This window comes from Bidens hawaiensis, unplaced genomic scaffold, assembly GCF_021521415.1.
Source record: "Bidens hawaiensis isolate Kalapana, Puna unplaced genomic scaffold, B.hawaiensis_p1.1 tig00021322_1, whole genome shotgun sequence".
Lineage (NCBI taxonomy): Eukaryota > Viridiplantae > Streptophyta > Magnoliopsida > Asterales > Asteraceae > Bidens > Bidens hawaiensis.
The window spans coordinates 197969-270057 of record NW_027493293.1 but is presented as its reverse complement, the minus strand read 5'-3'; the positions used below and the strand labels follow the sequence as shown (position 1 = coordinate 270057).

Genomic DNA, 72089 nt, shown 5'->3' with positions numbered 1-72089 from the left:
TTTCGATCTTTTTAGGTACTCTGTTTTGTTTTGGTCAGTTTTTTCTTTTTCATTTCGGTTTAAGTTCGGTTAATACTTTTCGTTTTAGTCAATTTTTCGATTTCAGTGTTTTTATTTCATTTTGCTTGGTTTTTTCGGTTTCATTTCGTTTTTTTTGTTCCGTTTTGATTCATTTTGTGTCGTTTTGGTCGGCTACGTTTCAGTTTTTTGTTTCGCTTTAGTAAGCTTTTCGATTGTATTTCGTTTTTTTGTTTTTGGTTTGGTCGGTAGTTCGATTGCGTTTCGTTTTTTTGTATCGTTTGGTCGCTTTTCTACTTCGGTTAAGTTTCGTTTCTGTTTTTTTTTTTTCGTTTCGGTCTGTTCGGTATTTTTGATTCGTTTTGGTCAGCTTTTCGGTTGCATTTCGTTTTTTTGGTTCCTTTTGGTCAGTTTTCCGATTTCATTTCGGTTTTTTTATTTTGTTTTTGTTGTTTTTCTATTTCGGTTTAGTTTCGTTTATGTTTTTTGTTTCGTTTTGGGCGATTCGGTGTTTTGTTTCGTTTTGGTCAGCTTTTCAGTTGCATTTCGCTTTTTTGTTCCGTTTTGGTCACCTTTTCGTTTTCATATCGTTTTCTTGTTTTGTTTTGGACGTTTTCTATTTCAGTTAATTTTCGGTCGGTTTTTTTGTTTCCTTTTTGGGTGTTTCTGTCTCGTTTTGGTCAGCTTTTAGGTTGCATTTCGCTTTTTTTGTTTCGTTTTGGTCAGTTTTTCAGTTTCGTTTCATTTTTTGTTTCGTTTTGGTCGTTTTTCTATTTCGGTTCAGATTCGTTTTGTTTTTTTTTGTTTCGTTTTGGTTAGTTTTTCGGTTCGTTTTGTTTTTTTTTGTTTCGTTTTGGTCGTTTTTCTATTTCAGTTCAGTTTTGTTTTGTTTTTTTGTTTCGTTTTGGTCGATTCGGTGTTTTTGTTTCGTTTTGGTCTGCTTTTCGGTTGCATTTCACTTTTTTTTTTTGCGTTTCGTTTTTTGTTTCGTTTTGGTCGTTTTTCTACTTCGTTTCAATTTCGTTTCGTTTTGTTTTTTTTTCGTTTTGGTCGGTTGAGTGTTTTTGCTTCGTTTTGGTTGTTTTTTTGGGTTTCGGTTGAGTTTTATTTCGCACATGATAGTTTGGGTGTTTTGAATTAGATAAATTTTGGATAACTTGGGTATTTTGTTTTGATCCATTTTAACCTATAAATGAAGCTCACTTGTATACTTTCAACCCATCCTGACCTCATTGACAAATTTTTTTTTATCCATCCTGACCCATTTAACTTTTAAAGTTTATCCATATTGACCCAAAACAGTCCATTTGAGTTGGGTTTGCCACCCTTGAGTACTAGTATCACTTTTAACATAACTCGTTATACGTTGTATGTCATAAAAGCTAGTGTTAGTTGTTTTCCGTTGACCTTAATGATAATTGATAGGCACGTACTTTCAGTAATGTTTTTAACGAGAAAAGACCTTTCAATAATATTTAATTATTTATGTGCTTAAAAGACCCACAAATTGCAACTAAATAAAACATAAATGGGTGTGAATCGCTATCAAAGCATAATTGATAAAATAGTACCATTCTTTAAGTGTGTGTGCGTGTGTATGTTTTCTAAACAACATTTGTATTGCACATACAAAACGATTGGCAAGTCGCCAACACCGGTACAAAGAAAATGAAATTATAAGCCGTATAACGGGTTCGAGAGCCACAAAGCCCACACATGCACTAACCTTTTGGATATGTTGGTACAACGTGAGTGTTAAAATTGGCAACCTAAATCTAGAAGAATAATATAATGTTCTTTCACAATAAAACAACACATCAAAGTCTAAGAAAAAAATAAATTTCAAAAAACTAGATTAAAAAATAACCAACATAAAAATAAAAACTGGAAGTCGCCACCTTCAGATATTAAAATAAAAAAAAACGGTGGGTGGAATGCATGGGGCGCGGCTTTGTTGTTAGGCCATAGTAGAGGTGGACAACAAAACCGGTTCCTGGAACCGGTTCGACGGAACCGAACCGGAACCGAACCGGTTCCTACCCGTTTTTCGTAGGAACCGGTTCGGTTCCGTTTCAACCCGACGATCCGGAACCGGTTTGACATGTTTGGAGGTGGACCGGGTAGGAACCGGAACCGAACCGGTTCGACCGGAACCGGTTCGGAACCGGTTATAGCCGTTGGAGTGGTTCTAGCCGTTGGGAAACGGTTTTATGGCCGTTTTTTGACCGTTGGGGTCAAAAATGGCCGTTTTTTTGGCTCCCCAAACACCCCACTACTAGTATAAATAGGTATTTGGTGTAATGGGTTCATCACAACACTCAAAACGCAAACCCGAACGCAAAAAAATACAAAAAAACGCTATTACAACGTTCTGAGTTCTCTAATCTCTTGGTTTCTCTTCTTCTATATTCATATTTGTTGTTATGGCTGCCTCACAATCATCGGTTGGTCAAGGTTCCACCGCCGGACCAAGTTTCGTTCGTATTGTACCTCATAATCGTAATCAAGAGATTTGGTGCAATTGGGATTTGGTTGAATTGAGTGACCATTCATTGAAGGCTCGGTGCAAGTTTTGTGGGATTTATTTAAACCCACTTTCGAATTCAAATTTGAAGAAACACATCGAAAGACCGTATTGCAGGGCGTTGAAACAGAACGTCGAGTCGCAACAAACGCAAATGGATAGTGAAGGCGGAATATTTACATACCAAATTGATCGAGTTCAAGATCGTATGGCGAAGTTTGTGATTCAAGAAGCTTTGCCGTTTAGCCACTTCGACAACCCTCGCTTAACCGCCATGATTCGAGATACGCTTCAACCACAATACACTTACGTAAGTCGTCATACTCTTAAACGTTATTGTTTAAAATTGTGGAAGAAGGCCAAAGAGGTACTAATTGCATATTTTGAAAATATAAATACGGGAATAAACTTAACTACTGATGTTTGGTCGGCTCCACATGGTCTACCCGAATCTTATCTTTGTGTCACCGCTCATTGGGTAGACCCGTCATCGTGGGAAATGATGAAACGCACCATTGCTTTCGAACTCTTTGAGTATCCACATACGGGAGATAATTTGTTTGAAATTTTAGATTATGTTATAAAAACTTATAAACTAGAAAATAAAATATTTTCAATTGCATTTGATAACGCGTCGAATAATACATCGGCGGTTGATAAATTAAAATTAAAATATACGCCGATTTGCAATGGTGTATTTTTTCACTCAAGGTGTGTTGCACATATCATTAATTTAATCGTGCAAGACGGACTTGCTTCGGATGAGGTTACATCGGTTATAAACGATTTTAGAGTAATGCTACATGAAGTTTTTAAGAAAAGTAAAAAAAGACAAATGGATTATAGAAAATTTTGTAAAGATACGGGAAGAAAAGCTTTGGGAGCTAATTGGGATGTACCTCATCGATGGAATTCCACTTGCATAATGTTTCAAAGTGCTTTGAAACAAAGAGACACTTTACAAATGTTTCATTCTAGTCTTGCCGAGAATGATTTGGCAATCCCCTTTTCAAATGAGAAATGGGAAATTATCAATGACTTATCGACTTTTCTTGAAGTTTTTAAAACATCAACTACGAAACTATCGGGAACGTATTATCCGACAAGTCCCTTGGTTCTTTCGGAGTTATTTTTAATCGTTAACAATCTTAAAGAATTTGAAAATAAAAGTCCAATGTTTTCAAACATCATATTACCAATGAAGTTTAAATTAAAAAAATACTTTCTTGAATTGCCACCGATTTTTACTTGCGCCGCCGCTTTAAACCCAATGTTAAATGTTACGGGGGTTGAATGTGTGATAGACGAAATTTTTTCAGCCTTAGATATGCATGAAGTTGACCCAAACTTTTCAACAGAGGCACAAAATGATTTTAACTTGAATTTTAAATTTATGTATGACTTTTATATAAATAAATATGGGTCAAACATACACATGCCTACGCCGGGGGGGTCTTCATCAAGTTCAAGTGCTCCTAGAGTACGAGACCCCATGATTAGCCTTATGAACACCGTTCGCAACGTAACGGCTAAAAAACAAAGGGGTAACACCCCTTCAAGCGAACTAGGAAGGTATAGTGCATATGATTTCTCTACCGGTTTATCCGAAGAGGAATATGGCACTTTTGATGTTTTGGCTTGGTGGAAGGTAAAGGAAACCGAGTTTCCGATTCTTGCCACCATGGCCCGTGATTTACTAACCGCCCAAGCTTTTACGGTAGCTTCGGAATCTGCTTTTTCTCTTAGTGGCAGGGTAATATCGGTGAGAAGAACAAGACTGAATTCGGAGTCGGTGGAGATGTGCATTTGCTTGAAGGATCACTTGGACTCAATCGATCGTGTTCAACACGTAACCACTCTGGAAGACGAAACACCACTTGATGTTCGAGTGCACGACGAACAAGAAGGCGTTTCTACAAGTAATTCTGATGAATAAGTCGCCACTCAATAATTACGACGAACAAGAAGGCTTTTATAGAAATAATATGTCACAACTTTATATTTATAAGTTTAATGTTTTGTTAGTTTGTTTTTGAATATTTTAAAACATGTAACCTTTTTTTTTTGAACTTCTTAAAGTAAATAAAATGAATTTTATGTTAATTGTTTTTTTTATTTAACATGTTATACAAATACGAGCAGCGGAAACGAAAAACGAAAAAAAAAATTATTTTTTACACTGTAACCGGTTGGAACCGGTTACAGTGTAAGAACCGGTTTAGGAACCGGTCAGAACCGGTTCCACCGGTTCCGGGTCCGAGGGTTGGGGAACCGGTTCGGTTCCCTAACCGGTTCGAACATGGAATCGGTTTAAACAGTGATGTTGACTAATGGAACCGGTTCTGAACCGGTTCCGGTTCCTTTGACCAACCCGATTTGATCACCTATAGGCCATAGAGCCCTTTTGTGTGTTACCTTCTCCATATAATACTTTATACACTCACAAAGCGGTAAGATATTTTAAAAATAAAATGAAACAAACAAAACGGACTACTAACAGTTGTAATATGACAACTGACAACACCGTCAAACCCAACTGATAATGATTTACAACTTTTCATCCCATTTGTTGTACATAGTTAGATCAATGGATAAAAAAGAAGTCATTTCTAGTTAAAAAGTTTTAGTTAAACTCGAGTTTTGAATATCTACATGTTAGAATGAGTTCATGACTTCATTCCAAGTTTCCAACCGATGGGCTGAGTTTTAGCTTTTAGTGGGCCTCTATCCACTTTAGTAGTGAAAAATAATTAAATTTAAGAAACAATTTGGGCCGCTATTTTCTGATTTTAGTGTAAAGTTTAAATTTTCTATTAACTTTGTTCTATTTTTTAACTTCTTATAAAATTTTGAATTACATAATTTTTTTCATATAAACATTCATCAGATATCACTAAAATATTAATGTTATCGTAATGTCATTTAATTTACGTAATTACTATGTTGACTTATACGAACCTCTTAAAACATCTTCAATGCATATTGCTAAAGTAAAAAAGTTCAGTAAACACATCGTTTTTTTTTCAATATCTAGTTAAACCAAGTTAATTCACAATGTTTAAGTCCCGGATCGATAATCAAACACGAATAAAAAAATAACTCTTGTTTATTAATAAAAAAATATAACTCTAAAAACTGATTACAATTCTCAAGCCCTAACTTGGGTTAACTTTTGATTTTTGATGAACTCTAACTCAGTTGCATCCAAATGAACCCTAACTCGGTTACATCTTGTGTGTGTCTCTAGATGAACCATTAACTCGGTTACACCTCACACCACAATCATCTATAATGTCAAACCATACATCGGTTTATATAAGACTAACCTAACTTGCTAGCCAAGACATTACTAAATATAATACACCGTAACCGTAACCCCATAAACCCATTACATAATAATGAATCTCATAGGCCCAGTAGGTCCAACCGGTCACCTACACGTGACAAGCCTATTAAGTTGAAAATTACTTCCAACAAATGTGTTTGTTAAAAGGTTGGCTAGTTAAAATCACCTATGTGGTCGTGACATGATGTTAATGTGGTGTTTTAACTAGTAGCTTTTGTTAGTTAACCATAACACATAACATAATCAATACATTGAGTAAAAAGTGAGGAAAATTATACGTTCTGTTTGATATGTGATCAATACCACCACTTTAAAAACTTTTATCTGTTGTGAAGATAATTAGAATGAAGACGTGGATTAGTATTTATTGGCATGGTCTTGTTATGATTAACTGCATGCCATCTACTCATCATTGCATTTTCTTAGATTATAATTCATTAAAAAAAAACATCACACTAAAATAAAAGGTATGCCATGGCTTTTATCTATAAAAATAGTAAATCTATTCATTTTTTATTTATCTTTTTATTATAATGATAACACACTTATATATTTCTTTCTCGTAATTTTTTTTTAAATCACAATTGCTATTTTCCTAACTTGTAAGAGCTCTTTTAAAAAGTGAGACTTAATTGTGTTATTCTGTCAAGATCTATAAATTTATTTTAAAAAATAGTTACTCTTGCAAATCACAAGAAAAAAAAAAGAAAGAAAGAGTTACATCATATCTAGTATTTTATCTTTGTGACGTGCTTATTCTACGTACGTTTCAATATAAACTTTATTGGAAAGCGAACATTGTTACATTAAAGTATTGGAAGCAAAACTTGTAATTATAGAAGGTAAGGAGAAACATACGATATGCATAAACCATATGAATCATCCAAACTTGAAATATTATAAATAACTTTTAATAAAACATCAAAGAAAGAAATTAACTTGGTATTCTTTTAAATATAAAATAAAGTATAACCCATGTGAACGTGTGTATGACTAAATATTACAAAGTAATCCTGTTGATACAGTCATACAGAGACCATTCTTGCATTCTAAGTAGTATGTCTTTGACGTTATGTAAAGAATCATCATTCATTATTCAGGAATAACCTTTTCTTTTCTTCTTTTCTTTCTTATATTTTTCTTTTTTTTTATATTTTATTTTTCGTATTGTATACTTATTAATGATCTTATTCATAGTAGTCACTTGATCTCTCGTATAAATCATACAAGAGTGAGGAACACTTCTCCATTTGATAACAAAGTTTTAATATGTTTTTATTTTCACCTAATTTCTTAGATGAAAGTGTCTTTCTCTAGCTTTATCTTTATCTATACCTAAAGTTATTATTACCACTCTGAGACAATAATTATTTCTGTAACTATGATAAAAGATTGATGCATATCTATATATTGATGGGATTTTCTAACATATGCCCAAGGGCATATGTAAGAAACATTAATTATGGTAATATGCATATTTTCATCTTTTAATATCTACCATATTTAACTTTATATTTTCTTCTTCTAAATCTTACATATGAGAAAAAGAAACACAAATGAGGGATCACTCTATATATATACACGAGAGGGTCAAACATAAAAGAAAAATATAAATAATCGTGGCACCGATCAAGGAGATAATGATGCAAACTATATGTAACTTAATCCCAGAGTAATTCTTGACCTTCATATATTGATCTACGTATTTGCATAAATTCTTTCTATATGTATAAAACTAATGGAATTTGTGTATTCGACTAACTTAATCCCAGAGTAATTCTTGACCTTTATATATTGACCTACGTATTTGCATAAATCTACTATTATAATAAACAAAAATAATGTTTGTGCCACATGGCTTCTAATTGGCTTATTTTTGTGCCAAGTCGCACCCTTATCTTGTAACATTTAATTCATAATTTTCTAATTAAAACAAATCAATTAAAACCTTCCTTAACAAGCCATATTTATTTTAGACAATTCTTAATATGAATGAAAGACTTGAATTAATTATACTTATTTATATTTAATTATACTTGTTATGGGCTAGAAATATACAATTATCTAACCAATATAATAATTTTTCAAAATAATTGTTGTTTTATTTGTTAATTTATCAATTAACAACTTCCAATTAATATGTACTCGGAGTAAAGTATATTGATAGAAGTTTTCCAATTGTGAAGCCTGGGAAAATTTGAGAGAAAAAAGTTCATGGCTTCATTGGATATAAGTTTTTTTGCCAATAAAGTTTTTGACAAAAAAATGGTTTTTGATTTCTATTGAGTGACTCATGCTCATATATATGTTTTCTTTTCTTAAATTACTAAGGGCACCTCCAATGGTCTTATGTGGCCATGGTTTGAATTCCAAACAAAACCCATATATTGGATGCCACCATTGGAGCTTGACAAATGGAAGAGCGAGGAGAAATGGTTTGTGAATCCAAATTACAACATGACCCACTTTAGAATACTAATTATTTTTCATATTCTATCTTCCAAGATCCAAGTACATTTTTCTTAATTTTCCATGTTTCAACTTCCATTAATACTAAGTGTCTTGGTTTGAATGATGACTTTTTTGTTTACCAAATTACAATAATGTCCTTGAAAATTGGGTCCATCGATATTATTTATTAATGCTAGTTGCGTGTGTTTAAGAGTAAACTTGAAAATTGACTAATAAATTTTGAAAGTTGACATTTTTAATGGGACAAATAAAAAAGTAAATATGGACACTTTTAATGGGACGGGGAGAGTATAGATTTAATGAAGTTTTTTATTAATATTAATTTTATGTGTTTCTTTTAAAAGATATATAGATTAAAAGTTATATAAAGGGAAAATTAGATAATGATGTGGATGGTGAGTTGGTGGTTTGAAACAAGGATTGTTTATTGCCCACCGGAGGAGAAATGAAAGTTTTAAAAGTTGGTTTGAAATCTGATGTGGCATGCCGATGTGTCAGTTTAAAACAAGGACTACACTTAACCATTGTGGATGCTCTAAGTTATGATTATATTTGTAAAGTACACGATTTAGAAGTATTTTGAAATTTGATGTTAATGAATCAAACTATAAGTTATTTGTTGCAGTGTGAACCAAGTTTTATTTATATGGAGTTATTTTGCTTAAGCGCAATTATTGGTTGGGCTTTCAAGTCAGTTTTTCAAGACATCCTACTTTCTTTTGAGGGGTAAATGAGTAATTTTATTTTCCACGCATAATATTTACTTATGTATATGTAAAGACATAATTAGTAATTTGTTATGATTTGTTTGATGTATATTTGGAGAGAAAAGTTGAATTCTACTGTCTCTGTTGTATTAAAGCATTGACTCATTTCGGTATTGCCTTGGATTAATTCAACCATGGCTTATACAACTAAGTTGCCATCTCTAACCATCTTGATACTTTTTTTTTCGCATCATCTGTTTCATACATGGGTCAATAAGTTGAGTAAGTTTGATTGAACAACTAATGTATTTATAAAGATGATTAATTAATTTATTATACATGTGAATTGTGCTAAACAGTAGAATCTATCTGAGGTCTTATAGTAAATTGATAAATTGTCATTAGGTTTATTTAAACAAATGAAATGCCACTCAAAGTACACATATAACTTATTTTTTTTAACTTATGTGTGTTATTTTATATTTGAGTAGGAACATACATACATAAGTTTCTTAAATATATGTTATGTTTTTATTAGTATTATCAACTTTCATAGTTGATGAAAAACTAGAGACTATTATGTATAGGAGATTATTTTGAAGAAAAGAAAAGGGAGAACTGAACAATTAGAAGAGGAACAATTGGAACAACTAGTTAAGAAATCAAAAAAGTAGGGGTGAACATAAAACCGAATTAACCGAACCGAAACCGAATAACCGAAAAAACCGAACCGAAGCATTAACCGACGGTTGATTTTTTAGTTTTTCGAAAAACCGATTTTTGGGTTTAGGTTAGGTAATCCATTTTAAAAAAACCGAACCGATTAATCGAACCTATGTTTTTTACGTGTGTTTTTAAGATTTTATGACCATAAACAAAACACCGAAAAATTCTACCATTGATGGTGATGAAGATTATGAAGATGATCAAGATTGGATCTAAACTTTAAAGATGAATGAGACAATGAATAAAGATTCGGGAAACCTTTTAGTTTTTTATTAAGAACGTTGTTGAATTTTAAACTCTACTACTCAAACAACTTTGTATTTATTTGGTTCCACACAACATGTGTCTATTTTTGTATTTTGAATTCAATATGTATGAGGTACTCTATTTTTGTTTTGAATTCTTTTTTTTTTTTTTGTAATGTGTACTCACAATAAAAAAAACCGAAAATAGCCTAAGCCGAAACCGAAAATAACCGAATAATCGAATAACCGAAACCGATTGGTTGATATTCTAAAATAATCGATAGCTTAGGTTTAGGTTTGGGTTTCACCCAATAACCGAACCGAACCGAACCGTGCTCACCCCTACAAAAAAATGATATTTTTGTATTTGAGATATAAATTTTAACATTTTATTTTTTCAACCCGTGTAACACACAGGTTTTAAACCTAGTTCTTTCTATATGTATAAAACTAGTGGAATTCGAGTATTCGACTACATGCAACGTAATGGAACACCAAATTAAATTTAAAGTTGCGGAAACTAAATATTTTAACTTATAATCTATAATCTGATGCCTGGTGAATCTTTAATGAGAAATAACTTCAAATGATTTTGTTGGGCAATGGATAGCTTGGTTGGAGTTTAATTTATATGGTGTATTGATATAATATTTGTCTTTCTTAATAAAGTTTTGTTTTGGGGTTGAGCTCAGTTTCTTGTTAGGCTTTGTTTGCTTTGTGCTTTTTTTGTTGAAATGAAAGCATTGCATTTAAAACAAAAAAACACTTGAATAACTTTTATCACAATCAAAATATGATAAATCGTTTCAAAAAGAGCAAAAACAAATTTGGGGTGTGCATATTAACTTCTTTAAAATGGATTGTCCTTTGCAACATGTAAATATTATAATTATCGTTGGTTACTTCATCAGTATAAGTTATTATTGATTATCAGTAACTCATAAGTTAGATTATTAAAATTCAATTTCTCTTATATATTATTTGAGTGGTATTAACATCAATAAGCATAAATAAAATTTTAAAAACCATAAAATCAACTTGAAAAGGTAAATAGTTAAAAAGAAGTCTAGATCAATATCAAAACTCAATCCACAACATCAACTTTTGTGGTGCAAGATAACAACCTACGAAATATAGAAGCCAAGGCAGCAAACGTTGTCTCCTTCGCCTTCATAACCATTGTGCACTTCCTCCTCCTCCGCCTCCTCTTTCCACCGTCTCTCCGCCGGCCACCACCATCACTACTCGGTTTCCGACTAACACTAGCTCGTTCTCTTACTCTTCCAATACACTTCATGGTTCTCTCATTCAAACTCTCCTTTCTTGAAAACGTGTAACTTCTAAGGTAAAGTTGGCGGCACGAGATACTATCCACCAGCCGTGGGTGGCCCCTGCTTTCTCCGTTTTCCTGGTGACTGTTTCTACTGACTGACCGGACAAATTCCCGGTCAGAGTCTGGCCATTTGTAGAGGTTTACATATGTAGCCCGCACTGGTACGCGTGCATCATCATCAATGCATTTTGACATGCATACCGAGGCCATGATGGTCTCGAAGACAAGGGTTTTTGAAGGTTGGTTTTGATGTGTTTAGAGAGAATGAAATTGAGAGAATGAATTGTAAAATGTAAAGTGTGACTTTATTTCATTGTTTAGGATGGACGATGAGTGTGTATGATAAAGTAAAAATGATTTGGCCTCATGGGTGTGCATGAGGCATCATGAGACGACTTTTATAAATGCTAAATAAATATCATGCATTGCTTAGAAGAAAATTTATGTTTAAATTGTTATTAAAGTTCAGTTATTACAAAACATATCATTTATTGCAAATCATATCATTTGATGGATTTGGTTATTCATAATTTATGTTTTAATTACAAAGTTTCAAGAATTGAATTATATAGTATAAAATATATTATATGCTTTTTATAAAAGTAAAAACAAACTTATGTTAAACTTATAAAAAAACTTCGAGGTTTGTTAGATGTGTAGTTGTGTGTGTGATATTTTAAATTGGCTTTTGATAAGTTTAAGATCGAGTTTCAAGTAATATGCATCACAAGATACCCAATGGATAGTTTTAACGTTTAACCACTTAAAATCATAAACAAGTATATTTGTGAGCCTAGCTTGTTGATTATGAGTAATAAGTACTTGATAGAAATAAGAGCTTCTCCATATGAGGTCCAAACACATTGCCACATAACTACCCTAATCCCAAAACTTACACTCTCACAAGTCACAACACTCTTCCTGATCATATCATATTCTTTCATAATTTCATTCACAAAAGCCCGTTTAATAATATTCTTTCACAACACCGAGTTTTTTTTCTCTCTCCTCTACATCACATCCTCTCCTTAAAGAATGCACAAACATCCACAAATGCTTCAAGACATGATTTTATAATCAAATATCATATTAACTTATCAAAACTCGTGACTTCGGCCTATTATTTTCCTACATAAAACTTTCACATGTTTGACATGTGGTGAGTTTTTATTATTTATTTATCTTCTGAAAACAGTATCATATGATTTGCTTGCTCTTGTATATCATACATTTCTTCAGTTTATGAAAGCATCTTTTAAGCTATAGCTTTTGTAACTTTTGCCCCTTTTCTGAATAAAAAAATGAAGAGATAGAATTGTAGGTATAGCATTAAAGAAAAATCTTACCTACAACACCTTGTAGGTACACAAATAAATAGATGACAAATAGGGTTGTTGAACTAGTTCGATATCACAACTTTGTGAACTTATAGATTATCACCATAATCCCAACTACAATCCTACACTTGATCCTAACTAGAACTCCTCGTTCCCGGGTTCTGTTAACAATTCTATGATTGATATTCAATCATCTCTCCTGTAGCGCGATTATTTCTGTTGTAATTTTTCTGAATATAAACAATGTTCTTTTTTACTTAGATATCAATATCACAACATGTTTCTTTTAATTAACAATACAGTGCGATATTAAACATGTTTATAAAAATATTCTTCGTATTTGGTGCGAACATGGGAAAAAAAAACAGCTTTAAATTATTTATGTAACTTTTATTAGGTACGAAATAATATTTTATTAGGCGGGCCGTTCTTGTGTCTTCTAAACGTGGGCTCCTAAGGGTTCAATTGCACCTCAGGTTAGGTTTGTCATTTAATGGGTTAAATTATGAAGAGGGACATATGAATGTATGCTTGGTATGTTGTCTTAATGATATATACTTGTCTTATTCTCGAAAACAAATTTCATACATACCCATATTAAAACCATACATATTGTTATATTATAAATTAATTATAATACAAATAAAAAACTAAGAGACATTCATCTAGCTTGATTTTATCATATCGCGTCATCGTATTATTCTAAAAGTATCCTATGGTAATTAATGAAAGCGAAATGACTTGACGACAAGTGCTTGGTATTGATTGCTCAAAGAGCGAATCTAACAAGGGGATTCCATAGTATCACGCGGTAAACTGAATGGTGCATCTTATGTATGTCATTGTAAAAATCAACGTAAATGATTATCCAATTAAGGATACAAGATTCACTTGATTTAAAATATGTGTCGACTCTACAATGTGATATCTTTACCTTGTTTTATTAACTTGGATTATGTAATAAAGGCGTGTCAACCTTGATACCGATTATGATTAGATTTTATCTGTGTATGATTTTGGATTTTCTTTCTGGAAGTTGTTTACCACATGTCCACAAGATTATTGTTAGGTATCGACAATGAAACACACACAAAGTAGTTGAACCAGTCACTTGTCACTACCTATAGTAAACAATAATCTAACTCATCAATAATATAATAACACCAAGGGTGAACTGGTTGTATATCGACATGTAGTTATTATAAAACCACTTAGCATTCTCACCAACTTTAATGCCATTCACTTAAAAGTTCCAATAACTCAAAACCTTTTACAAAAAAAAAAAACAAAAAAAAAAAACAAAACAAAATAAAAATCACAAGCACATTAAAAGTTCTTTTGTAGTCAAACAGATATTCACAAAACCAAACAATCATTGTTTCACTAATTAAATACCTAACATAAACAAAAGACATCGGTGCTATTTTTATTTTTTACATACCTAAAGTCAGCAATCAACGTAACATCACAATAATAGTAAACAAGACTAATCTGTTAAGTATTATAACGTAACACAATACCTATTTCACTACGTGAATATCGACCTTCGGTCACACATGTGGTCTGGGCGATTTGCCACACTTCGGCTTAAATGTGTGGCTAAAAGGTCTTTGATCATGTTTGAAAACCTTCCAGAATGTTTTGGCCACACATATTATTCTTCATGTGACAATTATATACCTACTCAGATACTTTTCGCCATACATCTGAAAAAAACTGTGACAAAAACTAGCCACATTATAAAAACGTGTGGCGAAATGTGACCTACAGTCATAGTTTGTTTGATATTTGATACATCTGACCAAAAACACATGCATTAGCCACTAACTGTGACATTTAACTAGCCACGTGTTTTAATAGTGTGGCCAAATGTGACAAACGGCTACTGTATTGATAAGAGATGTGTCTAAAAGGTAAAAGATATAGCCACTTATATTACGTTGTGTGACCTAATGTCACATTTTCTAGCCACATTTTTAATAAAGTGGCGAAATATGACGAACAACCATTGTATTTATTAGTAATGTGGCTAAAACGCTTAAAATATATGGCCACTTATACGAGGTTGTGTAACCAAAGAGTAGTTTACTTTTATTTTTCCTAAGTTTTTTATTGTCACGGATACACTTATTATGTGTGGCTATATGTGATAAATTGTCACACTTAAATATATTTAAGTGTGTCCAAATGTAATTAATGGCTACTTATAGGAGTTTGTGTGACCAAATAGTAGTTTACTTTTATTTTTCCTAACTTTTTTATTGTCACGGATACACTTACTATGTGTGGCTATAAGTGATAAGTTGTCACACTTAAATATTTTTAAGTGTGTCCAAATGTAATTAATGGCCACTTATACGAGGTTGTGTGACCAAAGAGTATCTTAGTTTTATTTTTTATAAGTTTTTTATTGTCACAGATACACTTATTATGTGTGGCTATAAGTGAGAAATTGTCACACTTAAATATTTTTAAGTGTATCCAAATGTAATTAATGACCACTTATAAGAGGTTGTGTGACCAAAGAGTATGTTAGTTTTATTTTTTCTAAGTTTTTTATTGTCACATATACACTTATTATGTGTGGCTATAATTGATAAATGGTCACACTAAAATATGTTTAAGCGTGTCAAAAACGTAATTAATGGCCACACGTTGATTTGACGAGTGGCGACGTCATCATTGCCTTTACAGTTTCTTGTGCCGCCAAATTCAAATTGTCAGGGAGATGTACCGGCGGTTTTCGATGGTGTTTAAATACCAGTCACAATCACAATCCACAATCACAATCCATAATCAGAATCCACTATCACACTCACAATCCACCTTTCTTCCGATTATAATTTCCGATAATGGCTGCAGCTTGGCTCGAACGTGCACCGGGTGCTCAAGCCCCCATCTACTACGACCCCACATTTTCACGGACGATTCCACTTTTTTTCCGGCGCCTTCCGGAGAATCAAAGGGTGAGGTATATTGACTATGTCAACCCTCAAACCTTCACGTACCAACAACTTAACCGAATGGTTAGGTGGCTTGGGTACACGACTGTTGATTATTTCAGCACTGAAATGATAGTGCCGGGAATCGAGGTGGCGTACATCGAGTTGAACGACTTGGAGCACTTCAAGGCGGTGTCCGTTTATGGGGCATTCCATTCTCAGGTGAACCTTCGCCTCCATAGGCTTAGGGACTCCACCTACACCTCTGATGGCATGTACGAGAGGATCATGCCCTCTCATACTCCAGAGGAGAATCCGGATGTAGATTCGGATACGGAATCTACAGGGAGGTCTACGATGGATGTCGATGTAGATTCTGAGACGGAGTCGGATGCTAGGAGCTAGTTATAGTTTTATGTAATTTTTGGTTTTCTATATTAATGTAAATGTTATTATTGTAATTTTTATATTTTGGTATTAATATGTTTATGTTATGTGAATTGATTAATCATATTAATTTTTTTTAATACATAATCACTTATATTATGTGAATGTTATTATTGTAAATGTTATTATTAACTGTAAAGCGTGGAGCGTTTCCAAAGCGTGATATATATAACTGGTGGCTGAAATTTAATGACTGTTTTTTTTAATACCTAATCACTTATATTATGTGAATGTTATTATTGTAAATGTTATTATTAACTGTAGAGCGTTGAGCGTTTCCAAAGCGTGATATTATTAACTAGGAGTTATTATTGTAAATGTTATTAATTATTAACTGTAAATGTTATTATTATATTTTGGTTTATGCGTATGTATAGCGTATTGGATGTAGTTTTTTTTAATTAACTTTAAAATAGATGTTAGTGTGATTGAATAACAAAATAGACCTAAAATTTAATTTTTGGTAGTTGAGACAGTAATTTATTGTAGTTCAATTGATTTGTAGCGTATCTAGTAAGATATACTAGTTTTTTTATTTTAATTAACTTGAATGTAGGCTATTATTACATAAATATATTTCCAAGATTTTTTACAGGTATTAAAAGCGTACAAAGCGTGTTATTTACTAGTTTTTTTTATTTTAATTAATTTGAATGTAGGCTATCATTACATAAATATATTTTCAAGATTTTGGACAGGTAGTAGGTATAAATGTAATTAATTTCCAAAAATAATTAGCTTCTGTGCGTTTCCAAAGCGTGTGGAAACCATTTTGACAGATAGTATGCAGTTATAGTGTGTTATACACTCAACAACCAACTATATAACAACAGAGACTTTAATGACTGCTATAAAACTGGTGACTGAAATTTATTACACTTCTATATATGTTATGTGAATTCCAAACTTGGCCAAGCAGAAAAAATCTAAGGTTTCCACAGATCTTAAACTTCCCAAAGATCTTAGATTTTGATAAAATCCTTTCCAAAACTCAACGCCATCACCAAATCTTAAATCTAAGGTTACTGGTGATGGCATTGAATTTGGAAGCGGTTTTTCAAAACTGAATTTTATTTGTTCAAAGGCTTCTTCAAAGTCTGGAGGGTACAATTTTGGTATGCAGGTTAGTGAAAAGAAGGGCATAATGGTCTTTTTTTTATAAAATGAGTTGATAATGTTTTGCAGGAAACCAGCTGTTGAAAAGTATGTTTAAACATAACCAAATAAAGGTTGTGCAAGAAACAAAACCATCAGACGAGAAATGATGACTGTCACCGAACACCCTAGACAACATGATGCATTTTGGGATTTCTTTGTATTAATGTAACTTTGATATCGCACGAGTTAGTTATGAGTGTAATGACTTTATTGATCTTAATATGGTACACTACAAGTCAATTGTTACTTTTATCGATGTAACATGATGTATGTTTGAACTTGACACCAATTGACCAAAATAGCCAGAAGATGAAATGAATTCAACAAACCGGCCTGTACGTATAAGTAGTAATAGTATTAAAAACAACCAATATTTCTTTAGTTTGAATTAATAAGTACAAAGTAAAGAATGGCGATATCATGTATCACAACTATATTTAAACATTATTTACATCTAACTAGCCGAACGAACACAACTGATGGGTCGACAACCCCGACATAGGTGTCAATCTTCATTAGGAATAGTTGTAGGCTTTTTCCCGGGCCTCCAGTAATCATCCGGGGACTCATTACGAAGCAGTTGATTTGGTTGTACAAGTGGCAATGTATTACCCTCATGAGGGAAAGTTACCGTACTAAATTCCTCATTGACCTCGTCGTACTAAATTCTTATTATTGTACACAAAGTTTTAAGGATTCGTAAATCCTATGCAAACATTCTGACTCAATATAAAAGGTTTGGGGCGTATTCACCTTGTCTGTTTATAATCAGTTCCTACTACTGATTCCTGTTTTATGATTCTTCTTCTTGTTTTGTTACCTCGGACCTATAGTACGAGAATAACATTTTTGTATGAATATCTAGATCAACGACCTAGCTTTAGACCTTTAGTCTATTTTGGTATAACTTCAACCTTGATAAAATCATTTTTTTATATAAAACATTTGGACCTTTAGTCCCTTTCTTTATTTACCATTTATATGCTACGTTTCTTCTTCAGGAAGAAACGTCTATACCGAGTTTCTTCTTCAAGAAGAAACATTGATTTCATAATTATAACCTCTTGTATTATATTTCTTAGTCATAAAGAAATACTATTTTTGACTATAACTTTTGCTTAAGAAAAGTTATATACTACTTAATTGTAATCAAGGTTCGGCTATATCTCCGACTATGGTCTAAGCCATTTATAATAATATAATAATAACTTAGGCAGAACCCCTTACCTCGCACGGGTATTCGGAGTTAGATATTCCTAAGTTTATACGGGCGACACTTCTACTCTATATGTATGTTTCTCGAGGTGTTCTTGATCCACCTTCCTTGGCACGCAAATCGAGGAAATGTGTAGTCGTCGGGTCGTGCACGTACTTCGAGGCGGAATGTCGGGTTAATATTGGTGGCACGCACTTCAAGGAAAACGTCGGGTTTTTGGCACGGATTACGAGGTAATGATTGTCGGGTCGGTGGCACGCAAAACGGTGTTCGACACGCAAACCGACGTAGAGAGAGAGGATTTCTAGAGAGAGTGAATGTGAGGTGTGAGGGAATGAGCCGTGAGGCTCCCCATTTATAGCCAATTTTGGATCCCATCGCGGTATGCGATGGGTTCCTTTTTCAACACCGTCGCGTACCGCGACGGGTACCTTTCTGCATGCCCGCCACGTGTTGACACGTGGCCTGACACGTCTGCCACGTGTCATGCCCTGCTGCCACGTGTCACCAGAGTGTGACACGTGTGTGATGTGTCATCACGGCCCATCGCGTACCGCGATGGCCGTCTCTTTGGACTCATCGCGTAGCGCGATGGGTCCCTGGATAATATTTTTCACTTTTAGTCCTTCATCTTTTGTAGCTTGTCGTTTCAGGTCTAATTCTCGTTGTCCAAAAATACTAAGGCGGCTCTTAAAGCGGCTCGCGTCGATGCGAGCGTGCGAAGTGCAAAGTGCGCCATCAAAGCGCCACATTGCACCCAACGCCCTTCGCCTTCACCTTCGCCATCGTCCTCGTCCTCGCCCGAGCCCGTGCGATTGCGCGTCGGGTGCTACGCACTCTCCGCTAGGACCACTTGGTGCATGATATTCATAAAAGAATATAATTATGGAAATTCTATCTCTTATAAAGAGCTTCCATTTCTTTACCACTTTCAATGTGAGATGAATTCCATTTCCCTTATTTATACCTTGGTGGAATGCTTCCACTTTTTTACATCTTCCATTGTGGGATGGAGTTTCTTTCATATAAGTAAACTTAACTTAGGAAATATTTTTATTTCCTTGTTTTTCTTATATTTCCTTATTTAATATTTTTCCATTACTTGTCTAGATATTATTTTTGATCCCTCAACTTTCCTAAGTTATCAAATTTGGATCAAAATTTTGGGGATGTTACATCCTCCCCACCTTGAAATGAATCTCGTCCTCGAGATTCATTGAGTTAAGAGTGAATGGTTCTTACTTTTCTATTGTTGATTAGATTCTATCTAATCGGGTTTTTGTTGTTGCAATCTGTATGCAGAATGACCAGGGTCTTTATTTTGTTGCTAACTTACATCCTTGGATGATGTAACCAGTCAATAATTCAAAATATCATTAGTAAATATAAATTGCTAAACACATTGATCAGTTGTGTTTAACTATTTACCTTACCATTTTGTATTCTAAGCATTTACCGATGTTAACTATATTATTGTTTGGATTCGGTCTGTCGAATCTATTCCTACTAAGTTGTTATTTAGATTCCGTCTATCGAATCCATTCTATCCTTGATCTTTATTAATGATGTTCGGTATAAACAATACTCTTGTACTTTGACTTATTTGCTATACTTAGCGATCGTATTTTCTTGAATAACTTCAAGTACTTTTTCTTTGACTTTTTGATCAACCTTTCTAGGTAGTATAATATTCCATCAGTCGTATTTCTTGAACGAATTCTTTTCGATAATATAATGTTCTTGCATATTTAAATATGTTCTAACGTTTGGTATATCATCTTCTTAGATGATAAATTTTCTCAACGTATTCCTTGTTTTTAAGTTTCAAATGAACTTTTTAATATTTGAACCTCTTGATTGTTCTTTAGAGGTAATGAATATAAGCATTCTTGTGTATTAACACGATCTATATGCTAATATTTCATTTATAACATAGGGAATTAAATACCCTTCTTTGATTACAAAAGCTCTCGTTTAAGAACGAGTTACAATTAATATACAAAAGTTAGCTAATCTATCTTGACATTTCTTTGATATGATCTTGTCATTCATTAATCTTGATTAGCTTTTATTTTCGGGCATTCAGTTTTAAAGTGACCCGTTTCTCCACACGTAAAACATACTCCTAGCTTCTTACGACATTCTTCTATTGTGTGTCCTGCTCTCTTGCAGTATGCACAATTATTCGTATTTTCTAGTCGACACTTTCTAGTATGTTTCTTTCCACAAGTCTTACAGGCTGACTTGGGAGTACTTTCTTCTTTCTCTAACTTCTCGGAATCTTTTGCTTTCTTGGTTTCTTTGTCTTTCGTCTTTTTTTCTTCTTGATTCCTTATCATACTATTGATTAAATATCCGGCTAATTCCATAGCTGAATCAACTGTTTCTGGCATATTGGATCGTACCATGTCTTTTATTTCTCTTGGTAGTCCATATATGTAACGAGGTACTTTATTATATTCCGGAGTTACTAGATGTGGAACCAATTGGCAGTACTCTAGGAATTTAGTGTTATATTCCCTAAGATTTGTGCCAATAACCTTGTGATTCCATAACTCGGTTTGAATTCGATCCATCTCATGAGTTGGGCAAAATTTCTTTAATATGAGACCTTTGAATGTTTCCCAACTTAAGTTATACATGGTTTTTTGACCCTTGTTTTGAATCAGGGTATTCCACCATTCAAGAGCTTCTCCCTTGAACATTTGTGAAGAATACTGGATAGCTTCCTCACCAGTGCATTTGCTTATGGTGACGATTGATTCTTGTTCTTCTAGTCATCTCATAGCGGCAATACCGTCTGAGTCTCCATGATATTCTTTAGGATTGTAAACTTTAAAGTTCTTAAAGTTACATCCTTTTTGAATCTTTCGCTTTTTTCTTTTCTTGTTCTTTGAATTATTATCAGATGTAGAGCTATCATAAGCTTCTTCCTTTCTTGAAGGAGCAGATTTACTTGGACTTATCTTGTTAGATTTTGGTTGACTTTGATTTATAGAAATATCTTTGATAGCTTCTTTAATCATCTTTTGAATTCCTTCTTTATATTGGGCGGGAATTTCATTATCTTTATTATTAATGTTTTCTTCGTTTCCCGATTTCTTGGGAGGACTGTTGTGAGAGTTTGCACTTTCTTCTCTTGACATACTACAATAAACTTTTAAAAGATAAGTCCAATATTCGAAGAACTTAAAACATATCTTTTATTCATCTTATTATAGTTGCAAAAGTGCATATTATTTTTGTTACAATTATACTCTCTACTAAGGTTCTATTTTTTCCATCGAATGACTAATTTCTTAATCTTGCTATCTTTCTTCCTATTCTCCTTTTCTTTTTCTTCCACCTCTATTGTTTCTTCATTTTGAATGTGAACAAAGTAAGGATCTTGAGTTGCCAGAAAATTAAAATATTCTTGTTCGTGAGAATATTCTTCCGGATAAGTCATTACTTCTTTTTCCTTTGGCATCATTGGTTTCTTGGATCTACTTAATACGTCTCCATACAATTTTGATTTTGAATAATCCGAGCTAGTGGAATGTTAGAATCAAATGAATCTGAATCTTCCTCCATTTTTGTTTGGCATGTACTTTCATCGCTAGATATAGGGATTGGGAGAAAAGACGTTCCCATAAATCCTTTTCCTTTGCCAAATCGAGGCTGACATGATCCTTGGCTAGATTGACAATCGGACATCTGCGCGAGGTTAGATTTTAGGGATAAGAAGACGCTCCTATTTTGTTTGTATCTTATCCGTGTTAGTTTCAAATTATTTCTTGATACTTTAACTAAGTATCTAGTTTGTTTGAATCATTGTTTATATAATAAGTTTTCAAAACTTATCATTAATCAAATCCTAGGTATAATTAAATACCTACTTCGCTAAGATTGATGGCTCTGATACCAACCTGTCACACCCCACTTTAGGGCCTAGGCGTGTGACCAATAGTTGGTACCTGTTTTGTAAATATATCAGAGTTGCGTGTTTTATTTTAGCGGAAGTCTTTAATAAAATATTATTACTTTGAAAACTTATTAAAAAGTCGGGTTTTAAATACACGTCCATCGTTTACAATACATTTCTTTAGAAAACATAACTCTTTGTAATATGTTGAAATAAAATATCTGAGCCATCAGATAGCATCTAATGACTATAACTCCAATCTTCTATTCCTTCTTGCTTGTATGTTCTAACCTTTCTTGTTTCCCTGTAACATGGCTGGGAAAAATACGTCAGCACAAAGCTGATGAATAACGCTGACTCTAAAATATCTTTTCAATATCTTTGTGAAATCAACAATAATACCTTTGTGAAACCAACAATAATACATTTGTGAAACCAACAATAATACCTTTGTGACTACTCATTAGGCACCCAACTAAATTGGGATCAAATTACCCTAAGTACCATGTACAATTAATTATATACACAATATCATTTCTCTTAACAGTCCCGTAGACCTTCATAGGCATGTTGATGATATGCATGGCCTCGGGGAAATGCCGAGTCACCATGTATGTTTGAATCCAGACACATGTATACTCTTAATCAGAGTGTCCGTTTCTTATTATTGTACACAAAGTTTTAAGGATTCGTAAATCCTATGCAAACATTCTGACTCAATATAAAAGGTTTGGGGCGTATTCACCTTATCTGTTTATAATCAGTTTCTGATACTAATTCCTGTTTTATGATTCTTCTTCTTGTTTTGTTACCTCGGACCTATAGTACGAGAATAACATTTTTGTATGAATATCTAGATCAACGATCTAGCTTTAGACCTTTAGTCTATTTTGGTATAACTTCAACCTTGATAAAATCATCTTTTTATATAAAACATTTGGACCTTTAGTCCGTTTCTTTATTTACCATTTATATGCTACGTTTCTTCTTCATGAAGAAACGTCTATACTGAGTTTCTTCTTCAAGAAGAAACATTGATTTCATAATTATAACCTCTTGTATTATATTTCTTAGTCATAAAGAAATACTATTTTTGACTATAACTTTTGCTTAAGAAAAGTTATATACTACTTAATTGTAATCAAGGTTCGGCTATATCTCCGACTATGGTCTAAGCCATTTATAATAATATAATAATAACTTAGGTAGAACCCCTTACCTCGCACGGGTATTCGGAGTTAGATATTCCTAATTTTATACGGGCGACACTTCTACTCTATATGTACGTTTCTCGAGGTGTTCTTGATCCACCTTCCTTGGCACGCAAATCGAGGAAATGTGTAGTCGTCGGGTCGTGCACGTACTTCGAGGCGGAATGTCGGGTTAATATTGGTGGCATGCACTTTGAGGAAAACGTCGGGTTTTTGGCACGGATTACGAGGTAATGATTGTCGGGTCGGTGGCACGCAAAACGGTGTTCGGCACGCAAACCGAGGTAGAGAGTGGATTTCTAGAGAGAGTGAATGTGAGGTGTGAGGGAATGAGCCGTGAGGCTCCCCATTTATAGCCAATTTTGGATCCCATCGCGGTACGCGATGGGTTCCTTTTTTAACACCGTCGCGTACCGCGACGGGTACCTTTCTGCATGCCCGCCACGTGTTGACACGTGGCCTGACACGTCTGCCATGTGTCATGCCCTGCTGCCACATGTCACCAGAGTGTGACACGTGTGTGATGTGTCATCACGGCCCATCGCGTACCGCGATGGCCGTCTCTTTGGACTCATCGCGTAGCGCGATGGGTCCCTGGATAATATTTTTCACTTTTAGTCCTTCATCTTTTGTAGCTTGTCGTTTCAGGTCTAATTCTGGTTGTCCAAAAATACTAAGGCGGCTCTTAAAGCGGCTCGCGTCGATGTGAGCGTGCGAAGTGCAAAGTGCGCCATCAAAGCGCCACATTGCACCCAACGCCCTTTGCCTTCGCCTTCGCCATCGTCCTCGCCGTTGCCGTCGCCTTCGCTGAGCGTTTAAGTTTTCTATATACAGTAACTGCACCCTATATATATATATTTATGTGTATATATATATATATATATAATTTAGAGTATTTATGTTAGTAATATAACCAACGTTTATTGGAAAAAGCAACCCCAAAGATTTGGGACCAAAAGCGATTAGCAGTGACCATTGAATAAGTTTCTTCAGCTTGAGTTGGCTTAAAAGCACGGAATGTATTTGCGCCATCACCATCTTCAAATAAAGTATTTTCTACGGTAGCACCATCTATAGCGCATAGCAAAGCAGCGCCCAATACACCGGCAACTCCCATCATATGAAATGGGTTTAATGTCCAGTTATGAAATCCTTGAAAAAAGAGGATAAATCGAAATATAGCTGCTACACCAAAACTAGGCGCAAAGAACCAACCAGACTGACCTAGTGGATAAATCAGGAATACAGAAACAAAAACGACAATTGGACCAGAGAATGCTGCTTTGCTCTTCTTCTTCGGACACATTTGGCATGGTGCTCGAACCTTGTTTAGAGACGTTTTCGCTTGTATTGACCCAGATTTGGATGCTCAAGTAGAATTTGGAGCATTCCAAAAACTTGGAGATCCAACTACAAGAAGACAAGCAGCCTAATACAACTACAACATTTCTTTTACAACATTTATTTGGTCTCTTTCGAATCGATTTTCTTTTTATGATTTTATTTTGATTTTATATAGGGTACCAGATAAATCTTGATTTTTATTGACTTTTTTCGAAATAGGCAAGATCCGGTGAATCAGAAACAATTAATTAAGAATAATTTTTTTTTATGGAACAGACATATCAATATGCGTGGATAATACCTTTTCTTCCACTTCCAGTTCCTATGTTAATAGGGCTAGGACTTCTTCTTTTCCCGACGGCAACAAAAAGTCTTCGTCGTATGTGGGCTTTTCAGAGTGTTTTATTGTTAAGTATAGTCATGATTTTTTATATCAATCTGTCTATTCAGCAAATAAATAGCAGTTCTGTTTATCAATATGTATATATTTTAGAGTATATATGTTAGTAATACTTACTCGATATACGGCGCTATTTCAGGCATATTCTGCAGCACATAGAAATGTGCTCTCTTGAAAAGATCAGGAGAAACTTCAACTGATTTAACGCCTGTGACAGGAATTGTCTCCCCATTATCATCATGCTTATCATGTGGAATACCAACAGTACTCTTGATGTTTTTTTGGTATTCGCTCAGAAACTCGATTGTTTCTTCCGCAATGTTCTCCTCAGCAATGCACCCTTCTGGATAAGTTTTGTTTCGCACCTGCCCTTTGATAACCTTCATACACCTTTCAAAGGGATACATCCAACGAAAGCATGGTGGCCCACATAATTTTATCTCTCTTACAAGGTGCACGGTTAAGTGAATCATGATATCAAAAAATGATGGCGAAAAGTACTTCTCCAGCAGGCACAGTGTAACTATTTGCTCTTCCTGCATCTTATCAAGCTCTTCTACAATGATTTCTTTGCTACAAATTGACTTGAAAAATAAAACAAAGCCTGATTATAGCATTTCTCATTGGTTCTGGCATGATGGACCGTATTGCAAGGGGCAGAAACTGTTGCATAAGCATGTGATAATCATGTGATTTAAGGCCTTGTAGCTTCCTTTCTTTAAGATTCACCAAACTAGAGAAGTTAGAACAATACCCTAGTGGAGCCTTCAGTTTATACAGTGTTTCAAGAAACATGTCTTTTTCTTGCGCTGATAATGTGAAGCATGCTGCAGGCAGTTCTGTATTGTTGCCTTTTGCTTTCGGTTGCAACTCCTTTTTAATCCCTAAAAACTCCAAATCCTTTCTAGCTGCCAATCCGTCTTTTGTCCTACCGGGAATGTTCAGCAACGTCCCGACAATACTTTCTGCCACATTCTTTTCAACATGCATCAAATCAATACAATTTTGGACAGGTAAATACTTCCAATAGTTGAGCCGTTGGTACCATATGTTGAACTTCTTCCAATATTGGTGCGGCGTTGTGTTATCCCTTTTTCTCTTACTCCCACTTAGGGATTCAACTCCCTTTCCCCATTCATTGTTAATGTTTTTGACCTCGTCGTATATCTCTTCCCCTGTCATAGGCTCTTTAGTGGTTCTCATCTCCTCTTTTCCGTTGAACGTCTTTTTTGTTTTCTGAAAGGGTGGTCATGTGATAAATACCTTATGTGGGCAGCATAACTCTGCTTCTTTGTGTGATAAAGTCGAACACACTGAGTGTCGCCCCGACACACCACACAACCTTTGAATCCACTGTAAGGGCAACCACATAGTGTACCAAGAGCAGGGTAATCATTAATCGTCCATAACACAACTGCACGTAGTGTAAACATTTCTTGTTTATATGCATCATATGTTGGCTCCCCGACCTCAAATAAATATGCTAGATCGTCAATTAAAATCTGTAAAAACACATCAATATTGTTTCCTGGCACTCCAGATATTAATAAGGAAAGCATGATGAATTTTCTTTTCATACACATCCAAGGTGGAAGGTTGTAAATGACTGCTAAAACAGGCCAGACACTGTGGTTTCTGTTGCCTCTATGTATGTCGACCCCATCAGTGCAAATCCCTAAACGAAGATTTCTTGGATCGCTTCCGATGGTATCGGAGTACCTGTCATCTATGGCTTTCCATGCTGGTGAATCTGATGGGTGGCGTAAAACACCGGGTTTATTGGTACTCGTGGCGTGCCATGTTAAATTCTCTGTTGTGGTCTTTGATTGAAAGAGGCGCTTGAATCGTGGAATAATGGGAAAGTACCACAGTACCTTAGCGGGCGTGTTTATGTAAGTTTTGTTAGTCTTCTCATCCACCTTCCACCTTGACTTGTTACAAACTGGACATGCTTCCAAATCCTTGTAATCCTTATAGTAAATAATGCAGTCATTGATACACACATGTATCTTTTCGTATCCTGAGCCCATTGCCTTCATCATCCTTTTGCCCTCATACATATTATTTACCATTTCGTTATCTGCAGGTAGCATCTTTTTCAACAATTTCAGAAGTCCATCAACGAACTTATGAGATACCCTGTGCTTGCTCTTCAAGTTGAGTAGTTGTACTAATGCAGACAACTTGGTGAAGTCAAGACATCCTTTATATAGGGGCTTCTTAGCGTCAACAAGTAGTTGTAGAAACTGTTGATACTTCTTGCCGCCTTTGAAATTGTCTTTTGTAGCATTTACCATTTCTACAGTTTCACAGGCATCTGTTGGAATGTTGGTGTCAACAAACCCAGTATTATTATCATAATTAGTTGGAATGCAGGTGTAGGCAAACCCAGTATTATTAACATTAGTTGGAATGTTGGTGTCGGTTTCTCCATGTTTTATCCAAGTAGTATAACTCTTATCAATTCCAAACCTGTACAAGTCATGTTCTACATCGTCTACACTAAGAGATACGTGGTTCACACACCGAACACATGGACATGAAATAGAAATTGGTGGTGATGTCTCCTTGCAATTACGAACATCAAAATGTAGAAATGCCTTAACACCATCTTTATATGCTTTACTGCACCTGTCGCCTACTGACATCCAAGACTTATCCATCTTCCAAGAAATTTTGTATTAACTGTGTCATCAACGATATATATATATACACACACACACACTAATTAACGCCAATAAATGTAACCGACTAATTAAAAACAAAAATATTTGGTACTCACCTAAGATTAATGAAGCTGTTTGGTAGGATTTATATTGATGAGAGTTCAATAAATACACTAGCAGATCATTTATTAGGGTTTGGTGAGATTTTATTTGGTTTAATAAATACTAATTGATTTGGGAGTCTTCCAGAAGATAACTCGATTTATTGGCGGGTAAAAATGAAAATTTTAAACTTCTAAATTTCGTTATATAAATATTAGAAGAGGTTCTATTACGTTCTCAGGGTGTAGCTCAAACGGTTGAGGCGCTTGTGATTAAACATAGATTGCAAATACCGTGGGTTCGAAACTCTGGAGAGAACATATTTTTATTAATTTTTTATAATAACCTCTTTTGAATGAAATAAATACACTGTGATTTTGAAAACACTCAAACTAAACTACTCATTAAAAGACCTTTAAATCCGTTCAGAAACATAAAAATACATCATAATAGCTGGTCTAAAATCATAACAAAGTTTCTTAGCTTTTAATTACAAAACTAATTAAAAGCCCTAAAAACAACAAGAAGCAAATAAAATACAATATCTTCACTTTTTTTTCTGATTCAATCAGTAAAGCTACACTCCTTGCAAGTTGATCCTCTAATGCCTTATTTGCCCTTATCAAAATAAGAATTATGTCTGTACATCTTGTGCACACATCAGATCTTGTGGACGAAACACAATCAGACCATGTAAAGAAATCACATTTTTTGCCCTAAGTTAAAAAATATAGAGTTTAGGGTCAACAGTTGTAGATGAATTCCAACTTTATTTGCAATTTCACTAACCTGAGATGCACAATTGTAGAACCTCCGACCTGGATTTTTGGTGGTCCTTGATGTTCTTAGAATGGCTTCTTGACCACACAAACAATAAACCTGAGATCGATTGTTACTGGATGTTGTGGTCCGCGATGAGGATTCTTCCATGGTGAAAAAAGAGTTTTTATTGAAAACAAAACTAGATATATAAGTATATATATAGGAGGTTTAGAAAGGAGTTGTTGTACACATGCGTGTTACCAACGTTTTAGGATATTTATTTATGTCTTTGTACAGTAGCGTGTTGCAAGCGTAATAGACTCTTTTGAACAAATATATAACATATTTTAAGCTAATTGATTACACGCATTTTTAACAAAGTAAGATGAGACCATTAATCCATATTTACCATTCATCAAAAGATGCATCACAAAAAGTACCATTAATTACAATACATAAATCATTTTAAGATAATCCATATATTTACCATTCATCAAAAGATGCCTTACAAAAAGTACCATTAATTACAATGCATCACAAAAAAACCAAAAAGAGAGAAGCTAACATCACCATCACTCCGCCTTTTCCACAGTCTCCGCCCCCATCTCCTTAAAACTCATGTTGGTTGACACCGTAGTTATGGTGTCAACCAGGGTCTCACACACTGAGTCGTAGCATTCAGACTGTTGTTGCTGATAATCAGCAACCATTGCTCGAAACTCAATGTCGTCTTCCCACAACATGAGGTTACAGGATTGGAAGGTGTTTGTTTTTTCCCAAGAGAGTGTAGCCCTAATCGCTTCGACTTACTTCAACAAAGAGTCGTCTTTCTCTTTCTGAAAATCCATCGTTTTTTTCACTATGGCCTTCACTGTTTTCTCAGATTCATTTTTATTATCTTTCTGAAACTATTAGTGTGATTGAATAACCAAACTTAATGTAGTTAAGTTTGATTTGTAGTAAGATATAGTAAGATCTAGTATGATATAGCTTAACTTTAATGTAGGCTATCATTACCATAATATTTTTCCCGGCATTTTTGAGGGGTGATGTATAATTGTGATCTATTAATTCTGACAGGTGATATAAATGCAAGTAATCTCTAGATTAAACAAAAACACATGAGACAAGTTGTTGCGTTTCCCAAGCGTGGGACACCCTTTTGTTTTTTTAATACAGTTACTGTTGGTGCATGATGTCAGTAGTTAAGTATCAAGTGTCTGTAATCGTATTATTTGGTTTTTGTATTACTGTTTAAGCGAACTTGTCTCAAAAGTTCGCCTGATAGGCGAACTTGTGGAACAAGCGAAGTTAGTGACAACTTCGCCTAGCATGTTAGGCGAAGTTGTCGAAGTGTATTTAAGGTTGGGATACGGCTTGTATGTGATAAGTTGTTTAGTTTGTGTAATCGGTGATTGACATATCACGTGTTATTAGTTGCAATACAACGTGTCTTTTGAGTATTGTAACGTGTGTTTGCTTGTGTTTAACGTGTATCGTCTTCTACGCTCGTATCGTCTTACGTAGGGATTCCGCACCTACGTAGAACGAGATATTTCCGTGTAGATCCGGCTGGGAACCTACAATTGGTATCAGAGCGTTTGCTCGTGATTGTGTGGTTCGGGATTATCAAACGGATGTAGAAATCGTTCCGTTCGACTATTCGCGGGACGAGTTTACGTTAATATACCGAGTTTTTGTGTCCTACTCACCTTCCTCATCAAAATTAACCCATTACATCTTCGAAAATCTCGCAAAACGTCGAAATCAAACCTGCAAAAACGTTGTGTTCATCAGGCGAAGTTGCCGCCACTATTTGTAGGGTTTAGGCGAAGATATAAGATTAAGCGAAGTTATCATTAACTTCGCCTACCTCACAAGTTCGCTTACCTTAAGCGAATTTGTTAGTAACTTCGCCTACATCACAAATTCGCTTAAATCAAGCGAAGTTAAGAAAGCAAGCGAAGTTAAGACTTAAGCGAAGTTATTATTAACTTCGCCTACAGTTCTGTTCAAAAAAAAATAAATAAATAAATAAATAATTTTGGGTTTCTTTGAGTGTTCGTTCGTATTTCTTCCAGCGATGACTTCGATAAACATTACGGAACTGGTGAAAATGGAAGTTGAGGCCGGCTCTGCAACTAAGGCCCCAAAAAATGCTAAAGGGTACCGATTTCGTGGCTTGGAAGGATCGGTTTGAACAATATGTTAAATATCAAGATGCTAAGATGTGGGTGTGCATTCAAGATGGATACATTCCACCAACGGCCCTATTTGAGGGTCGTGATCAAATTAAGAAATACAATAAGATGGAAGAGGAAGAAAAGAAGATGTATGAGGCTGAAAGCAAAGCTCATGCTGCGATAACAATGGCTCTTCCACAAGAGATTTTTCACATTTTCAGGAAATATAAAACCGCCAGAGAGCTATGGGAAGCGCTTAAAAACCGATATGAAGGTAATGTGGGGATACGTGCATCCAAGATTAAGCTACTCAAAACCCAATTCTCGGTGTTCAAGTATTTGAAGAATGAATCACTTGATGATATCATCACAAGATATTATCACCTGATGACCGAACTCAGCAATTATTCCATTGTTTACAAAGAAGAGGAGATCGTAGAAAAACTTCTTGATGCTCTCCCACCGAAATGGGAAATGTACACTGTCTTGATGAGAGAAGATAAAGAGTTTGCCAACATTGACTTGGAAACAGCAGTCAATAAACTACGAACTTTTGAATTTAACATGGTTCGAAAAGAGACACCAACTGATCAGGTTCAGGATCTGGGAATGTATGGTGCGAAAGTTAATTCAAGTTCAAGTTCAAAGTCAGAATCATCTGCTTACTACTCAAAGGGAGACTCGAGCGCTAACTCAACTCATGAAGGTCATGTAACTCTCAACATGGATGGTGATGTGTGTTTCGTAGCTGGTGGAACAAATGCTTCTAAACCTCAAGCAACAAAGGGTAGTTTTTCCTCAAGTGTTCCGAACAACAAATACTCTCAGATGCCCATGAGTGTTAAATCTGCTGAAAAGCAGTTTGCTCTCTATGCATCTTTCACTGCTTCTTATGAAAACTACATCAAAGGTAAAATAGTCGATCCCGCAACTTTGGATGAAGACTACGATCAGATTGATGCTGATGATCTAGAAGAGATGGATCTGCAGTGGCAGATGGCAATGATAGTAAGAAGAGTTAAAAGGTTTATGAAGAAGACTGGTAGAAAATTCGTTGGTGAAAGACTAGGTTTTGATAAGTCAAAAGTCCGGTGTTATAACTGTCAACAGAATGACCACTTTGCTAAAGAATGCACAAATGATAGAGTAGAACGCAGTCAAAACAGATCTACACAACAGAGTGGTGGTGGTAGTGAAAATAAGGCTATGGTATCTAGACACAATAGTGGGTATAACTGGAATCTACAAGTTGAGGAAGACTTCGAACAGGCAAATTTGGTGAACATCGAAACTGCAGGAAGTGAGAAAGTGACTGGAGAAAATCAAGCTTACATGGCAGAAGTGAACGATCAGCTTTCTGAGGTAAGTTCTAAACTCCCTTGTACGAAATGTGAAAATCTATCTGAACAATTGAAAACAATAACTGATCAGTTTGTTAGTTTGGATGCTCAATTTAAAATATTAAAAGAAGATCATCATTACACTAAAACTAGAGAAAACAGTAACTCGGTAAAAATAAAAGCTAAGGAAAAAGATATCAGAAGTCTTAAAGCCAGTCTAGCTGAAAAAATACAAGTAATTGATCTTAGCTATGAAGTGTTAGAAGAGAAAACCAAACTAATTGCTGAAAGGGATAAACAGATAGCTGATTACCAGGTGAAAGTGGTGGAACTAAACAGAAAGATTGAGCAATTTAGAAATTCCTCTGCAATACTTGATCACCTCGTAAGTGATCAACGTTCCCCAGTTAAAAGGGGAGGAATTGGATATTCTGAAGTTCCACCACCTTATAATCATAACTATACTTATGATCCTAGTAATCAGAAATCTGTTGATGTTGAAATTGGTCAGACAGTTCCTGTTAAGGTTACGATTAAAGATCCAGAAGTTAGTAAAAACGAAACGAGTAAGCCTGTTTCGAATGTTAAGATTTATGTTCCTAGTTCTGTCTCATCAAATTCGGACAAGACATCCGAGTCTAGTGAGACAAAAGAAGAGGTAGTGTTACTAAAACGTGGAGAGAACCATAAACCAACGGAAAAGAATTCTCCACTAAACCCGTATGTCCCACCATATGTTAGACAAACGGGGAGTAATGCAACCTCAACATCTAAAACAATTGTTGAGACGAAAGTTGAACACATGAGTTGTTTCAGATGTAATCAAATAGGACATCTGATTGCTGATTGCCCTCTAGATCAGAGATTCAGAGGTATGAGGCATCCGAAAACTGAGAATAAACCAAACAGTAATTATTATAATAGACAGAACACAAATTTACCAATGTTCAGACATTGGACTAAACCAAGATTTCAAAGATGTCAATCTCAGTTTTTCCCTGTTAACAACCAAACCACTGGTTACAATTCACTTAAGTCACGAAGGTTTAGATGGCCTCATAGTCAATCTCCAAGAAGGTATCCTTCCAGAACTTACAGAAGTCATTATCAAACTGACTTTGGACGACCAAAATACGGGATGCAGTTTAACAGATTTAATCGATCCAAGACCAGTAGGTCTTGGGTCCCCAGATTTTAATCCTTTGCTTTAATCGTGCAGGAACAGTTGAACAGGGCTGCAAACAATCTATGGGTTGTGGACATCGGCTGTTCCCGCCACATGACTGGTAACAAGAATTTGTTACACGAATGGAAACCTGTTCAGGGAGGTAGAGTAAGTTTTGCTGGAGAGAGTGGTGGTAGAATTACTGGAATTGGGACGGTGACTAATGGTAAAATGAAGTTAGAAAAGGTGAATTTCGTTGAAGAGCTGAAGCATAATTTGCTGAGTGTGTCTCAGATCTGTGACAAAGATTACACTGTGCACTTTACCAAAAATGAAGCGATTGTACTGTATCCTGGTTTCAAGATACCAGAGGCTGGATAGTGATGAAGGCTCCAAGGGAAAAGAATACATATGTAATGGACATGAGGTCGACTGAGATGGCAACAGAAGAATCATGTCTTCTGTCAAAAGCAACTGAATCAGAGTCCGAGTTATGACATCGAAGAATGGGACATATACATCTTCGAAAAATGAACTACATTGTCAAAAATGGGCTGGTGCTTGGTGTTCCCTTAAAAAATTTCAACTTTGAAGACCAATGCTTATCGTGCAAAAAGGGAAAGCAACACAAGAAACCTCATCACACCCAGAAGATCAATTCAATAGTCAGTACCCTAGACCTACTTCACATGGATCTCTTCAGTCCCGTGAATGTAAAAAGCCTAGGTGGAACATCGTACTGCTTGGTGATAACTGATGATTTCTCTCGATATTCTTGGGTATATTTCCTGAAGACAAAGGATGAAACGGTTCAGTTGGTAATTAACTTGATTACCAAGGTTGAGAATATTATGGGGAGAAAGGTTAAATACATCAGGAGTGACAATGGGACAGAGTTCAAAAATTATCAGATGGAGATATTCTGCTTACAGAAAGGGATAGACCACCAGTACAGCGCTCCGTATACTCCGCAACAAAATGGGGTGGCTGAGAGGAATAACAGAACGCTAATTGAAGGAGTCAGAATCATGCTGGCTGATGCTAAACTTCCTGTGGTGTTCTGGGCTGAAGCTGTTGCAACAGCCTGTTATATCCTTAATCGAGTTTTAACTGTTAAAAGATTGAATAAAACATGTTATGAAATTATGCATGGTAGAAAGCCTAACTTGAATGGTCTCGAACCATTCGGGTCCCCGTGTTCGATATTAAAGACGAACTCAAAATTTGGTGAGATAGCCGACGAAGGTATTTTAGTCGGATATGTTGTTGGGACACCCAACAGACGAGTCTTTAATCTATCGACTAGCAAGGTTGAGGTGGTGTGTAACACTGACATCACAAGTTACAAATCACCAAAACCAAGCACGGGACCCGCTGGGGCTTTCGACTATGATAAGCTTTTTAAATCTTTTAATTTGCCTTACTTGGATTGTGCAGAAGTTGATGAGAGAATAGCTACGCAGATTCTTTATGATGAGGAAGAAAATTTTGTGCAACGACCGCAGTACGATGAATGTCAACCTTCCTCGTCAACTGCTGTCGACACCCCTGCTGCCTCTAATGAAGACGAATTCTTCAATCCGTTTCACTCTCAACAACAATCGCCCATTGATGAACTATCTTCGAACCTGGAAGACAATCTGCAAGTCAGTTCGGTTCCGACTACTAGAGTTCATAAATATCACCCTTTGGAGAACGTGATAGGTGATCTGTCTGATGGTGTACAAACAAGACGAAGCTTGAATGAGGACACCTGTGTTTACGCAAGTATCAAAGAAACAGGATTCATTAACGAGTGCCTGTACACCTGTTTCATTAGTCAGATTGAACCAAAGAACTATCAAATGGCTCTAAAGGACAGCTCGTGGGTCGAAGCCATGCAAGAAGAGTTAGCCCAGTTCGAGAAGATGGAGGTTTGGAAATTGGTTGCAAAACCGAAAAATGTGCATGCGATTGGCACAAAATGGGTTTTCAAATGCAAGAGAGATGAAAAAGGGATAATTATCAGGAACAAGGCAAGGCTGGTTGTAAAAGGTTTTAATCAGCAAGAAGGGATCGACTACAATGAAGTGTTTGCTCCTGTGGCGAGATTGGAAGCGATTCGTTTGTTTTTGGCATTTGCTGCACACAAGGAGATGAAGGTGTTCCAGTTAGACGTGAAAAGTGCGTTTCTTAACGGTAAAGTCGATGAGGTTGTGTACGTTGAGCAGCCTCCGGGTTTTCCTGACCCAGACTTTCCTGATAACGTGTACAAGCTAAGTAAAGCGCTATATGGGCTACATCAGGCCCCTCGTGCCTGGTATGCAACTCTATCCGATTACTTGCTTGAGAATGGGTTTGAAAGGGGAAAGATCGATAGCACACTGTTCGTTAAGAGAAAAGGAAGAGACTTTCTTCTGGTTCAAGTCTACGTGGACGACATCATCTTTGCTGCATCAAAGATCGCCATGTGTCAGGAGTTTGAAGCCGTCATGAAAAAGAGGTTTGAAATGAGTGCTATGGGTGAACTAACTTTCTTTTTAGGACTGCAGGTTGATCAGAAGAAAGATGGGATGTTTATTCATCAGACTAAATATGTCCAAGACGTTCTCAAACGCTTCAAGATGGAGGACAGCACTCCATTTGATACTCCAGTTTGCGTCAACCACAAACTGGGTGCTGACTCAGACAGTGATGCAGACGTGGACCCCACACAATATCGGGCAATCATAGGTTCTTTAATGTATTTAACTGCATCTATACCTGATATTATGTTTGCAGTTTGTCTTTGTGCTCGCTTTCAGGCAAACCCAAAGGAATCTCACATGAAGGGTGTGAAGAGGATATTGTGGTATCTCAAGGGCAAGCCTAAGCTGGGGTTGTGGTACACGAAAGGGGGAGACTTGGAGTTAGTCGCTTACACGGATTCTGACTATGAGGGATGCAATCAGAATCGGAAGTCGACAACAGGTGGATGCCAGTTTCTTGGAAGCAGATTAGTGTCATGGCAGTGCAAGAAGCAGACCTCTGTCGCCATCTCTACCTGTGAAGCAGAGTACATGGCAGCATCGAACTGCTGCTCCCAGTTTCTTTGGATACAACAGCAGTTACGCGATTACGGTCTGAATTTCACTCAAACTCCTATTTGCATTGACAACACTGCAGCGATCTCAGTAACTAACAATCCCGTAAAGCACAGTAAAACTAAACACATTGACATACGTCATCATTTTATACGGGATTGTGCTGAGAAGAAATTAATAATGCTTGAAAAGGTTGACTCATTAGATAACTTCGCTGATTTGTTTACTAAAGCGTTTGACAAAAATCGTTTTCAAAACCTTGTTGAGCTAAATGGGATGATCAATCTCGAGTAACCGTGTTTTTCTTTTATTTAAAAAAAATAAAAAAAAATAAAAGTCACTATCGCTTAGAATTATGTCGGTTGCTTCAGTTTGAAGGACATATCTTCGGATATGATTGGTCCTCATTTCTACCTGTAGAGTATGAGGATAGCCATTAACCAGATGACTGAAAGTGACCGGGGCGGTTTATGATGTGTTTTTATTCTTTTGCTGAAAATTGGTCGTTCATACTTAGTTAGAAGGACACATACTTGTATGTGGTCGGTCCAGCTGATCCATTGGATCTTCAGGATAGCCGTTTACCTGAAGACTTTGACTTGATCGGGGCGATAGAAGTTAAAAATATTTTAAGGGGAGATGAAATAATTTTTCAAGTCTACTACTTCGTAAGAAGTTTCTTTACTATGTTTAAAAGAAAATTGATCCAACCTTGGAAAGTGATAGATAAACTGATTCTGTGTGCTTAACTAGTGAAGTTATTAGGCCTAAAAGACTTTAGAAAAATCATTGTATGTCATGGTAGCTTTTTATGGTGCGTAAAAGTAGCAGTGATACTAACTAACTCTCCTCGATTTTAAGTGAAAACTCATTAAGAGTTGTGCATGTCTTCATATATATCTTTCCGAATGATAGGCAGAAAAGCGATTACCCAGTTATACACGAGCCCGTGAGTGTTCTGATTCCCGAGAAGATAGTGTGTCAAGAAACTGCAGTGATCCAGATTCGAAACTTGCAGTAGTCTACTGTTTACGACTATGGAAATCTTTAAAAAAAAATATTATTTAAGCCTTCTGAAGTCTATTATGTTATACTTATCAATCAAGAGGCAAGACCGAGAACGAGATGAATATCGAGATGTATTTACGGATTAATCAGACACTACGGGTCGAGGTCAACTCGGGGTGACTTGGGGAAAGCCAAATACGCTTTGAGAATAGATAGGAGACATCACATTCTCTGATGTGTTGCCCATTTATATTTTGAGCTTAATTGAACCTAACCCGTATCACAGAAGCGATGAAAACCATACTAAGTTATTTACCTGCTTACAACCTGTCTCTTTATGTCATAATACAGCTGAACATGGATCTGTGTGACAGTCACTTAATTAGTATGATTCCTGTTTGGATCTTTTCTAAAACTTGGTAGTCCCTGTCGAGACTGAAATTTGATCCCGTGTACTTTATTTCTAAGATTTTATTCTACTTATGTCGTTTTTATGGTTTTATACCTGGTTACTTGGTTCTTGATCGTATCATTTAACTCTTTAAAGGAAGTTTTAATTGTTAATTGCAAGATGTTCAAATTATAAGGGTTTGTTTTTGTAAAGTTTAATATAGGCGAAGTTGCTTAAACAGGCGAAGTTATGGGATAAGCGAAGTTAATCCTAACTTCGCCTGTATAACTTTGACACTATACAAGGGAATTTTCTAGTCAAACTATTTATTATTATCAAAACCCAGCGAAGTTAGTGTATTAACCATCGAGCGAAGTTATCTGTTGAATCACTCAGTGTTGTTTTTCTCGATTGCAACTCGCGTAAAAAGTGTGTAGGTGTTGTTTAGATGATAATCTACGTCGATTACGTTAATCAGAGGTCGTTTCGACCCTATTTGTGACCTCGTTCATTCAAACCCTTAACACCCGCTTTTCAAACTTATTTTCACGTGATCGTAATCATATTGATCGTCTAGATCTCCATAAAATCATGTATTTAAGAGTCCACAATCAACAAATTATCCAATTTCACCTCGTTTGGCCGACTAATCTGTTGCCGCTTCAGATTCAGGCGAAGTTACAGTTTAGGCGAAGTTATCCTTAACTTCGCCTAACGCTTAACTTCGCCCGTTGATTTAATTTTTAACAGAATAAGAGGCGAAGTTGTGGTTAGGCGAAGTTATCATCAACTTCGCCTGGCCCTTTATTATTTTTTAATTAACTGTTATCAGGCGAAGTTAAAGTTAAGGCGAAGTTGTTCCCAACTTCGCCCCACCCCTAACTTCGCCTGTACAGTATAAATCATAACTTCGCTCATGGTAATAGGCGAACTTGTGATTTGACTTGACGATTCTCTAACTTAGACCGTTTGTAGTGCAGATATGGCAGTTGTAGCGGGAGCAGGTGGTGCAGGTGGTGACGAAGGAGGAGATAACAATCGGCAGTTTTTCCCGGGGCATAACATGTACATAACTTTGGACCCGGATGCGAGCGGTGTTGATGATTTCCGTGAAATCATCACGTTTCTTATCCGCTCGCGTATCTTCCACGCTATTACTACAACACTGCCTATCTCTTTGCCAAACATAGAAGATTTCTGGCAGACAGTTGAATATGATTGTCGAGTCGAGCCCCCAGTTATGCGTGCAACGGTTAACAATCAGGTAGTGCAATTCTCGTCTGAGCAGATCAGGGTGGCTTTGCAGTTTGGGGATGAAACGAGAGACGATCCTACAGACTTCGTAGCTCCATTCAGAGATGGTGCTTTTCTAAGAATGGGATATTCTGGTCCATTGGGGGATACTCAAAGACGAAAGGGGTTCTTGTTGGACCAATGGCGCTTTCTCATGCACGTGATGATCGTGTGTATGTCGGGGAGAAAGGCTGGTACAGATGGAATGGGTGCAACGATGCAGTCGGCGATGACAGCACTGACTTACAATAAGCGTTATAGCTTTAGTCAGATGGTGTTCTACGAGATAGACCGTCAAAGACGAGCGGTGGCGCGTGAGAGATTCCTGATGTATCCAAGATTCCTTCAAATGATCTTGAATCACGTTGCTCCCACGTTACCTCAGCGCCGCCCGATTAGATATGTGGAGAATGTAAGCAAGAGAATCTTCGCTCAGTGTAGATCATCAAGTGCAAGAAGTAAACCTGAGCTCCGTCCTCGACATACTCCGTTGTTTGGGTATTTGATCAATCCAGAGTATGTTGCAGCTCGTGGGGACGAGTTTCGGGATCCGGCACCACAACAGGCAGAGGCACCTCAACCACCACCTGTGGTTCAGCAAGCTTTACCTGCTGCTCCTGTTGTGGCACCGGAGGAAAATGTAGACCTTGAAGCTGCGTTTGGCGGTCAAGGATTCTTTGATATGGAACGTGTTGATCCAGAGGAAGATGTACAAGTCTCGGTTGCACGGGTTACTAGTGTGGATGTGGCTATGACAGCTACGACGGAGGCTGATTCTGATTCCTCAGATGATGATATGGCTGAAGCTAGACGGATTTTAGTTACACAAGAAAGGATTCATGGGAAGAGAAAGAGAGACACCGATGACAGTGATTCGGATTTTGAGGAAGATTTGCATCGGTTGGTTCGAAGAGCGAGAAGGGAAAGAGCAGGTGCAGGTTCGGGAGCTGGTGAGAGTTCAAGGGTGGTTCGTTTCTCTCCACCCGCACTGTCTGGTATGACTATAGTCCCTACATCATTGCCAGTTACAGGGCCAAGCGCCACGGATGTTCCCGTGGTGACTACCTCATCTTCGTTTGGCATACCACCCACAACATTCCAGCTCTCGGCTCCGGAGATTGTGTCCTTGCCACCTCCATCTCTTACTCCATCGGAGGTCGTAGCAAGGTTTTTTGAGTCGACGGTTGTCACCACTGCAGGGTTGTCGGTTACGATACCACCTGCGGTTACGTTTCCACCTGTTTCTGAGGTGCCGGTTACATTGGGAATCCCTCCTCCGTATGCTCAAGACATATCACATATGAGGTTTGATTTCGATGCAACCTTATCCGACTCGGAAAGAATAGCAGCGCTTGAAAGGGTCGTGGCAGAACAATCAAGAGTAAATCTAATCCAGACTCATGCTATTCATCGCCTCATTGCGGAGAATCAAATTCAGTCGTCCCTCCTGATCGAGCATGGTAAAATATTTGATGCCTTGAAACAGTTCTTGGCATCTCAGGGGGAGACGAGCTGTAAGGGTGACGAACTGAGGACGAAGAAGAGAAACGATCGAGACGATGATCCCAATGCATCGAAAGATGCAGGTGGAGAGTTGCCAAGAACTGAACTTGGGACTTCCACATCTCAGGGGGAGTCAACGAGTGCAGCTGGTGGTTCAGGGGTGATGATGTGGTGGTTGTGGAGGCTGAGGAGGTTTGGATGATGATGTTATAGGTGATGAGGATGTGTTACCATTGGAAGAGATCGAGAAGATAGGAGCTGAGATCGTGATTGACAATGAAGTTGAAGAAGGAGAGATTGTGGAGGAGAACATTGAGCATGAAATTCCGGCAGTTGAAAAGTCAGATCTGGGTCAAAATACGGAATGTGATGAGACTGAATGGGAGGAGCAGCCAAGATGGAAAGAAGGCTACGCTCAGTGGTTCGTAAAGACTAAGAAACCAGCGGTCCCTACTATGTTCAAGAAAAGTTACAACATCAAGGGTTATGCTGAATCGAAAAAGGGGATTATTTGCTGGTTATATGATGAGCAGTTGAGGCTCTTTGTGATTAAACAGTATGATGGGGTTCAGTATTTCAAGAGATTGTTGAGGTCGTTGAATACGTTGCCTGAGTGTGAGGTGAAGGACTTAGCCAGGTTGGGGTTGATAAACAGGAGTGATGATAACATGGCTAGGATCATTGGGAAGATAGTCTGGAAGGAAAGCATAAAGGAGAAAAAGTTCGAGCTGTTGAAACCGCAGAAAGGAAAGCTCGTTGAAGACAAAGACAGAGGAATGAGAGCAGACGGCAAGCCTTGGATAATAATGAAGTATAAGCCGATCCGGTGTCTAAAAGAAGTGCCGATGAAACAAATGTCCAAGGATGTGCTCAAGGATCTGAAATGGTGGTACGTTGATAGTGAGACGGCTGAAGCGGTGTTTGAAGATAGAGATATGAAGCTACTGCCAAGGGGGAGTCTAAGCTGATGAGAGTGTATGATCCAATGCACTTAGTGAATTTGTCTCAAGCTGATCTGCAGGTGCTAAATGAGAAAAAGATATTTTATATTCCTGCCTGGAAAGAAGAAGCAAAGAAATATCAAAGAGTAGTTTCAGTTTGTGTACGAGAAGGCGTTCATGCTTGAAGATGGAAGATACAAGATTTTTGGGATTACGAGACACGTGTTTGAAGATAGAGATATGAAGCTACTGCCAAGGGGGAGTCTGTTGGTGCATGATGTCAGTAGTTAAGTATCTAGTGTCTGTAATCGTGTTATTTGGTTTTTGTATTAATGTTTAAGCGAACTTGTTTCACAAGTTCGCCTGATAGGCGAACTTGTGGAACAAGCGAAGTTAGTGACAACTTCGCCTAGCATGTTAGGAGAAGTTGTCGAAGTGTATTTAAGGTTGGGATACGGCTTGTATGTGATAAGTTGTTTAGTTCGTGTAATCGGTGATTGACATATCACGTGTTATTAGTTGCAATACAACGTGTCTTTTGAGTATTGTAATGTGTGTTTGCTTGTGTTTAACGTGTATCGTCTTCTACGCTCGTATCGTCTTACGTAGGGATTCCGCACCTACGTAGAACGAGATATTTCCGTGTAGATCCGGCTGGGAACCTACAGTTACTATTCGTCCGGTGCGTTTCCCAAGCTTGGGACACCCTTTTGTTTTTTTATTACAGAGTTACTATTCGTCCGTGTGCGTTTCCCATGTGTGGGACACCCTTTTGTTTTGTCTGTGAGCCTTTTGGTTATATATACCTACACCACATTTGTGAAACTCATATACCTACATAATTTTAAACTATTATTTTTAGTTAATAATGGATTGCTCGTCATCATCATCATCATCCAGATCCTACAAGGCTGCCCTTAGAAGGATATTGAGGCTCAAATCGAGATAGATAAAGCTTGTCGGGAAACTCTTACTGAAGAATTTGTAAAGACTAGCAACAACTTGGATGCCAGGGATGTCATTGCAAAAGTTCTTACTCGAATGCCCGCTAGTACTATCTGAGATCTTGCTGTTTTGTTTATGGTTGATGTAGGACAGAGAGAGCTTGACGAGTTAAAACTTTTGGGCAAGGCAATTCTTGAACTGAATTGCTCAATGGAATTGAAGTTGAAGTTTCTTATGTCACTCAGAGATTAGTATGTGATGGTGTTTCATGGTGTGTTTTTATGTGTGTCACCCAGAGATTATGTAAGGCCCCGTTACCGGTAGCCATACTTTAGATTCGGATTTACTCATAAACACAGTTCTTACAAATCAGAGTAATTAAAACTTTCGCAGAACATTAAAAACTTTCATAAAACATTACAGCAATCCAAAACTTGCCTTAATTAAACATTCTTGTCTTTCAAAATAAACGTCAATTAACATTAAAACATCTTGAGTCTTCAGATGCCAGTCTCCTATTCGCCCACCATGTGCCCGCTCAAGCTAGCTGTCTCATTCTACTCACCTGCGTGCATACTAAAAGTCAGCTACGCTGCATGAGTTCTAGTTAATCGGACGCCATACAATACATACACATACATACATATACGAAGATACATATCCATACTTAATCCGTTACCCTACTACCATACATACATACATATCTACAATCACTAACCTCAGTCTACCGAGAGTACGTTCATAGTCCGCCGTCTATACATGTACTCAAGATCGTAAACACGTAAAAGGTCCGCAGTCCTTACCTATGTTCACCAGTTATGGTACATGCAAGGTCCGCAGTCCTTTCCTGTACCATCCTATATTGACAACACGTACAAGGTCCTCAGTCCTTCCCTATGTTGCAACCTAAACCATAGCACGTACGAAGTCCGCAGTCCTCCCCTATGCTAACACAACACAAATATAGCACGTATAAGGTCCACAGTCCTTTCCTGTGCTGATGCCTATCTACATTACGTATAAGGTCCGCAGTCCTTATCTACGTTGGCGTTTATCTCCTATAACACGTATAAGGCCCACCGTCCCTATCTACGTATACATCTATCATCTACATCACGTATAAGGCCCGCAGTCCTTAACTACGCCATCACCTGCCAAGTCTATGTCCAACAGAAGTTAGAGGGATTTGCCATCCTAACTTACTATGTCGAACGTATGACTCACATACCATTAGTGTACCTGTACACACATACTTCACATATACAATAATTACATTATAGCATAAGAACACTCTAGGCGTTCTTTACATCATTCATTTAACAACCATACCCCTTGTCGATACGTGCAATATCCGAAGATCGTTCACGCCCCGACAAGTGTTCATTTGTAATGTTCATACATCTTCGATATATAATATTCTTACCTTTATTTTTAACCTGACAGTACGCGCAATATCCGAAGATCGTTCGCGTACCGACAAGCAATCATTCATATCTATCACATATATCACATATGGCATACACTTATCGCTTATGATAAATGTATTAACAACACATCGAGTATGCACACAGCCCCGAAAAAATAACAAGGAATGGGGCTAGAAACTCACCTGAATCCTGTTACGCTCTCCGTTAATCGTTATTCCCTTCTTGAGCTGTGCACGGCTAACTGTATAATATTTACATGTATCAATTAACTACTACTACACATGTTGTATTTCTATCTTTATATAACCCACAACGAACGAGGGTCCGGGGGCAGCGCCCCTGGCAGCGGGGTCTAGGGGCGGCAGCCCCTAGCAGGGTCCGAGGGGCAGAGCCCCTGGCTGGGGTCGAGCTGGAAAAATTTCATTTCCATTAACTGTCTTAACACATTTTTCATTAGGTTTTTAATTTATTTTCTAATTCACTAACTCCAGGGAACTTATCATTAAGCGAACTTAACATTAAGCGAACTTAACATTAAGCGAACTTACTGTAAGCGAACTTAGTGTTAAGCGAACTTAACATTAAGCGAACTTACTATAAGCGAACTTAGTGTTAAGCGAACTTAACATTAGACGAACTTAACATTACGCGAAGTTAAGCATTCAGCGAACTTAACTCAGGCGAAGTTAGCATTCAGCGAACTTAACTCAGGCGAATTTATGGCTTGGCGAACTTACTCAGCGAAGTTCACATGGCAGCGAACTTATAACCTCAGCGAAGTTGGCTTGGCGAACTTAGCATATGGCGAAGTTCTCATCAGGCGAACTTAGCTGCAGCGAAGTTGTCCAGCTGCAGCTATTGTTCGTTCCTAATCCCCATAATCATCTTCGTTTCTTAACCACAACTCAATTTAGGTATCAACGGAATCGTCTAAGCAGCGCCTACAAACCCTAACCATTCAATCGTTCAAAACACCGGGTTTACAGGGTGCGATTCATGTATATACATACGGGTTTTTCATGCTAACGATTAACCTATCAATCTGTAATCAATTTCAGTAAGTTTGGCCTCGTTGGATTCGTTTTTACCATACTAAGACAGATCTATGATTTCTAGACTAAATTCGAACATAAACGAACAAGTTCTCGATATAAACGTACCGTAAACGAGTCGAACTACGAACATGAGCTGGTCTTTGATGTTGCTTTGGTCCGTCACGACGATCTAGCACCAACAAGCTCGGGTTCTCGTCTCCGGATCTTGGTTCGGGTTGTGTGTGTGTTTTGGGTGTGTGTAGGGATTATGGAAAGATGGAATGGGAAGTTAGGGTTTTAGGATGGTTTAAGGGGTATTTATGTCCCTTAAAGCCCATGGACCTAAGGCCCATCCCACCATCTTAATCCATGTAATTACCCAAGTCCATGATTCTTTCTATATTTAATATTAATTAAATATTAACACTCGTTTTTAAATCATGGACTTCTTTTATTTACTAATATAAAATTCGGGATGTTACAGATTAGTAGTAATAAAATTTGTATGTTTGTGATGGTGTGTTTTGGTAATAATAAAATTTTTATGTTTGTGTTAAAACATTGATTCAACATGTAACTATTATCTTAAAGTGCATTACAAACTGTTAACAGAAGACTAGAGATCTTCATAACAAGTATCTTAAAGTACATAGCAGTCAGTTTTGAAATCATTCAAATTTTTTGTTGCCTTATCTTAAGTTCAGCAATCAACTCTTCTCCGGTTAAACGAGTGTCGTCATTTTCATGGAATAGTAGTGCATTCTTGATAAGAGTATTTCTGTGTTGGTTTGTATCCGAGAGGAGGATTTTGCACAAATACTTTAACCTCAACCCTTTTAGCTGTCTTTTTTGTTCAGGGCCTTCCTTTTGGAGATTACACCCCCATGGTCTCTTCCCATCATATTTCTCCATGTGTCTCATAGCAAAAATACCACAATCTATTTCATTACTTTTTGTTCTCCATCTCATCTTCAATATATTGATTGTTGCTACTTGGATTTGCTAAGTAATGGGTGTTTGATTGTTTTAAGATACATGCAAAAAACGTTTCTCTACACAAAATAGAAAGCAATTTAAGTATTTTAACAATTTTTATAACAGGTATGTATGTTTTTTGGGTAAAGGTATATATGTTTACTAGTATATCAGGAGTCTTTCCGTATCTTTCTTCAAAATTCTCTCTAATTGCTTTTGATTTGTCTTCTAAGCTTTTAAACTTTGCATTAGCTGATATTTCTTGATTTGCACTGTTGTCAAGTAATTCTATTACTCCTGTTTGAAGATTGAAGGTAACCACAAAGAAATGATCGCGTTGTATTATTGGCACGAGCACTATAGCAACCTCCTTGAGTTATAGAATTCCACTCCTTGCCATTTCTCTTTCGATGTTGTTTGAAAACACATCCAGTCTTTCTTTGTCTGTGAAACCCCTTGACTCAGAATAATGGTCACTTGTCTGTATAATAATTAAAATGCAGATGATTAAAGCGTTTATTGTGCGTTTTCTAATAGTGCAAACAAAATAGATTAATTTGTACCAGCACATTGCTTGAAGCAAAGAATCTGAACGGTGATGCTGCAGATTTTTTCTTTTCTTCATAGTTCATTATATAGCTGAATGCATCCATTGCATTGGCGGCTATATAAATGCCGGGACAGAAGCTTTCACAACGATTCTATATGAGTGGACTTGTAGACCTCCTCCCAAATGTCTCCAAGACAAAAAAATATATACTCTAAAATTATTTCTTCATCTTCCGTGACACCAGCGGATACGTCAACCTCTCTCAGAATATATGGAGAGTTCAGTGCATCTGGGCTATCACTTGTTGACAATCCGGTGTCAACTGTTAAACATAAAACAACTCACATTAAATTTGACTAAAAATAATTGTAACTATAATTAAATACCTTCAACCCCTTTTGGTTTTATTTATAATTAAATACCCTCTTTTAATGTCGCAAGCACTGTATTAACAACTTCATCAACATCTGAATCAATTGCATCACACAAATGTAATAAGTTTAAAATAATAGCATAAGTGTTTTAAGAGCGTTTTAATTATACTAATAATTAATTTTGCCTAAATACCTTTCTGAGCAGCCACTGGACCACCAACACCAACATCTGAATCAACTGCATCACACAGATGTAATAAGTTTAAAATAACAGCATAAGTGTTTTAAGAGCGTTTTAATTATACTAATAATTAATTTAGCCCAAATACCTTTCTGAGCAGCCACTGGACCACCAACACCAACATCTGAATCAACTGCATCACACAGATGTAATAAGTTTAAAATAACAGCATAAGTGTTTTAAGAGCGTTTTAATTATACTAATAATTAATTTAGCCCAAATACCTTTTTGAGCAGCCACTGGACCACCAACACCAACATCTGAATCTTGTGTTTTAGGGACCACATTATTAGTGAATCTGTTTTCCCATTCACAACATCTAACAAAGATATTCTCATTTGATGGATGTCTATCCTTTCCTTGACGGACCAACTCGTTGATCTCGAAGCAAATTTTATCAAATTTCTTCAACTTGTTATCCATTGCCTTATTCCAAGACTGTAAAAAGAAAATATAGTTATTGTTAATTCAAAAACATTTTCAATTTATCCCAGCCAGTTGTAATGGAGTTAAATAATAGTCAACAAGCACGATAGGCATTTGCAAACTTAAAGGTGAATAATCGCTTACATAATCATCCAAATCTTGTTCAGCTGTTTGATCGTCATTATCTGTTTCAGATGCACTTTGACCATCTGTTTTTTAATTACATATAATGTTGTATTACATAAAATGCATGTAGAGATAAGAGATATGAGAGTTTTTTAGAAGAAAATAACAAGTTTAATACCATGTTCTTGTTTCTCCTCAGCTGCAGTGTTTTCTTCAAATCCAGGCTTACCAGCAGCACTAACCGTCACAGCAGCGGTAGCAGCAGTCTCATCAAGTCTCTTCCCGGCAGCACTAACTGTCACAGCAACAACAGCATCAGCAGTCTCATCAAGTCCCTTCCCAGCAGCACTAACGGTCACAGCAGCAACAGCCGCATCAATCCCTTTCCCGTCAACACTAAACGTCACATCAGCAGCAGCAACAATCTCAGTAGCATCTTCTTCTAAGTGAGGACCATTATTCTCCAAGTATTTTTCCATCTTATTAAGAGTGGTTGTTGTTATGTAGTTGACTGCAGGCGTTGTGACGGGAGTCCCAAATGGACCATATTTTTTCTGGTATTCATGCGTGTAAAGCATCACAAGGAAGGTCATCGGACCGTTGTATTGAACGTTGATACCTCTCCATTCTTCCTTTGTCGTTTTCAAGTTTTCAATAACATAGCTGCACCAGTCCATATTTGGAATATCCGAGGTTTTATCAATTGTGGCGATGAATCGTTGATTGACTGTTGTTGATTTTGTCACAAATCCTATACAGGTGTTGACCAACACAAGGAAATTAATCTTAAACAGTTCACCAACTCCTTGATCCGCGGCCAGTTTGTCTTTCACATGCTTTATATATATTCTTGAGTTTGTCGGGAATTGATTTTTGAACAAATCTGTAGTAACATCTTCCCCCAATCTTGGTCTACTCTTGCCTAAAACAGGAATCTTACCCATTGGTATCCCCAACACTTCATGTACTTTTTGTGGTGTTATCTTAATAACACCGCTCCCAATGTTCAATTCATTTAAACGGTTATTATAGTTCATGAGCAACCAATATCCCAAAGTTGTTGAAGTTTTGGTTACTTGAAGTCTTAACATTGGCCCGAAACCCATTTCTTCCACACAAGTTTTTTGGGCAGTGGTCATTGCCTTCACTGCATCAACAATATTACAAGGTGCACACCTATTCATCATTTTTTTGTCTACAAATTCAACAAAAGGTTGTCCCCTCTCGACTGGCTTCTTTTCTTTAATGGCTCTCTTTTTCGGACGCTGAAAGTCCGGGCCAGAGGTGCTGTGTTCCACCTGTTTCCGCTTTGACAACAACCTGTCGATTTTTGTGTCAAGGTCTGAATCAGAGTCTGCTTCCACAACATGTTTTGTTTTCCCCACCGGAGCAACTTTTTTAGTCTTCCTTTTATCAGTCTTGCTTTTTTTGACAACTGAATCACATACATACAATAAAACACGGGGGTAGGGGATAACAACACGAATCACAAGGAAACAGAAAACTCTTATCAAACATCACAATGATAAATTCTCATACCAAAGCCATAACACGCTAATCATACGCATATAACATGCTTTAATATTATACATAGATTTAAAAAAACAAGGATATGTATTACAATAACAACACGCTTATCAAACGCATTGATACATAAGAAGATTCAAACAAATGCTTACATTTTAAGATTAAGTAAACCTAAAACGCTAAAAAAATCATAAAGTAACACCTGTTCCATCTTCATTCTAAGACATATCGTGCTTTTGCTTCGTCCTTGGTTCCGTTCCAGAAGTAGATGAGTTAGGGTTCTTCATTTTGGTTCCGTTCCAGAAGTAGATGAGTGACTTACGAGGGTAGTTATTTGACCCTTTTAAACCACTCAAGCTTGTGCTTGTGCTTCACAGTAGAAACGAATCGTCGACGGTTTTTTAGGAATTTTGACTTACTTATCCACATTCCAGAAGTAGATGAGTGACTTACGAGGGTAGTTATTTGACCCTTTTAAAAGAAGGCGCGTGCTTTTAAATTTTAATCGTACGGTTAGTATTTTATAGTAGCAAAATATATATATATATATATAATATTAGTGGGTGGTGGTAGGTTCAGGTGGTCATGATGGTCGTGGAAGGTGGCGGAGGTCCAGTGGTTCGTGGAGGCGGATGTGTGGTGGTGGGTGGTGGTGGTGGGTAGTGGGTGGTGGTGGTGGATGGGTATAAATAAATGTATATATTTATATATAATATTAGTGGGTGGTGGTGGTGTGGTGGGTGGTTGTGGTGGGTGGTGGTGGAGTGTGGTTAGTGGTTGGTGCTGGGGGTCGTTGTGGCGAATGTGGGCGGTGGTGTGTAGTATGATTGCGGATATGTAATTCATGAGACAATGACGGTGCTATCCCGTATGATAACCATGATGATTGGCCCAATTATGACGAGACGATGCTAATATAACTACCTGGGTTGGTGGTGGTTATCATATTGATGCTGCTAACCTATATATACGGTTTTCTTACGCCAACCCATACGATGGCGACTGTAGCTCGTACGACGAGCATGACGTCTATGATGATGATCACACATATATATGATGAGGACCAATTATATGTACCTATATGACAATACGCCACACAGGCGCGCGCCACACACACACACACATATAATATATATATATGTTGATGATGATGGTGACACCGATGTTTAATGACATGTAACCAGTATGATCGACGACGACCATGATAACGTATACGATGGTCATACTAATGGTAGCATGTACGACTGATGATGTCGTTTGATGACGACAACAATTCATAAGATGGTGCCGACAGTGATCGCTAATATTGAGCGTTTTGTTTACGATAACCCATACGATGCTGACTACATCCCGTACATGGCAATCGGATGATGATGATGATGCTGATGATTATGATGGAGATGTGTGACGATGATGACGACACTGATAGCGAGATATATGTTACCCGTATGATCAACGCCGACTACGATAGCTTATACAATGACCACGTTGATTACCCGCACGTCTGATGATGATGCCGTTTCATGGTGATGGTGATCGATGATTATGATGATGATAACCACTATAATACATGATAACGATGATAACTTTATGATGTTGATCATCATCATAACACATATGGTGATGATGATAACCTAGAAGATGATAATGATACAAAACTACATATGATAATGATAACATTAGAATGTTATGAGCCTCTCTATTACGAAGTTGTAAATCTTATCCAGGAAATCTTACTATCGGTTAAGATAATACTTCAATAATGGATAAAATTTCAAATTTATTGAAAAAATACGATTTATTAAACGAACTCAACTTTTAACGAAATTTAATACCGGAATGTTAGTAAAAAAAACTAAAAGTAAGACTATGTTTTTATACTATTTTTTTAAAAAGTTATAAAACAAAAAATCAAAATATATAAATAATTAAATGTGTAGAAATAAATAAAACCAAAATTCAAAACCCTTTTAACTTCAAAACCCTAAATCGACTTCTACTTTCCTTTACTGTAATTCGTAGTCATCGCTTATCCTGGTAAGAACATAAAAATGCCCCGTCTCAATAATGGAGTTAAGTTCCTGGTAGATATCGACAACGATCCATGAGTAGGATGGTATGTTAATGTTATCTGGTTAATTTTTTTTTATGAAACATTTTACAGTTCTGCAACATATGCATTCTAAGAACATTTTTTGTGTTACTTATAGCTCATTCCTAAAGCTGTTCAACCAATGTTTGCTGACATGAAATCGCATACCGGCTGTTGTTTGATTTATGATCAAAGTGGTAGAACGTTTTCTGTTGTTATAATCAAAGTACTTGATGACTTTTATTTTGGAACCGGTTGGACTGAATTAATCAGAGAATGTTGTATACAAGCTGGAACATATGTTGTTTTTGAGCTTAAATCAAGATCTATGTTGAATATGTTTACTTTCAAAAGAAACGTAAATGATCAATTCGGTACTATGATATGTATTCCAGTCAGAAACCGACACGTCCATTACTTAGTAAGTTTTAATTTTTGTTTTTAATGATTGTTTCCAAATTCAAATGTCTTTTAATTAACATGTTTAACAGGATTTCCCTAAGTGGTACGTGATTCAAGAATTTGGTGAAAATTGGATGAATTTGCTTTTCGAGCTTATTGCTCCAGATAGAGTGTTGTTTAACGTTTCATGTCATTGGGATGGAATGGGTTATAGGCTAGAGGATGGATGGATTGAGGTTTTTAAACAAACCAACTTGAAAGGCGGTTCGTTTGTTGTGTTTGAAATCATATCAGATAAGACATTTCATATTAATGTCTTTCATGAAGATGGCATAAAATTTATCCTTCCTGGTCCAAATCAGTTGTTTCTCAACTATCAATTAAGCAATCAAGGTAGTTCCTCCCAAAACCCAATTCATCTTGATGAACAAGATGATGACTCTAAAATCGTCTTCCACATGAACGTCACCAAGAAATTGGTAAATTGAATCGTTTTTATTTACAAGTATATTTGAAATTTGCTTTTCACAGCGTCTTCCGCATCACATTGCCACCAAGATTGATGCCTATGATGGAATGCCAATCACTTTGGTCAATCCCGAAGGTCGTAAAAAAAATGAGACTTCATGGTGAACAGTTGGACCTGAAATTCAGATATCGATTACCAAAATGGAAAAAATTTAAGGTGGAAAATGAAATACAGATTGGTGATAAATGCATATTTGAATATGACTTCAATGAAGCTACGTTGTTAGTTTCAAAAGTTGATTAGTGATTTGGTGATGTTTGGAACATTTGGGAAATATTTGGTGACGTGTTTGGTGAATTTTGGAACATTTGTGATTTGGTTGGTTATTTGTATATGTATGGTTGTATTGATACACTTTTTAGTTTATTGTGTTGAATGTTGGTTGGTTAGCTTTTAAATGCTTTAATTTCATAGTTTCTTGTATCATCTATTTTGTTATTCACTCTTATTTTGTTTCATGGAATGTATTGTAATGGTGCCTTTTGTATGAAAACTTTTAATGAATGGTAATTATGGTTAAATCTAAAAATAAAACAAAAAACACTTTGTTAAAAAACACTATTACGCTTGTAACACGCTAATATACATAAACATATATAAATATCCTAATACGCAATACACGCTTATCCAACCATCTTCTGTCAAAGTGCCTATTTTCAGCCACAGGTTCTCTGCCGTAAAAACTATGTCAATAATCTATTGGTTCTTAATTAAAAGGGAGACAAAACTCGAAAAGCTCCAAAATATTGGCTCCAAATATTCAAAAACTCCAAATTACATTTAACACTCCAAAAATAAAATTACACTCCAAATTATTAAAATTTTCCACTCTACAAATCAGCCGACAGTGATTTATACTCCAAATTATTAAAAAACAATCGAAGATGAAGCTTATAGATGAAAGAATCGAAGAAGAACATGTTTTATACTATGATGAGGAAGCCAACTACGACGACGACGCTTAATCAGACGACACTGAAGGCTACTCCAGCGAGGAAGCCAACAACGACGACGGTCAAGCAGACGAGGTTATAGGAACGATGGTTATCGAACCCCTCAACAGTTTGGAGGCTATCGAACCCCTCAACAGTTTTTCTACTACGAAAAAACCTACAAGGGGGTTGACGAGGTTACCTAAGTTGCGTACCCAATATGCAAACTCTGGTGGTGTCAAACTGGCAGTGGAGTTTGATAATCTGGGTAGGTTCACTGGCCAAAACAGATCAAAGTTTGCAAGTTTTTTAAGGGATGTTGTAAGGGAAATAGTTGGCTTGAGACATTTAAGTTGGAGGGAGGTCACAAAGGAGTTTAGAGATAAACTGTGGGAACAAATAACAGTTATTCTTAATTTTTATTTGTGCATTTTATATTTTGAGAAGTAATTTACCTTTATTGTATTATATTATGCAGAAATATTTTGAGATTGAGGTGTCTCACAGGCCTTCTGTGATGAATCAGCTCGGACACCTTCTTCGGGATTTCAGAAGAAAAATGTATGCCAAATACATTATGCCGAACATCGGTAAACCTCTGAAGCTGAAGGCGATACCCAAGGGACACAGAACGATGATTAGGCAAGAAGACTGGGATCGCTTCATTGAGTACACACAATCAGAGCTGTTTCTGGTATAAATCCTCTACTCTGCAAACGTAGATTGATCGACTATATATGGTTTATATTTTTTGTTTAAATATAATGAAATGATTATAATGTGTGGTTGAAGAAAAAATCGGCTTCATCAAAGGGAGCTCGAGCAAAGAATGTTTTTGATCATCACATGGGACGAGGGGGTTATACCTACCTTCGAGAGAAACTGGTAATCACCGTCAGCTGCTTTCTCTCTAGTTCAATGATTTGTTGGTTATGTGTCTAACGCATGACCGTCAGCTGCTTTCTCTTGAATATTTTACAAGGTCAAAAAGAAAGAAATTGGACCGGATGAGATCCCCGGCCGTGCATTAATGTGGATGAAAGGAAGGGAGGACAAAGATGGTGCATACAAGAATGCTGTTGTCGAAGGCGTGGCAACCAAATTAGTATGTTTTAGTATTAAACTTTTTAAATTATGTTAAAGTCAATTCATTGCCTTATATTGGTGTCAAAAAAACTTGAGTCTGTATAACTTGTCTCAACACTTTATGTGGATACATAAGCGTGTTACAAGTGTATTATAATATTTGTTTACTTGCAGGCTCAACATGAGGAGCAGATCGCCTCCGGAGCCCTGGCACTTGAACCGTGCACAGATGTCGTCACCTTAGTGCTTGGCAAAGAGAAAGGTGGGTTTTTAAAAGGGATTGGGTACGGATTGACAACAGGTAAATATTGGGGTGTGAGTCGGGTAAAAGGCTCGTTTAAGCAACGGATTGCCCAACTTGAGTATGAGATGGTGCAGAGAGATGAAGTGGTGAACAGGTTGACGACTCTACTTGAATCCACGAGTGCTATGCTAGCAAGCCGTGAGAAGGAACAGTTAGTATTTGAGGCCAGGTTCAGACATCTCGAAGGATTGTTGCCGCAAATGTCGGCAAGTCAAGTAAGTGACGTATGCTACATATTATTAATGCATTCGACATACATAATTGGCACTGTTTTTGTCACAATTCGTAGGTAAATCCTGTTCCCAACTAGGTTGGTTCTAACCAAAGTACTAGTGCTGTGGCGCAAAATAAAATGCCAGCACCAATAAGTATCTGACAGTTTCTTTGTTTATTACAACTTTCCATGTGATTTTTCATTTTCCATAACCTAATAAATTGATTTGTAGGCCAGTTCTGTGGGAAACATTTTAACCTCAGGTGAGGCTGTGCAACAAGAATCCGCTTCTCAGGTAACCATTTGACAGTTTGATTGATTTGTTTTAATAATTAACTTTCCATGTGAGTGTGCTGATTTTGCATAAGTTAATTGTAGCCCAAGTCTGCGGATAAAATAGTTGTCGAAACGGTACCTGCTCCCCATACGTGACATCAGTACTTATTTGACAATTTCAGTACTTTTTATAATTCGTTTCCAATGTGAGTGTGCTCATTTTCTATTACCGAATTGCAGGCCAAGTCTGTGGAAAAAAGTGTTGACCAAACGGTACCCGCTCCCCATATCGCGACATCAGTAAGCATTTGACAATTTCAGTACTTTTTATAATTCGTTTCCAATGTGAGTGTGCTCATTTTCTATTTACCGAATTGCAGGCCAAGTCTGTGGAAAAAAGTGTTGACCAAACGGTAGTCGATCCCCATAGTGCGACATCAGTAAGTATTTGGCAGTTTCAGTTTTTATATTTTTATAACCTAATAAGTCCTAACAATTCCAATTTCTGTTATATTACCAATGAAGCCTGTAGAGAACAATGTTGACCAAGCATCAACACAACTACACCACACTCCGGATAGTAACGGCTCGAAAAAACCATCAGTAAGTATTTGGCAATTTCAGTTTTTCCTTTAATTGTTGATTGATTCATTGAATGGTTTTTATGTAAAACGGAGAAGCCGTAAAAGAAAAGTTGATGTATCTACGGATGAAGCTTCCCCACATGCTGAAATAAAGGTATGTACTACGCGAAACATTGTTAATTTCCCACCAACATGGGTATGTACTAATATATTGACTTCAACTAAGCCATCTTAATTTCACATGCTGGTTTATAGGTGTATGAGTGTCGTTTGTGTGTGCATGACAAGCGTAACAAGGTGGCAAATGGTAAAGTTTATTGGTCACCGGTTCCACAACAGTTGCATGGAAAAGCAATCCCGGAGGGTTGCTATAAAGTTAGTATTGATGAAGTCATAAAGGAACAAGCAATTATTCCTTGTGAGCCAGGTGAAATTGTGACTGTTGGCAACGCACGTGGTTCTTTTGTTGCTTGGCCAGAACACCTAATCTTATGTGACCAGGAGGTTTGTTCTCTTTTAACTTAACCGAACAAATATCTATGTTCATTTTCATTTAGTTTAAAAAATGAACACTTGTGTTCGTTTATGTTCGTTTGTTTATAATCTAAACTAACGTAATTGAACAAAGATAAACGAACATAAACGAACTTCCAGCCGAAAGGTTCACGAACAGTTAAACGAACGTTCGGTTCGTCTGCAGGCCTACTATTTTGTTCTATTCAATTACAAAATACGACATTAATTATACATATTTGTTTTTCATATTCTGTTGTTCCAGCTACCACCACTCCCATCCTCAAAAGAACTAGACAGAACTGGCAAGAAGCCAAAGGCAAAGTACACAACGATAGACAGGGTGACCAAACAGAAGACAAGGAGCAGTGCCAAAAAACCGACGCCTTAGGTAGTCGTTATTTTCGTATTTTGTAATATATTTTGCATATACATTTGCTTAAGTGAATATTATTGTTAATATAATTTGTTTCTAATTTTGTTTTGTCATGCTTGCTTATAGCTGTTTTATATTACTACACAAAAAATAAAAATAATTATATATTGCCTAATTACACACAATTTGGCTACATAGAACACATTAAATATGTGTGGCCAAAAGTACCTGAAATTACAAAAATTAGCGTCTATAAATGACCATTAGCCACAACATAAACATTTTTGTGTGACGAAAAGTATGATAATAGCCACACTTTAAAAGCATTATGTGTGACAAACGGTAAAGACAATGGCCACACCACAAACAACAAAAGAGTGTTTGAGTGGCAACTTCACATTTTTAGCCACATTGACAACAACCTCCTGTGTCTATATGATATTATTAGCCACACAGTACCTCACTATGTGTGACGAAAAGTTTGACAATAGCCATACTTTAAATTAGGAAAAGCATTATGTGTGACAAATGGTAAAGACAATGGCCACACCACAAACAACAAACGAGTGTTTGAGTGGCAACTTCATATTTTTAGCCACATTGACAACAACCTTCGGTGTCTATGTGATATTATTAGCCACACAGTACCTCACTATGTGTGACGAAAAGTTTGATAATAGTCATACTTTAAATTAGGAAAAACATTATGTGTGACAAACGGTAAGACAATGGCCACACCACAAAAGAGTGTTTGAGTGGCAACTTCACATTTTTAGCCACATTGACAACAACCTTTAGTGTATATATGATATTATTAGCCACACAGTACCTCACTATGTGTGACGAAAAGTTTGACAATAGCCACATTTTAAATTAGGAAAAGCATTATGTGTGACAAACGGTAAGACAATGGCCACACCACAAACTATAAAAGAGTTTTTGACTAGCAAGTTTACATTTTTAGCCACATTTACAATAACCTCCAGTGTCTACAAGTTATGATTAGCCACACAATACTTCACTATGTGTGACGAAAATTTTTACAACAGCTACACTTTATATTAGGAAAAACATTTTGTGTGACAAACGGTAAGACAATGGCCACACTATAATCTACAAAGGAGTTTTTGAGTGTAAGTAAATATATTTAGCCACTTTTAATGTAATATCCAGTGTCTATATAATATAATTAGCCACACTATTATTAAATTTAAGTGGCCATTGCTTTGCTATATCCACACGGTATAGGTCACAATGCACGCTTAACACAACCCTATTTGCCACATTATTATAAAATTCCTGTGGTTGAAACATTAATTCATTTGGTTATATACGTGCAATGGTCACTCATAGTAAATACTCTTGTGGCCATTTTTTACCGTTTAGCCACACTTATTGGAGAGGCTTCTTGATGGCCAACAACTAATGCATGTACCCTTTAGCCACACTTATTACCACATAAGGCCACCAAAAACTGTGTGTGGCCATATCATACCCACGGTGTCGCGACCTTTGACCACATATGATCTGAACCAAATGTGTGTGGCTAAAGGCCTACGGCCACACTTTTTTCGTGTGGTCGAAGGTCAATTTTCACGTAGTGTTTGTATAGGATATACATTTCAAATTTGCCGGTATTTATCAAAGTGTAAACAAGTTTGTAACATATGCTCTTGTAACGTGCAAGATTATCATCATAAGTTGCATCAAAATGAGTTGTAAAGACGAAAACACCTAAATATATACAAAACTGATTGCAAACTAATAAAAGCATTTATAGTCATTAGTTTATAAATATTGTGTTTTTTAATGATTGCACATCATTCATAATTAATTGACTATAAATTTATTGTTTGGAGAATACAATATTAGTTGTTAAAAAAGCTGTATGGTTATTATTGTAAATCTAACCATGACATATGTAGCCTGATTTTATATGAGTAATAACATATTACAATAGTAAAGACCAATATCAATATCATTAACTAATTATATCAAATGTTTTATTTTAATTTAAATAAAAGAGAGGAAATATACGGCGGATCGCCGGATCCGTTGTCTCACCTCTGTTGTTTCAACAACTTGCACGGAAGTTTCTACGTCTCTTTCTGCAATTATTATTATAATCATTTATAATGAAAAGTAAAACCTAATACTGGATCTAAATTAGGAGTTCACACGAGTTGCACTGCTAGTGAGTTATTTGAGTTCGGATCGATACAAAACTCGAAACAATCAAAAGCCAAGCGTCATATAAAACTCGTTTAGTTATCGAGCTCGAGCCTTGTACAGAAAGCTCGTTTAGGCTCGACAAACCTTAACAAGTATTGTGTATTTTTAAAATTTACCTATTTTGGACTTCTAAGTATTACGTTCACATTGTTGCATAGCCGAGCCGAATCTGGCTTGTTCTAGGTACTACATTACCTCAATAGCTCAAGCCAAACTTCAGCTCATTTAAGATTTTTTTCTCAAAATGTATAAATGTATCTAAAAACGTGCCTGAATTAAGTAACAAAAAATAAAATGAACCGAAACCGAGTATGAAAAAACAACTCATTAGTCGAGCTCGAGCTTTAGAAAAAGAAAACCAAGTTTGAAATGAGCCGAGCTTGAGCTCTCGCAAGTTAAAACGAGCCGAGCTCGAGCAAAACTTAAGCTCGCTTAAGATTTTTTTTCTCAAGAACTATAAAAATAATATAGAAAAGAAACATGTATAAATTAATTAATAAATAATAAGCGAGCTAAGTCTAAACTTAAAATAACAATTAATTAGCCAAACTTGAGCTTTACAAAAAGTGCTTGAAGCGAACCAAGCTCAAACTCTCGTATGTCAAATCGAGCCAAGCTCAAGCTTGTTCAAGCTCAAACTTGGAGGGTGTTTGAGATTCCTTTATAAAACTTGTTATAACTTTTCATTAACTTATTAACTTTTCAGAAGTTAACAATCTATTTGGTGTTTGAGATTCCTTTATAAAACTTGTTATAACTTTTCATTAACTTATTAACTTTTCAGAAGTTAACAATCTATTTTCATTAACTTTCAAAAGTTAACTTTGAGCTCGCTTAAGATTTTCATTAAATTAACAAGTTATAAAAGTGTAACTTATTAACTTTTTTCTCTCACACAAAAAATAATTCTAAACATTTTACTGTATTATTTTTCAAAAAATTAACAAGTTATAAGCTTGTGAAAACAAACAACCCCAAACACATCTGAAATCTAAATCTAAATCACAAAATATGATAAACCTCGCCAATGATATTCCACCACGTCACCTTCACCTACGTGTCACACTCTTACTGGACGAATGACACGGCCCACCACAAAGTAAGAGTCAGATGGAGGTCGCTTTCTTTTTCAAACATATTTTAAATCAATAAAATGATTAAATTATAATTAACGAAGCTTCAACGAACCAAAGCCATTAAAAAAAATAACCCTAACTTTTTTTGTTGAAGGATCGGCCTTTATTATGCAGAAATCAAACTCATAAACTCAAAACAGAGCATCATTTGCTCCAGATAACTGTCAATTTTAGGTAGATTTAACACTTTTACTTCTTTCAGTTGGTTATTGTATCATTATATGTGATTATGTTGCTAATTACAGTAATCAACTGTTAATTTTATCCTAATTTTGGATTATCTGCTTGAATTAGTTTCGATTTTAGGTAGATTTAACTGTTTTACTTGTTACAGTTGGTTATTGCATCATAATTTGTGATTTTGTTGCGTAATAGTATAATAGACTGTGATTGCTTCAGGTAACTGGTAAATTTATCCTAGTTTTGTTTGATTTTAGGTGATTATAACGGTTTTACTTGTTTTTGTTGGTTATTGTATCATATTTTGTGATTTTGTTGCGTAATGAACTGTGATTGATCTATATAACTGTCAATTTCATCCTAATTTTGGATCATATGCTTCGATTTTAGGTAGATTTGACAGTTTTACTTGTTTCAGTTGGTTATTGTGTTATAATTTGTGATTTGGTTGTGTAATAGTATAATAGACTGTGATTGCTGTAGATTACTGTCAAGTTTATTCTGATTTTGGATTATCTGCTTGAATTGTATATGATTTAAGGTGATTTTAACGGTTTTACTTGTTTCAGTTGGTTATTGTATAATACGTGTGAGTTTGCTGTATAATAGGCTGTGATTGTTCAAGTTAACTGTCGATGTCATCCTAATATTGGATCATCTGCTCAAATTTGTTTAGGTTTTAGGTGATTTTAACGGTTTTACTTGTTTCAGTTGGTTATTGTATTCGTATCATACTTGTGAGTTTTTTGCATAATCAACTGTGATTTCTTAGGTTTTTTTTTTAACTTGACTATGGTAGTTTTTCAGATTTGTTGCGTTTGATTTCTATTGTAAGGTGAATCAGTGTAGATCTTCAGATTATTGGAGGTTTTGTTAAGTTATGGTTTAGTTAGTTGGATTGTTACCGCTAGATAGTTTTGATTGTTATGATTTATCGTTGAATCCGTATTGTTTCACGTTTGATAGTTTGAATCACGTAAAATAAGCATGTTTTTTGTCTTTTTTTTAATTGAATTTGACAATGTTGAAATAATTGAAAGGTGGCACGTAAGATCTCAAGTGGCGGTTTGAGGAGATCTGAAATTCAGGAATCAAAGTGAATAACTTGGTTCCTAAGTTATCTTTTTTTTAAATTATTAAATTAAAAGTCTAGTGTGATTCTGTTTCCTGTTTTAAGCTTTCTTGTTTCTTAAGTTTGTAGTTGCCTATAAATAAGGCTTAGAAAGTATTTTCATCGTATTCGGTTTTTGTTTCAAAAGTGTCAATGGAGTTTCTTCAAGATCTTCGTGTTTTCGGTTTGTGATTTTAAATTGATAATTCAACAGTTTTTACTTGACTTTTGTGATTATTTGTAATTTTGTATCGTTGTTTTCTGTAATCTGAACGTCTGAAGTTTTGTTCTTTTGTGCAGTTTTTCTGCAGGTGATTCATCTGAGGATTTTTATTGTTACTGAAATCTGGTAATTATTGGTGATTTCAAGTGAGGATTAATGGGTAAAGGAGCCCAAAATTACGGTAAGAAAGAGAGTACAAGCACATCAGTTCTGGATCCAAATCAGTATCCTGCTTGGTCAAAGGACATTCAAGAATGTGAACAACACTACCAAGTGGATAGCAAATTTGGTCTTTCTGATGGTGAAGTTGTGAATCGCCTGCAAAAATACGGGACAAACGAGTTGGAAAAGCATGAAGGCCAATCTATTTTCAGTCTAATTTTGGATCAATTTAATGATACTTTAGTTAGGATATTGCTTGCTGCAGCTGTGATTTCTTTTATTCTAGCTTGGTATGATGGTGAAGAAGGCGGAGAGATGGAGATCACAGCATTCGTTGAGCCACTGGTGATTTTTCTCATATTGATTGTTAATGCAATTGTTGGTGTTTGGCAAGAAAGTAATGCAGAAAAGGAGTTAGAAGCTCTTAAAGAGATACAATCAGAACAAGCCACCGTGATTCGTAATGGGAAAAAGGTTTCTAGCCTTCTTGCAAAGGAGCTTGTTCCTGGTGATATTGTGGAGCTTCGCGTAGGCGATAAAATCCCTGCTGATATGAGGGTTATTAGTTTAATTAGTTCAACTCTTAGAGTTGAACAAGGTTCTTTGACTGGAGAAAGTGAAGCTGTTAGTAAAACTACTAAACCTGTTGCTGAAGAAACTGATATTCAAGGGAAGAAATGCATGGTGTTTGCTGGGACCACGGTTGTTAATGGTAACTGTATCTGTTTGGTTACAGAAACAGGAATGAAAACCGAGATTGGAAAAGTGCATTCTCAGATTCAAGAAGCAGCACAAAACGAAGAAGACACGCCTTTAAAGAAGAAACTAAACGAGTTTGGAGAAGTTTTAACTATGCTAATCGGGTTAATTTGTCTTCTCGTTTGGCTAATTAACGTGAAGTACTTTCTCACATGGGAACTTGTTGATGGCTGGCCTAGAAACTTCAAATTCTCATTTGAAAAATGCACTTATTACTTTGAAATTGCCGTAGCACTGGCAGTTGCTGCCATCCCAGAAGGCCTGCCAGCTGTCATTACCACTTGTTTGGCTCTTGGTACACGTAAGATGGCTCAAAAGAATGCACTTGTCAGGAAACTACCCAGTGTTGAGACTCTCGGGTGTACAACCGTAATTTGTTCTGACAAAACTGGCACTTTAACCACCAACCAGATGGCTGTGTCTAAGCTTGTTGCTATGGGTCATGGTCCAAATGTTCTCAGATCATTCAATGTTGAAGGGACCACATACAACCCGTTGGATGGGAAAATACAAGACTGGCCAGCTGGCAGATTGGACGTGAACCTTCAAACAATTGCAAAGATTGCTGCTTTGGCTAATGATGCTGGCGTTGAACGATCTGAAAAAGGTTATGTAGCTACTGGAATGCCAACCGAAGCAGCATTAAAGGTATTGTAACCTTAAAAGGCCTGCATTTTTGTCTTATTAAGGATCACATATAATCTTGTGTTTTTGTTTTAGATTCTTGTTGAGAAAATGGGTCTTCCTGCTGGATTTGGTTCCCTCTCATCTACTGATAATTGTGAAATTATGGGTTAGTCACTAGTGATATCTTTTGTTTTTATTATTCATGCACATTTACTAAAATGTCCCTATGTGACTTTGAGATATGCAGTGTGTTCTAACGAGTGGAGTAAAGTTGAATGCAGAATTGCCACTCTTGAGTTTGACCGTGATAGGAAGTCAATGGGGGTTATCGTGTCATCAAAATCTGGGAGAAACTCGCTACTTGTCAAGGTAATACATCATGTTATCTATAAAAAGTTCAAAGTGTAGTCAACTGTTTCAAAATGTGGTCTACTGTCTGACATATGTTGCCAAATGTGGTAAACTGTTTGACATGTGTTGCAAATGTGGTCAACTGTTTTGACATGAATTGGCCAAATATGGTCAATGGTTTGGACTCTTATGAGCATATTAGTGAAGTAGAAGTTGACATTTACAGGGTGCGGTTGAAAACTTACTGGAAAGGAGTTCACACATACAGTTGGTTGATGGGTCCGTTGTGGAACTTGACAGCAGGGCAAAAGCAGCCATCTTAAATAGCCTTAATGAGCTGTCCTCGTCAGCATTACGTGTTTTGGGTTTTGCATACAAGGAGGACCCACCAGAATTCACAACATATAATGGCGATGAAGATCATCCAGCACATAATCTTTTACTTGATCCATCAAATTATTCCAAAATTGAAAGTAATTTAATCTTTGCTGGCTTGGCTGGACTCAGGGTGAGTTGACTTGTATTTTTTGGTCTTCCAATTAGTAAAATGATACGAATAAGCAAATAAAGATCAAGAAACTGTTGAATAAGATTTCAAAATAATTGTATCTTATACTTTCAGAAAATAAGAAAATTTAATCAAAGTAGTTATTCAGAAAATTAGAAAATTGAACCAAAGTATATAAAAAAATAAAGGGTATTGCTAGTTTTCATTCCAGTCCTTTGATTCCGTCATACATAGACTGTAAATGAACTGAACGTTCAATGAACCTTGTTCACGTTCGTTCCTTTAATAAATGAATGAACATCACCAAGGTATGTTCGTTTGTTTACGTTCGTCCATGATCGTTTGCTTGTGTTTGGTCATTAAAGATTTTTTAAAATTTTTTATAATTTTAATCTTTAGTTTATGCGTTTAGATAATTATGACAAGTACTTAACTATGTATTCTTTTATGTAATTATATCTAAAGCTTGACTTTAAGAATCTTGATTATCCTTTTTCAAAGTAAGATATGTTCATTTGTGTTTGTTTATGAACTTTAACAAACTAACACAAATGAACACGAACAAATCATTTCCATAATGAACAAACATGAACAAGAAGTTTTGTTCGGTATGTGTCCATGAACCGCCCATTTGTTCGATACATTGGTACATGCTTAATGGGTGAACATGAACAATGTGTCGTTCGGTTTGGTTCGTTTACAGCCCTAACTCATACCAAATACTAAATTGCTGATGCGATTGTATATTTCAAGGATCCCCCTCGTAAAGAAGTTCGTCAAGCAATTGAAGACTGCAGAGCAGCCGGAATTCAAGTTATTGTTATAACAGGAGATAACAAGAACACCGCAGAAGCAATATGCCGTGAAATCGGAGTGTTTGGTCAACATGAAGATATCAGGGCAAGAAGTTTGACCGGAAGAGAATTCATGGAACACCATGATCAGAAAGGACACCTGGCATACAAAGGTGGACTTTTGTTTTCTCGAGCTGAGCCACGTCACAAGCAAGAAATAGTGAGACTGCTTAAAGACTTAGGTGAAGTGGTTGCAATGACTGGTGACGGGGTTAATGATGCACCCGCTTTGAAATTGGCTGATATTGGAATTGCAATGGGCATTGCGGGCACTGAGGTAGTTCTTTTTGTTCTTACGATATCTGTATTTGACTTGAATGTGTCAATTTTGACCCTCTCACTTAGAACGGGTCAAAATTAAATAAATAAATTTGAGAGTATGAGACTAGATTTTAACCAATTTTTATTAAGTTTGAACAAAAAGTGTTTTAGATCATTCCAACCTAGTGTTTTTTACATGTGTAATTTATTGAAAAATAATATTATTTATTAATTTGTGGACAGGTTGCAAAGGAAGCCTCTGACATGGTTTTAGCAGATGATAATTTTAGCACAATTGTTGCTGCTGTTGGAGAAGGCAGGTCTATTTACAACAACATGAAGGCCTTTATTAGGTGGGACATTCCCTTCATAAATAATTTAATTGATTCAACAAAAAAAACAAAACAAAACTGGTTCAAAGTTATAAATTACTGTTTCTTTCTAATTTCCAGATATATGATTTCCTCAAATATTGGTGAGGTTGCCTCGATATTCTTGACTGCTGCTATCGGCATTCCAGAAGGCTTGATTCCCGTGCAGCTTCTATGGGTCAATCTGGTCACTGATGGCCCTCCTGCCACCGCCTTGGGTTTTAATCCACCTGATAAATACATCATGAAAAAAGCTCCCCGCAGAAGTGATGATTCATTAATTAGTGCATGGATATTGTTCCGCTATCTGGTATTATTTCACTTTCATGCCAATTTGACATACGTTTGAATGTTCGTCTTGTTTTGAGTTTTGACCATAAACTCTTCTTTTGTTCACATGCAGGTAATTGGACTCTATGTTGGCATAGCAACCGTGGGTGTTTTCGTCATTTGGTACACACATGGCTCGTTTCTTGGTATTGACTTAAGTCAAGATGGTCATACTTTGGTAGCCTACTCTCAACTAGCAAACTGGGGTCAATGCAAAACATGGGAAAATTTCACAGTTTCGTCTTTCACAGCCGGAGACCGAGTTTTCAACTTTGACTCGAACCCGTGTGACTATTTCCAAGGCGGAAAGGTCAAAGCGATGACACTCTCACTCTCGGTATTGGTTGCAATCGAAATGTTTAATTCCTTGAATGCCCTTTCGGAAGACGAGAGCCTGTTGACCATGCCACCGTGGGTCAACCCGTGGTTACTTATTGCAATGTCGGTCTCATTTGGGCTTCATTTCTTGATCCTATATGTCCCGTTTCTTGCACAAGTGTTCGGGATAGTGCCTTTAAGCTTGAACGAGTGGTTGTTGGTTCTGGCGGTTGCTTTGCCAGTTATATTGATCGATGAGGTTCTTAAATTTGTGGGTCGGTTGACAAGTGGGAGTCAAATGGGCCAAAGGTCTTCAAAGCGGAAGACAGAGTGATGAATGTACTAAAATACCCTTGATATTGTGGGCTGACAGTATAAGTATACTGATTGTGGTCCGACCTTATATAAGCCCTTGGTCGGGTTGGAAACCTCATGGGTAGCTCAGGCCATTTAATAAGATTCTAGTAATAGTTTTGGTAGACGTTAGCATAATCTGTTTCTTTTGTTCTTTTCTTTATTATGTGTTCGGACTCTAATATTCGTTGGAACAAGAACATTAACAAAACCGGATTCATGTTGATCTCTTTGGATTGCATGTGTGTTTTGAACCGATTTTTTTTTCTTCTTTTTTTAAAAAAAAATTGTAATCTTGATTGATCTGTCTATGTTGATATACCCTTTTATAAAACTCACATCCAAATTATTAAAAAACATTCAAATGTCTTTTAAGTGTTAACACATTAGAGTTAATGCAACGGATGTCATGTCATCTAACCTAACACCCGGTTTGTGATCATGAGATGTTAGAAGGTGCACTGACATGATTGAATGATAAGATGTGTGGTTATGTCTGTAAAAGTTAAAGAACCAAATGCTCGTTGAACCATTGTAGAGGTTCGTTTTAAGTGAACGAACACAGGCAAACATTTTTCATTTACATATATAAACGGACGAGCATGAAAACTGTGCCATTCGTGAATGCACGTATATCGTTTCGTTAGTTGACGTTTGTGATCGTTTGTGTGAATAGAATATCGTTTCTAATGTTAATCAAAGCTCTTCATATCTTCATGGCCAGCCAACTTTTGAAAACCAAACCTTATTTTGTAAAGAAGACACGCCGCACGCATATGTGTAAAAGTTCTCTGTTATTCCTTTCCCAATTTTCTTTTACTTTTGTTTTTTTTTTCTCTCTTTTGAGTTCTATTATTTTTTTTAATTAAATGTGAACACGTTTTACATGGTTTCATATTACATGTTGCAAAAGTTACGACACAACTTATAAATGATGCGAGTTAACACGCTGCAACGCCCGATAGGTTCAACGCTTTATGTCTATTTTTCCTATTTAACAGTTCCCTCGCAACGCATGAGTCCTAAGTCAAATTAGCTATTTGTGTCCGGCGCAACACGCATGTTCTCAATAGAATTTCAGTTTTTCACGGTTTACACCGCCCGTCACAGCATCTTAAACTCTTAGTACTAGTTTAAACTTTAAACTTATTTTGTTGTTTGCTTTATGCCCATATGAAAAATATCAGGCCCAAGCCCAAACTCCATGTTATACATAGGTAACATAGGGTTTTCAGTTGAGATGGAGGTCACAAACTGTGTTCATTTTGTAGTTTGTTTTGTTTTGTTTTGTTTGGTGAAGTTAACGTAGACCTAGGCTTTTATGACCTCAGGCAGCATTCAAACTGGATTGATTGCTACGTCACCCGGAATCACATTTCATCTATGCATTAAAATCACACTTCGGTTTAAGCCATATTACAAAATGGCATGTTCGATTCTTTAAAACTTATTAAACCCATTGACATCACACCTGAGTCTAAACTGTCCATTTGAAAGTTTGAAGATTACCAAAGCACTCTCAAATTTCCTTTTTCAACCATGAATTACTAAACCAGTTTGTGAAGATACATTAACTAATTAGCACTTTCGATTTACTCTAGTGTGTTTTTATCTAATTTACCAACTTCGAAATGAAATTACTCATTTTAAGTGGTTACATGTAACTTAAACCATTAGACATCAATATCTTTTTATCTTGAGACTTCTCATATGAAACTTAGAATATTTATGTCTTCCACGATTTTGTTTAGGCTCATGTATAGATTCCTTTAAATATCTTATTGTTTCTCGCTCATATACTCAAAGTTTAACACGGAAAATAACTTAAACTAGCTTTCTTTTGTGATTGGTTCCGTCCCAAATAGTTTAAACATGCTATGACATCATGAATTAAGCAAAACCATAAAAAGGTGAAAGTTTACACCAACGCACAATACTTTTCCCTCCCAAACCCACCAACAAGCAAGTCATAAGCAAGCGTTCGGCCGAATTCCGAAGAAAACAAACAGGCACTCTTCGGTTTCCACATCATGTGGGGTGTGCAAGAAACCGAAAAAACCGATCCACAACTGAAAAAATTGAAAAATCCAAACCGAAAAAAACCGAATCGAAACAAAATCGACGGTTTGGTTTTATGTTATTGTAAAAACCGCACTAATGGTTCGGTTTTGGTTTTTCATATAAAAAAACCGAACCGAATTCCTAAATTTTAATTATTTTTTTATATTAAGTAATTTATAAAAATTTAATAAATATGTAACTAAAATATTTTTAATCAAATGTATAATAGTCTGTTATTTTACAATTAACAAACTTATTTATACCTAAATTCATTATTTTTTACTAACTTTTTTGTCGGCCTAAAATGTTCAAGCTCAAATGGCAAAAACCGTAAAAACCGAAATCGAACAGAAACAAAACCGAAAAACCGAAACTCCGAAAACTAAAGTTTTAGTTTTCAGTTTGGTTTTAGCAAAAACCACACCGAACCCCACCACTCGCACCCGTAGCCCCTAACATCATGTATGTTTATCCTTTAGGCCCAACCTATCCTCGGTGACCCGAAAGTCGAAAATGATTCAAAAACCCGCCCATTTTTCAAACAAAAATCATACTTGCCACGTCACCTATCCGCGTGACTAATCCTACATATCCACCGTCTATTCTCATTAATCGTACGGCCACAAAACGTACACCACATTTTACCTCCACTATATATATAGTTTATACACACCCAATCTTCATCAAACGTAGTGCCATTAACATCTTCCAATCTTCAAAGCTTCAGGTTAGCAATTCCTTCAATTAATCCACTTGATTCATCACATTTTGTCAAATTCCAAACAACTGTTATGGTTAATCATTACTTCAGTTCATCAATTTCATATAATTCAAAGCAATTTGGTATCCATTTTATAAGCAATTTCAGTTTAGTTCATCAAATTCAGCTGATTATTTCTTCAATCAATTTACCCAGTTCATCAATTTCAGTTTAATTTATCAAATTTCAGCTGATTATTACTTCAATCAATCTATACCCAGTTCATCAATTTTGTTTAATTCATCTAATTTCAGTTAATTATTTCTTTCTAGTTCATCAGTTCGTTTAATTTATCGAATTTAAGCCAATTATCAATTCCATCAATTTCATCTAATTGTAAACAATATTTTACAGATTCCAACCACATTCAAAAATGTCTGGCAGAGGTAAGGGAGGCAAAGGGTTAGGCAAAGGCGGAGCAAAACGACACCGTAAGGTGCTCCGGGACAACATTCAGGGAATCACGAAGCCTGCAATCCGAAGGCTGGCTCGCAGAGGCGGTGTGAAGCGTATCAGTGGGTTGATATATGAGGAGACGCGTGGGGTGTTGAAGATATTCTTGGAGAATGTGATCAGAGATGCGGTTACCTACACCGAGCATGCTCGCAGGAAGACGGTTACTGCCATGGACGTGGTTTACGCGTTGAAGAGACAAGGAAGGACTTTGTATGGGTTTGGGGGTTAAGGGTTTAGTGTTTAGACTGCGTGTGTTGTCAAGTCTTGCTATCAAGAAAGTAACGGGTTCTGGTTGTTGTTTTCGGGTCAGGAATTAGGATATGTGTTGGTTTTATGCTTTGTTATGTTAATGTAAAAATTTGTTTTGGTGGTTATTGTTGAATTCACAGTCACTTGTTAATTAAAGAATCTCAAGATAAATCTAGTCTAGAAACTGAATTCTCGGGTTAGTTTTGGTCATCGGGGTGCACGCAAGTAAGATCCGGGTAATGGTTTTAAGCATTACATATGACAGAAAAAGAAAAGTAAAATTTGTCTCCCATGATGAGGTTTTGGTACATGTTAACATGATCTCCGCATATGGCGCTTCTCTTTTGACCCATTTTTTTAATATGTTTTACTTAGGAAAACAATGTAGGGTAATGGTTGACATGTTAGTCGATAAATAATGTCGCATGTTTGCTGGCTATCATAATAGGGGTTATATTGTTAGGTCGGTCGAATGTGCAGCCATAACAAATACTTTAAACCATTGTAAGGAAAACAAATAAGAGGACTAAAACTGGACTCGCACAATACTTTAAACCTCTAATAAACATTATTATTATTATACTCTTCTTCCTCAATAAAACCCTAATTGCTTAATTTCTCCTGTAACAATGGCGTTTTTCGATCTTAACATACCGTACACAGAATCAACCAAACACAACTCCACCACCGCCAAATCCACACGCTTAAAACTCACAATCAAAGCCATGGAGCTAGGCTACTCCGGCGTAGCATACAACCGCACTATAACCGGCGTAATGTCGGAAGCTGACCGTTGCTCAATCGCTTTGTTTCCTCTTGAATCCGTTCTCAAAGTTTCTCCGTCAATTTCTAACGCCGTTAGTTTTCATAGACGGCTTGTTAATGTGTCAAATACGACGCCGTTTCGGCAGTACACTCGGATAACGGTGGTTGTGGAGACTCCGGCGCAAGGAGCGTGTTTGAATAGTGGGAATCCGGTGTTGAAAAGTTATAATATTGTGGCGGTTAGGCCGGTGAAGCAGGAGGTGTTTGATTTAGCTTGTAAAAGTTATGAGGTATTGTTTGGAATCATAGAAAGTATAAATTTATGATGATACTGGTGCTGTGACTGATATGTTGTTGTGTATGTTTATGTTTAGGTTGATATAATTGCCATTGATTTCTCGGAGACGCGGTTTAGGTTGAAACAGCCACTGATCAAAGCTGCAATTGAGGTCATTGTTTTATATATCTTCCTGTTGAATTGGATTTAATCGGATTAGAATAGTATGTGTAATATTGGATTGGATTTGTAAAAAAACACTTCAAATATTTTGACCGAAATTTGACAGATTTTAAACAATTTGGACCAGTTTTGACCGATCACTGATTTGCTGGCCCTATTAGGTGAAATAAGCGGTAGCATAACTATTGGCAATTAGTCGGTGGCTTATCGTGAATATTACAACACTATTAACTATTTTTTATCATGTTTATAGATCTATGAGTTAATATTTATATAATTAATAATATGCAGAGAGGAGTATGTTTTGAAATTACATACTCAGGTCTTCTGGATGCTCAATTGAGAAGACAGATGATATCCAATGCTAAGGTATAACATCTTATATTTTGTGTTTTTAAGTATAATTGGATTTGATTTTTGTAAGAACATAGGTTAAATGAGATTAAGCTTTCAGAACTTGATGAATTTGGATATGAATAAAACATTTTGGTTTATGAAAACAGTCTTAAATGTGCATGCTCTTAATCTTGTCATTGTAGTCGCATAACAAAATGATAATTTGATCAACATAAAGTAAATGCAGTCTTGTTGCATTACACTTACAAGCATTAGTTATCTTCATAGCTTGTTATACACACAGACATATAAATACATTATATAACTCAAGAAATGCTATTTGCAGCTTTTGGTGGATTGGACAAGAGGGAAAAATATAATATTTTCAAGTGCTGCTGCTTCTGTAACTGAATTTAGAGGACCATATGATGTTGCAAATCTAGCATGCTTACTTGGTTTCTCAATGGAGCGTGCAAAAGCAATCGTTTCAAAAACATGTAGGTATGATTATCAGATTATGAACACCGATAAAAAAACAATTTGAAA

General features: G+C 36.3%; 2 protein-coding genes across 2 annotated transcripts in view; both read left to right on the top strand.

Moving 5' to 3' along the window:
- The first annotated feature begins 59907 nt into the window (after positions 1–59907).
- LOC143563106 (calcium-transporting ATPase 4, endoplasmic reticulum-type-like) lies at positions 59908–66685 on the top strand. Its single transcript, XM_077050727.1, has 9 exons — positions 59908–60221; positions 61639–63130; positions 63203–63275; positions 63357–63478; positions 63687–63968; positions 64722–65099; positions 65327–65436; positions 65536–65764; positions 65858–66685. Exons 2-9 carry the CDS (start codon positions 61718–61720, stop codon positions 66434–66436), a joined length of 3186 nt encoding a protein of 1061 aa, XP_076906842.1. The 5' UTR covers positions 59908–60221; positions 61639–61717; the 3' UTR covers positions 66437–66685.
- Positions 66686–70546: 3861 nt separating this feature from the next.
- Positions 70547–72089, top strand: part of LOC143563113 (uncharacterized) — a 4268-nt gene continuing 2725 nt past the window's right edge. The window contains exons 1-4 of the mRNA XM_077050732.1: positions 70547–71037; positions 71122–71196; positions 71499–71576; positions 71890–72044. Coding sequence (XP_076906847.1) covers positions 70612–71037; positions 71122–71196; positions 71499–71576; positions 71890–72044 — 734 coding nt within the window. The 5' untranslated portion in view covers positions 70547–70611. The remainder of the gene's footprint in view (positions 71038–71121; positions 71197–71498; positions 71577–71889; positions 72045–72089) is intronic.

Excerpts from the sequence above, each read along its gene's own strand:
- LOC143563106 (XM_077050727.1), top strand. The coding sequence starts at position 61,718 with ATGGGTAAAGGAGCCCAAAATTACGGTAAGAAAGAGAGTACAAGCACA. Across the intron at positions 63,131-63,202 it reads CAACCGAAGCAGCATTAAAG|ATTCTTGTTGAGAAAATGGG; the intron begins GTATTGTAACCT and ends TTTTTGTTTTAG. Across the intron at positions 65,100-65,326 it reads TGGGCATTGCGGGCACTGAG|GTTGCAAAGGAAGCCTCTGA; the intron begins GTAGTTCTTTTT and ends ATTTGTGGACAG.